The sequence below is a fragment of the Leucopleurus acutus genome (assembly GCF_964270905.1).
Source record: "Leucopleurus acutus genome assembly, chromosome: X".
Taxonomy (NCBI): Eukaryota; Metazoa; Chordata; class Mammalia; order Artiodactyla; family Delphinidae; genus Leucopleurus; species Leucopleurus acutus.
Window position 1 is genome coordinate 51,208,339 of NC_139148.1, and position 72,089 is coordinate 51,280,427.

At 39.8% G+C, this 72,089-nt stretch overlaps 1 protein-coding gene across 1 annotated transcript; it reads left to right on the top strand.

Moving 5' to 3' along the window:
• Positions 1-267: 267 nt before the first annotated feature.
• On the top strand, positions 268-35,585 carry LOC309978005 (elongator complex protein 1-like; the record flags this gene model as incomplete). The annotated part of the gene is given in 22 exon segments (XM_082864376.1): positions 268-417; positions 1,217-1,369; positions 3,055-3,136; positions 3,802-3,882; positions 7,162-7,247; positions 9,809-9,882; positions 9,884-9,903; positions 10,212-10,231; positions 10,235-10,302; positions 11,371-11,494; positions 12,468-12,561; positions 15,730-15,960; positions 17,066-17,236; positions 18,048-18,147; positions 29,809-29,991; positions 32,225-32,331; positions 32,677-32,780; positions 33,980-34,033; positions 34,126-34,194; positions 34,198-34,244; positions 35,039-35,138; positions 35,508-35,585. Coding segments are annotated over 22 exon segments (2,196 nt in total).
• Between the last annotated feature and the right edge of the window lie 36,504 nt (positions 35,586-72,089).

The following is a 72,089-nucleotide window of genomic DNA, read 5'->3' on the forward strand; positions in this document are numbered from 1 at the left end:
CTACCAAACGTAAAATAGCTAGTGGGAAGCAGCCACATAGCACAGGAAGATCAACTCGGTGTTTTGTGACCACCTAGAGGGGTGGGATAGGGAGGGTGGGAGGGAGGGAGATGCAAGAGGGAAGAGATATGGGAACATATGTATATTTATAACTGATTTACTTTGTTATAAAGCAGAAAATGACACACCATTGTAAAGCAATTATACTCCAATAAAGATGTTTAAAAAGAGAGATATTTGTACTTTTCTTTCAGGAGTCGCTTCATCATGAGAAATCTAAAGTTATTTTGGAGCTTGGAGTTCAGGGATATTCAGGCTCCAAGGAAACCTCAGTGCTTCTCTCTCCGAACTGAACAAGACACAGTGCTCCTTGGCTCAGAACATGGACTGATAGAAGTAGACACTGTCACAAGAGAGGTAAGTTACTGATGGAGGATGCTAGCACTTGGCATGACTCTTGACTTGTCTTTTTCCAAACTTGCTTCCCCAAATACTATGTCCTTTAAATCTTTCTGAATTTATGTCCCGCCAAATGAATACTCCCTTCGCTTTATACTGATGTCATGTTAGGCATAACTTAACTAGTACCCTATCTTTTAGTCTGCTTCTGTTTTAATCTACGTTGGCAAAACTCTGACATTGTATTTTGTGGGGGTGCCCTACTTTTTACCCTTTCTACCATGTAAATACTATCTATTAACAGTTCTTAAGTGGGAATGCAGATGAAAATTTCCTGTAGGGCTTTTTAAACTGTTTCAGTCACCATCTCATGCCAACTAAATCAGAATCTTCACTTCTGGAGCTTGAGCTTATGTATATTTAAAAGCTCTTTAGGTTGATTCTGATATCTTCCCTTAATTATAGTTTGCTACTAATGTATTTTAGGTGATTACATTATTAGTCCCCTTTCCCCATACCATGTCCATTTTAGGAAATCATAGTTATCAGCTTCATGTTTTATTGGATATTTTCAAAGATACCAGGCTTTTATGTTTGCGTGCCACAAAGGTCATATTAACTGTGTTTTGTGTTAAAGGTGGTAGTGTTGTGATATTTCTCAAATGAAAGTTTGGGTTTTAATCTAGGAAAAAACATTTTAGAAAGCTTTTATATTATAAAAGAAACATTAAAAAGTATTTCTGGAAGTGTTGTGAATTGTTTTTGAAAGTAGATTGACTTAATTTGCATATTTGTTTGTTTTGGTGAAAGGTGAAAAATGAAAAATGACACTCCTTTGGTGGCAGAAGTCTTTCTCCCAGAGGATGGAAGTGGCTGCACTGTTGGTATTCAGGAGTTGCTGGATCACGAGTCTGTGTGTGTGGCCACAGCCTCTGGAGATGTCCTACTTTGCAATCTCAACACACACCAGGTAAGTGGAAGAGACCAGTGAGGAGGAAATCTTAGGCATCCTCAAATGCCTTTTTTTGTTTCATGTCACTAGTTTTTCGTAGAAGTTTAAAATGTCAGGAGCCATAATATTTAAGCATTTTGCAAGTTAAAGTCTTTGCATTATATAAGTCTTTACAGAAAATTGTTGGCATGGCTTTAGCTATATTTCAGGATTCTTCTAAAAGTCAGTTTTGTCTAGTGCATTTATTAATTAGAACAATCAGAACATTCCAAATAAGAACTTAACAAAAACTCAAACCTGGCCATTCTTGTATGGTATAGCTCACCTCTTACTAGAATCTGATCCTGAGTTGTAACCTTTATTTCTCGATTTATGAAGTCTTTGAAGTGTTTATATGGCTTATGTTTTCTTTTATGAATGCCGAGTAAGCCTCTCCTTGATGGCTAACTTTTAAGAGTCCTTGAACTACAGGTGCTAAGGTGATAATGCTATCATTATGTGCACATCTTGTGACTACCAGAGAAGATAGATTTCAACCATTTGCCTCCTTCTCTACTTAGCATAAGGCTGAGTTTCTGGATTTCTATCCTCACCTTCTTGACAGCTTTTTAAACTTTGTTGATTACTCCCTTAGTTGTGATCTCTTTAACATGGATGTATCACAAGTCATATTACTAATCATAGGACAATAATAGCAGCTGACATTTATTAAATGTTTACAATGTGCCAGGCACTTTTTCAAGTGTTTTTCACGCAAAATTGTATTTAATCTTCACCACAACCTTATGAGGTAGATTGTTGTTTTTCCATTCTTCAGAAGAGGAAATTGAGGCACAGAGGGCTTAAATGACTAGGCCAAGGTCAAACAGTTATCAGGTGGGATTTAAACCCTGGCAGTCTAACTCTGGCACCTTTGCTTTTAACGGTTCCATTTAGTCAAACAATAAATCTTGTTCTCAGTTCATGGTGATAAATATCAAAGCCATCAAGTATAACTTAATTAGTATTTCTCACATTTAAAAGATATGCTTTTACTTTCAAAACATTTTGTAGAACTTTTTCCTAATTACTGAGCTCCTCCAATCCATTGGTCTCCACCAGATGGTGCTGATCCTCCATGCTTGTGGCATCACAGTGTCTGCAAGACAGAATCCATGTTCCTTATTGTGCCTTATAAGACCTTTCACTATCTGTTCCCCAAATTCCTTTTTAGCCTCACCTCCCACCCCCATCATTCCTGTGTGTATATATACCTTATGCTCTAGTTGCAGCTGATTTTTAACAGCTCTTTTTAACTGCACATTTCTCCCCACCCCCAGTCTCTTCCTCCTAGCCCTATTCCTACCCTTCAAAGCACCTCCTCAGAGAAGCTTTCCTGGACTCTCCGGGGCCGTTTGTCAGTCTCTGCTCTGGGCCCCCACTTAATTCCCAGAGACCTCGGTTACATCCCTAACCCTGCTGTAGAGGCATCTTTTATCTCTCTTTTATCTCCTTAACGGGAGGAATGGAGTGGCCGTAGTCACCTCCAGTCCCTATGGTCTGTATCATGCCTGGTCTTTTAATACCTGTTACTGAATAAGTGTTCACTGAATAATTTCACCTTTGTGTGTTTTGTTAATTGTTTTGATTAAGGTCATAGTAAATATTTACTGAGACGCTTATATTTTCATATCTCCCTTAACATTTTGAAATGTCTCTCTCAGCTGGAATGTGTCGGGAGTGTAGCCAGTGGTATCTCTGTCATGAGTTGGAGTCCTGACCAAGAACTGGTGCTTCTTGCCACAGGTAAGCATGTCACTGGTCCCTAATTCTTGACTTTTATAAAACATGACTCCTAATATCTCACAGGCTTAAGTTTTAGGGTGCTTAGGTTTCAAAAACAAAAACATTTCTTGGAACAAGGATACCAGCATGATAATCTATAGGGAATGTGGTGGTTTTGAGTTTAGTTTTACTTCTTAATATATTGTTTTTAAAAGTTGCTGCTAAGGTCCATAGTTATGGTTTAAAAGTCAGCAATATTTAATCTACTCTAAGAGGAAGAGTTGCTACATAAAATAAACTGATTCTAAGAACTGCTCTCCCAGTCCTATTTTTTTCCCTTAAGTCTTTTCATTCCAGATGAGTTTCTGCAAACTAGCACCCTGATGAGGTATACATTTGAAGAGATATCTTGCTGACTAAATCGTTGAAGTTAGTGGAGGAGGGCTATGTGGACTTTAATGTTAGCTTGATATACATAAATAGCTGAGAATAAGCACTAGGTGACGTACCCAGTCAAAACTTCTTTATAAAAATGAGAGTCAGAACATTTTGAATAAATTCTGTCTTCCCTGTTTTGACTATAAGCTCCTCCACTCCAGCTCAGTAGCTTCCAGTGCTATAGATACTTACGGAATGGCAGATTTGCTAAATGAGAACAAAATCATTCTTGTTTGTGCTCCTCCAAGGTCAACAGACCCTAATTATGGTGACAAAAGAGTTTGAACCAATCATGGAACAGCAAATCCACCAGGATGATTTTGGTGAAAGTAAGTGTAGCTTTGTTTGAAACATTTTGTGACTTGTCTTGCACACTAATAGGCACGTCATAAGCCCAAAGAACTTAAACCCTTACTTAATTCACTGTCTGATAGCCCAATTCCTTTAGTTCATTCCAGATTTTAAAAGGCATACCTCTGGTGCCTCTCCAAGTCTCAGAGTTGGCTTGGTCAATAACTTGGGGAATAGGGATCTGTGCTTAGAATCATCTGGGTAGTTGTTGCCCAAACCCCAGGACAGGCTTAGCCGGGGTGTTTAATGGAAAGGACTGTACTAGCTAGAATAAGGAGAGCATTTCTGAGGTACAGTTTTGGGGAGAAGACAAGAGAGGCAGGATAGAGAGCTGATTTTTGTTCCTGCTGATTAGACCTGAATTTTCATGGGAACCATCATATTGTTTTCTTGCTAAGATCTAGCTGAGGTGATATGGGCATTAGGCTGTGGAACTATTGAAGGGGAGATGCTTATTGAGTATAAGAAGCTCTGGCCAACTTGAGGGCACCAGGAAGCTGGCCTGATTGAGGAGAAGGATAGGGGAGATGGTATTTTAACTTTTGCTGAGGTCTAACCTCATGACTTCTTGTTCTACTAAGTAAGAAATCATTTAGAAAGGTGCTACTCATTTATTCATTCAAAAATAATTTGTTTGTTCAGAAATAATGTTTGAGTAGGTAGTATGAACCCAGCAGTGTGTTTGGTGCTGTGGCTAATTCATCTTTTCCCTTAAGGAGTCAATAATAACAGGATGTGCAGGAATTAGGGTAGCATAAGGAGAGAAAGGGAGTAATGGGGACGGAAGACTTCCCAGAAGAGGCCGACTTGAGCTGAGTTTTGGCTGATTTGGTGTTGGGTAAATGAGGGTTGAGGGTGGGGGAGTGGTCCAAGCAAGTGAATTAGTTCATTCCAAGGCAGGGATGTTTCATAGAAGCCTTTGACACAGCATGGCCTATTCAGGCAACTATGAGTACTTCAGCATTACCTAGTGACAGGACATGGATGTGGAATGAAATAAAGGGGAGGGATTTTGATTAAGTTTGATAGGGAATTTGGACATTAAGTTATAGGATATCAGTCATTAAAGGTTCTGATGATGCAAGATTGATTGATTGGTGGAGAGGGAAGAGACGAGACAGGGTTATCTGGTAGGAGGTTGCTACAGGAATCCAGGTGAGAGATAAAGAAGGTGGGTGTGGGACTAGAAAAGGGAAAAATGCAGGAAAATTTTGATTCTCAATGAGGATAAGAGTACATTTTTTGGAATTATGGGAAACTTTTTTTGAATATATGTGCATGGTTCCCCTCCTGCCCTAGCTAGTTTGAGAAGTACCAGTTTAGAAAGTGAAATAAATAGGCTTTGGGTATGTAAGGTGAAGAAGAAAGTTTAGTAGGACTCTAGCCAGAAGCTCAGGTGGTGGAAATAAAGATGTAAATATCTGAGAGGGAAGGTGGGGGAAGTGCTGGTCTGTAAAGGGTGGGTGATGAGTTCCTTTTTGGATTTGTTTAAGGGCCGTATGGGATCACCAAGTAAAGCAGGTGAGTAGAAGGGGCTGAAGCTCAGAAGAGGCCAGAGCTGTGGACTGGGTGTCATTGGCATGTGGGGAATCTTTATAGTCTTGGGATTAGATGTGCCTGCTCAGGGAGCAGGTATGGTGCTGGATCTAGGGCCCAGGGTGGGACTCTGGGGCATCCAGCTTTGAGGGTAGTCATAGAGGTAGTAACCAACACATCTTTGCATGGGAAAGTGCTCTGGACCTGGCTCATTCCACCGACTTTTCCATAAGAAGTCTAATAGAGTAAATCAAAGGAGAGGGAGTCCAAGTCAGGGTCTTAGGTCTCAGAAATGTATTTGTCAGTACAAAAAGTCACTCTGTGGAGTGGTGAATAGATATTTTTCTTCTAACCGGGGTGTCGACAAAGTTGTTCTGTAAAGAACTGGATAGTAACTGTTTTCCGCTTTCAGGCCATATGGTCTGTGTTGCAGCTACTCAACTTTTTTTTTTTTTTTTTTGCCGCACGCGGGCCTCTCACTCTTGTGGCCTCTCCCGTTGCGGAGCATAGGCTCCGGATGCGCAGGCTCAGCGGCCATGGCTCATGGGCCTAGCCGCTCCGCGGCATGTGGGATCTTCCCGGACCGGGGCACGAACCCGTGTCCCCTGCGTCAGCAGGCGGACTCTCAACCACTGCGCCACCAGGGAAGCCGCAGCTACTCAACTTTGCTGATGTAGTATGAAAACACTCAAAAGACAGTACCTAAAGAAGTGTGTTCCAATACAAGTTTATTTGTAAAAGCAGATGCAGGCTGTAGTTTACTGATTCCTGCTGTAACTCCACCACTTATTATCTGATCCCACTGGAAAAGTTGTCTTGCTTTGCTCCTTGACCCTTTATCTCTCTGTGGAAACTTTCGGATAGAAGCCCAGGGGTCTGCACCAGGATAGGCACTACTGTTTGTATACAGCAGCAAGGTATGCTTTGGGGTACTACAATACTTGGATGTGCCCAAGCAGAGCAGACAGGAAATGGTCATGCTGACCCATAATTTATAGGAATTATAAACAGCCCTGCATCGTCAGAATCAGCATCAGTTATAGGAGGGAAATATTGGGTCCTGGATCTGGCCAATGCTTTCAGGGGCATCTCTGTAGTACGTCTTATAGGTGGATGTTAAGTCCTACCTTCAGCAACAGAAGGCTGCATTATTTCAAGCAACTCTGACTTTATATTTCAGGTAAGATCAGCATTATAATTTAGAAAGAAGCCCAGCCTGGAAGGCAGAAGCCCTGTGTTCTAATTTTGGCCTCTGTCACTAGGGGGTCTCGGTCTCTGTCTCTGTGAGTGGTTGAATTCCATAATCATGGTCTCTTCCAACACTAGCAGGGAGGTTGGATACATTTAGTGGATTGAACACTTACAATCGGAATTTTGTTCCCAGCTCTTGTCTTCTTGAGTTTTATGTTTTGTTATCTGTGGACGTATTGCATAGATTCTTCATGTTTCATTCTCCTTGTAAAGTGGGGATGGATTGCTGACTGTCATCAAGGGAATTTATATACGATGGCAGTAGAGCTCTTTCCAAACTAAGGGCATTTCAACGTCTTCAAAATCACTTCAGCATATAATATGGAACATAGGTTTTTAAAATATTGACTGCTGGTCAATTTATTGAGAGGTCTCAGAGGACCCAACTTCATGAAGAATAGCTATGAAACTGCTTTTATTTTATTTAGCTTATTGGTTATCTTGCATATTCTCACTCAATTGTTCTCTAGGCAAGTTCATCACTGTTGGCTGGGGCAGGAAGGAGATGCAGTTCCATGGATCAGAAGGCAGGCAAGCCGCCTTTCAGCTGCAAATGGTAAGCTTGGTATGATGGATAAAGAACTTTCTTTGGAACAAATGGAAGTTCTGCTTACACACCAGGAGCTCTTAGGTGTCCAGGTGTTACCAAAAGTGGGGTCCAGCTGCTCGCCACTCTAAAGCCAATAAAGAGGCAAGGTTGGTGGAAAGGAAAGTTTGCTTTATTCCGCTGGATGCCAGCAACCGGGGGGTGGGAGTGTTGGGGGCGGATTTTTGTGCAAAGGCCAACTCCCCTCCCTGACAACCAGTGGGCAAGAGCTTTTATAGGCCGAGGGAGGGGGCTATATGCCGAAACAGTACAGGCAGCTCTGAGAGTCATCTTGAAATTGGTGATGTGGGGGTCTGACCAGCATCATCTTGATTATTAAGTACAGTTAGTCTTTACTTCCAGGGTCGGCTTGTTCCCATTTCTTTGAGGCCAATTCTTGGATTTGTGGCAGCTTATGTCATGGCCACAGTCTGGTCATCATGTAGTTAACTTCTTCCACCCAGTGGGGGTTTCAGTATCTATAAGACAGTTCAAAGGATATGGCTCAGAATATTATCTATACCCCTTGAGGAGGAACTAAAAAAGTCCTTGACTGTGCTTAATGACTAAACTATTATTATGTAGTCATGTTGGACTGTTTTCCTTTGTTTCTGCATTTTCTCACTTCTCTGATTAAACTTATTGTTTGGCTAAAGGTTTTCTGCAGACAAAAGGCAGGCTGAGGGCTTCCCTGGTGGCGCAGTGGTTGGGAGTCCGCCTGCTGATGCAGGGGACACGGGTTCGTGCCCCAGTCCGGGAGGATCTCACATGCCGTGGAGCTGCTAGGTCCGTGGGCCATGGCCACTGGTCCTGCGCGTCTGGAGCCTGTGCTCCGCAACGGGAGAGGCCACAACGGTGAGAGGCCCTCGTACAGCAAAAAAAAAAAAAAAAAAAAAAGGCAGGCTGAGGACATGGGGTGGAGAGGGACCATAGGGTCCTGCTCTGTTTCACAGGTAAAGCGTGTTAATGGACAGATCTCTTCTGCTCTAGTAAAACTGAAGTTGTTTAGAGACCTTAGGGAATGAGTCATCCTAGAAAGATCCTTTGTTCCTTTCTATTGCCAAGTTGTTTTGTTATTCTTTTTTTTCACATAGAGAATAATTATCACCAATATTCATTTTAAAAAATAAGTCATCACAGACAGAAATGAAACACTCTGTATCCCTTCCTGATACCCTTCCCCTTCCTCCCCAGAAGGAGCTGCTGCCCTGCATTCACTGTTGATCATTCACATGCATGTTTTTATACTTTTCCTACATATGTATATATTAGTCTTTCTTTTTCTGATTTCCCTTCCTGGATGAAACTATGTTTTCCTTCTTTCTGGATACATTTTGAAGATAGAGCTACAGGATTTATTGATAATAGATCAGATGTAGGGTAAGAGAGAGAGAGAGGAATTGAGGATAATCCCCAGATGCAGGCCAGAGCAAATGGAAGCATTTTGTCTATATTATATGTGGAAATTTCCCTGAGCTGACCTTCTAGGATAGATGAAATCATATAGTGCCTGCCGTTACATTTTCCATCCTTACTTTATTTCTGGCTACATTCCGTGTAACTCATATTGTCTCCTAACCCTTCACTGGAGGAAGTTTGTGTATACCACAGGGCGATTTCATTGAGAATAAATCTTGTTAGGCTGCTGTGTATTCCCTACTGTGCAGCTTGTGGCACTAGCACCATTCCGACTTAGCCTATCACTGTAATGTGATGATGGATGTTCAGGTGGTCATTTGTCCCCAACCCCACAGAATTGGCTTCTGTCTTCAAGGCTTTCGGGACGGAGGTGCAAGTGGCACTGGAAACCTTTCTTCTTTCTGTGCTGCAGAATGCGGAGCTTGTCCGTGTTTTCATCACTGCTGCTGGCTTTATCTCCTCTGGCTCTTCCCTGCCCACCTTCCTCTCATCTTCTTAACTCCTCTGTGCAGCGTTGCGAAGTTTACTCAGTGAATGAAACTCTACCCGCTTAAATTTAGACAAACATAAATTTCCTTGTATAGTTACCTGATAGATTCCTCAGCTCGTCATTTTATTTATTTATTTTTTGCGGTACGTGGACCTTTCACTGTTGTGGCTTCTCCTGTTTGCGGAGCACAGGCTCCGGACGCGCAGGCTCAGCGGCCATGGCTTACGGGCCTAGCTGCTCCGCAGCACGTGGGATCTTCCCTGACCGGGGCACGAACCCGTGTCCCCTGCATCGGCAGGCGGACTTACAACCGCTGCGCCACCAGGGAAGCCCTCAGCTCGTTATTTTTAATATCTAGATCTGTAGCTCTTTTTCCCCGTTGCTATGCTTGGAGGCCACTTTTTAATGCCCAGAGAAAGATTTTGTTTTGCTTTGTTAAGTTCTTTTCTCTCGACTTCTGGGTCTAAGGGCCCTTCTGGAAGGGTACCTGAGGATTCTGTGAAACTCGATTTCTAGATAGCTTAAACCTTATATAAAAGGTTTAACTTTAATAGCCTGAGGCTTGTTTGGTTCTGGGCCATTTAAGGCCCCCAGTAACATTTGTGTTTTTTCCTCTCTTTAGCACGAGTCTGCTTTGCCCTGGGATGACCATAGACCACAAGTTACCTGGCGTGGTGATGGAGAGTTTTTTGCTATGAGTCGTTTGCCCAGAGACAGGTATGGAAATAAATTTTTCTTCCTTTTGCTTTGAGAGTTTTCTTTCATTACACCCATGAGGTAACGATGTGCTGGTTTAGGTGTTAAATGAATATAGAGCTAAGAATCAGAAGAGTTCTTTGAGGCTATTTGGCCCAGCCTCCTACCTGTTGGATACGAATTTTTAACAAGATTCATCTAATTGGCTTTGTGAAACCATGACAGTTTTTATTAATAAGGAAGGTGTTTGGAAGTTCGGACTTGACAACATTTATCACAATGCTTTAAGTTTTGCCATTGTTGTTTTTCTCCCTCTATCTACTACACAGGGGCTCGAAAGTTCAGAGTGTGAGGCCGGGAGTTTGCTTTACAGTCAGCCAGTGAGCCTGTGGCAGGAGTGGGACCTGCTCTGGCTCGGAAGTGAGTGGGAGAAGAAACCTTGTAACTTCTTCCCAGAGAATTTCTTGGTACTAGGGTGGGAGTGGTGGTACCTATTGAATGTAGGTGTTTATAAAACACAAAGAGATAATTACTTTTTCTCATTTGGCTGTAAGCCTGTATCTTTCTTTTTTAGTTCCATGAAGTCTGAATGTGGTTTGAATAGTAGATTCTGAGCTTCACAGACCTCATCATTCCAAGGCCCACACGTTTTGTAGGTTATCGGCAGGGCCTACATGAAGCCACTGTGTAAAACAGAAAGTGGTGCTTAGAAGGAAAGTTGCAGTCTGTGAATTTCTGTGGGGCAGCAGAGCTTTGGTGAAAATTAGGAAAGGGCTTCCTTTCTCTGCACAAACTCCCACACTAAGGGGACCTGTTTGCTGAGGAACACGCGGGCTGGATTTGGGCCCGATTCACCTGTTGGCCTAGTACCATTGTGCAGGTCACAACCTGCTTGTGATATATGGCTGTCCTGATTATAGATAGAAGAAATATTTCCTGCCTCAGTAGCATCTGTTACAGGCAAAACCTAGGTCTCTAGGTCTTAGACATCTGTTTCCCACCAATATTTGAGTGGCAATTGGATGACAGAGCAAAGAGAGAAATGTATTTGAATTAAAACTAGAGACAAATGTAAACAATATGGGGCGATCAAGGTGTTTTCAGTAGATTGAGAAGTCTTTTAAAATACCTACCTGAGTTGCTGAAGTCATATAATTGAAGAAATAGTTCATGGTTTTATAGGACATTATACTGGGAATGGTTTAAATAATTTATTGGTTCTTTTAAAAAGTCACCCAAGTGCAGTCTAAATCTGTGAGTCTTTGTGGGCAGATAGAGCCCTTGTGCAAATCAGGAAAAGGCACTACGTCCTCTGGGCAGATACAGTCCCACACTAGGGTGACTGCTTGCCAGGAAACATGGGATTTAAAACTTCCTTGGATGGAGGCTTTTTGTTTTTGCTGAAAGAATTGTTTCTCTGAATTTCATCTTGTGCTTAGCCAGCTGGATGAGCTTTTGGATGCTCTGACACTCTGGGTTTGCTTTAAGGCCCTCAGGCAGTTTGATTGCATCTATGCAAGATAAACCCAATCAGCAGGATGTTGTGTTTTTTGAGAAAAATGGACTTCTCCATGGACATTTTACACTTCCTTTCCTCAAAGATGAGGTTAAGGTAGGTGCCTGAGTTGTTTTACCATCACATTTAGAGGACTTTCCACAGCTATAGAGAAGATTTGTATTTGATATGGCTATGTAAATAGAAGCCCCAGAGTAGACAGTAATAAAAATAGTGGCTTCCTATGACTGAATTTTTTTTACACACCAAATTGTTTTTATTAAGGAGATTTTGCAGGGAAGAAATAGCATTCCTTCCTCACCCTAGATAAAACACAGAAAGGAAATAAAAATGTCAGTTTTTATTGTTCATTTTGAGAAAAGCATAATTCTTCCAGTGATAAAGATACTTGTCATTTTTAACATTTAAACCTTAAGGAGGTTGTGTACCATTTGGATCTTTGCTGGAGCAGAAACAAATCATGGTAATTTTTAATTGTGTGAAAATTTAAATATATTAAAAGTTGAGAGAAGAGCTTAATGAACTCCCATGTACCTATTACTTACTTTCAACAGATATATACCAGCATTTTGCAAAATTATTTTCATCTATTCTTCACTCTCTGGCGCACCCACACACGCACACACACACACACACACACACACACACACACACACACTCTTTGTAAAAATTTCCTAGGGTTTCAATTTTAAAAATCATATTTTCAATATTCATTTCTCTAACAGTTGAGAACATTTTTCTTTATATAAGCACAATTCCATTATCACACCTTATAAAATTAGTAATAATTCCTTAATATTACCTAATACCTCGTCCATATTCAAATTTCCCTGATTGTCTAAAAATGTCACCTTCATTTGGTTAAGTATTTAAACATAATGCATTTTTTTTGAAGTCCTCTACATATGATGACAGAGATTTGTTTAATAACTCCATAGGTTAGTAATTTACAGCTAGGAATCAACTCAAGTGTGGGATTATTTGACTTGTGAGAGCAGGGAATTTAGCTATCATAAAGATTTTGAGGTAAATACGTAAAGGCCAGTGACAGGTCTTTTTTCCCTACTAGGTTAATGACCTTCTCTGGAATGCAGATTCCACCGTGCTTGCAGTATGGCTGGAAGACCTTCAGAGGGAAGAAAATTCCACTCTAAAAACCTATGGTAAGACAGCTCTAGTATCTCAGCCTTCTGCCCCATAAAATGTAATTGAAAGTAGTAGGCCGTGGAGTTTCCTTTATCCCTTTCACTTAGTCCTATAATGGAATCAAAGATAACTGAGGGGGGTAGGTAGAGATGAGGGAGTGGTTAGCTTTTGATGGGAGGGATTTCAGTTATGTATCAGGCAGGGTATCTAGAGAAATAGAATCAGGGTAAGCTGGCTGGTTGGAAATTCAGTGAAGAGTTGATGTTGCAATCTTGAGTCCAAAATCTGTGGGACAGGCCCACAGTCTGGAAACTTGGACAAGATTCTGTGTTACAGTCTTGAGACAAAATTCCTTTTTCTCTGGGAAGCCTTAGTTTTTGCTCTTAAGACTCTATAAACTCTTTGGATGAGATCTATCCACATTATGGAGGATAGTCTGCTGTACTTAAAGTCACCTGATTATAAAGGTTAATCACATCTGCAGAATTCCTTCCCAGCAACATCTAGACTGGTGTTTGACCAAACAACTAGACACCATAGCCTAGCCAAGTTGACATGTAAATTAACCATCACAAGTCATCAGTGCTTTCTCTTCATGGATGGTACCAGTGTAGCAAATCAAAATGCTAGCCAAAGGAATACTGTGGAAGTGAAAGAGAAATGAGATTAGATATAAGTAAGAATCTTCTGTAGCTTTTAAATGGTAAATCAAATTGTAAATAAGTATTTTTCAGTGTATATGTAATATGTGAAAGCATTAGAAAATAAAGATGGGAAGAAAAAAAGTTCTTCCGTAATTCTGTCACTCAGTAATAATCACTATTTAAATTTTCTTGTCTTCCTGATTTTATGTATACATCTCAGTATAGCTGTGATCTCATTTTTGTTAAATATGTAGGTATGATACCTGCAGTTTTGTAACTTGCTTTTACAGTGTGTCACAAACTATTTCCATTTCAGATATCTATCTGTATCATTTTAACTTGCTGTATATTCATTTATGCTACAGTTTATTAATCTTATGTTGTTAGACGTTTAAAGTTTTGTAATTTTTCACTGTCATCAATAGTGCACTGAACATTTTTTTCATAAATCTTTTCATTTACTTGATTATTTTCTGAGTGGCTTTCAAACGTTTTAATCAATAGAACTAACTGAAATGTTATTAAGAAGCTCATTCATTCATTTATTCATTCAACACAATAGTTCTCAACCCTGACTGCAACTTTAGAAAAAAAAATGCTATCCATGTCTTATCTCAGAGTTGCTCTCAGTGCGTTATAATGGGGACTATACATCAGTATTAATTAAAAAAAAAAAAAGCTTCCAGGTGATTTTTTTTGTAAACACTGACATTTATTTATTTATTTATAATTTTATTTATTTATTTATTTATGGCTGCATTGGGTCTTCGTTGCTGTGTGCGGACTGTCTCTAGTTGCGGTGAGCGAGGGCTACTCTTCGTTGCGGTGCGCGGGCTTCTCATTGGGTTGGCTTCTCTTGTGGAGCACGGGCTTTAGGTGCACAGGCTTCAGTAGTTGTGGCTCGCAGGCTCTAGAGCACAGGCTCAGTAGTTGTGGCGCACAGGCTTAGTTGCTCCACGATGTGTGGGATCTTCCCAGACCAGGGCTCGAACCCATGTCCCCTGAATTGGCAGGCAGATTCTTAACCACTGCGCCACCAGGAAAGTCCCCAGGTGATTTTTTAAATGTGTAGCCAGAGTTGAGAACCACTGACTAACCAGGTGTTAATGGCTGGCTCTGTGATGTGCTCAGGATAAAAGTGTTGCTGCAAGAACAGCCACAACATCTGTCTTCACAGAGCATGAGCATGTAGTCTAACTTAACCCAAAGCTAGGTCAAAGTATTGTAGTAGCCTTGTTCTAGAACTAGGTTGGATTTGCTGTGACTGCTGAGTTAAGAATTAGTGATCAGGGAGATGTTTAAAGAAAAGAAATTCCTTAATATAATTAAAATCTTCATTTATGTGTGTCACCTGTTTAACAAAGGTTGGCTTTGACATGATTAGGTCTTTTTTTCCCAGGTTTATTGAGATATAATTGACATGCAACGTGTACATTCAGAAGGTACAATGTGATGATTTGATACATGCATATACTGTGAAATGTTTGCCACAGTAAGGTTGATTAACTCATCCTTCACTTCACATAATTACCATTTTTGTTGTTATGGTGAGAACTTTATTTTGGCTGTGTTGGGTCTTCGTTGTTACGTGTGGGCTTTCTCTAGTTGCGGCGAGCAGGGGCTATTCTTCCTTGCTGTGCGCGAGCTTCTCATTGCAGTGGCTTCTCTTGTTGTGGAGCATGGGCTCTAGGCACGCGGGCTTTGGTAGTTGTGGCACACGGGCTCAGTAGTTGTGGCTTTTGGGCTCTAGAGCACAGGCTCAGTAGTTGTGGCACACGGGCTTAGTTGCTCCGTGGCATGTGGGATCTTCCCGGACCAGGGCTCGAACCCATGTCCCCTGCATTGGCAGGCGGATTCTTAACCATTGCACCACCAGGGAAGCCCGGTGAGAACATTTTAAATCTACTCTCGTAGCAACTTTCAAGTATACAATACAGTATTGTTAACTGTAGTCACCATGCTATACATTAGATCTCTGGAACTGTAACTGAAGGTTTGTACTCTTTGACCAACTTCTTTCTGTTTCCTGCACTCTACAGGTCTTGGTCTTGTTCTTTTAAGGGTAATTGCATGCTGATCTCCCTTGGACATAACTGCATGCAAAACACCTGGAAGAAAATAATAAGCATCTTAAGCGTAATACAACATAGTGATGCTAGTCTAGTGCTCTTGGATTGGGTGTTTTAATACTTTTAATCTAATTGCCAAGTTTTCTTCTTTCTAAGTCTTTATGGGAAAAAAAACAACTCACTAAAGCACTGTCCTATGGTAGGAGCCTTCCATCATCATGATCATGAAGGTTTGAAGGTAGAGGCAGAAATGAACACGTGTGCTTCTGACCTTGTTGATGCTTAATTTTTTGTCCTCATGAAAAGCTATACTTTAACAATTATTGTTAATATTATTATCTTAATGAAGAGGCTGAGCAGAAAGGGTCATTTGAAAAAGAAAAAGGTGTCCTCATCCCTCTCTAGTAAGTGGTACGAAGTCTGGTCCTCTGGCCCCTGCCTCTGATGGCCTCCTTTTCATTTTCCCCTGCAGTTCAGCTCTGGACTGTTGGAAACTATCACTGGTATCTCAAGCAAAGCCTGCCCTTCGGCACCTGTGGGAAGAGCGAGATTGTGTCCCTGATGTGGGGCCCAGTGACCCCATACCGGCTGTATGTTCTCTGTCAAGGCTGGCATTACCTCTGCTATGACTGGCACTGGACGACTGACCGGAGCTCAGGAGATAATTTAAGTGACATGGCAAATGTGGCTGTTGTTGATGGAAGTAAGGAGCTGAAAAGTGTGTCCATGGGCCTGCAAGGGGCCTGAGCCAGGAGCCTGCAGATGTGGTAGTTTGACTTAAACAGTGCAGGATTTTTATTTGATTGATTATTCTGGTTGTTTGGTTTGTTTTTACTTGCTTTGGTTTCGATTGGATGGGAACACCCTTAGGTGAGGCGTGTACTCCCCTGAGGACCATAGTCTCTCCTCTCCCCCCCCCCACATCCCTCAACTCCCTTTTCTACTACAACCATGGCCTTTACATATTTACTTGTCTGGGCTTTGAAGACATTGACATTTCTGACCCTGGGTGGAGAGGAAGACAACAGTAGGCTTGTGGCATTGGTGTGTCAGCCTTGTCTTTGTGCCCTGACAAAGCGTTCCGTTGACTCTCACACCACTCCATTGTGTTGCTTTGTTTTCTGATATAATGCTTGCTAATTATGTACCTTTCCAGTATCTTCAGTTCAAGTCACAGACATCTGCCTAGTACTCGGATTGGATTGGTGTTTTTTAATTAGGTTGAGGGCTTTTGTTTAGTGAGGGGAAAGAAACTAGGGAAAGTCAGTCTTTCCTGAATAGACAGTTTATTTATTGCTGATGACATAAAGGAAAACTTGCTTCTAAGATTGTAATGTGAGTTGGTGTACTAATTTATGTTCTATGTAGTGATCATAATACTGATTTTACAATCATATGTTCTGTATAGAGGACTTAAGCACATATGCCTTATTACCAGATCCATGTACAGGGAAGTGCTTTAAGGATTTTGGTTTATTCTGGCTTGGTTGCAGGCCCAGGTTTAAAGCTAGAACTCTGACCTTTTGGCCTGCTTGCCGTAGTCCCTGGCACCTGAAACTCCAAGCCCCGTGATGGACTGCTATAGGCCTGGAGGTGACAGTAGCCAGATATAGACAGATCTCTGACACTAACTTTCCTCCTCTACGCTGTATTTAAGCTTATTCATGATAAAAACACCAACAATTACTTTTAAGAATCGCTGTATATTTTCTCCCACCATTATTAGTTAGTGGTACTGTGCTGTTCAGTTGCCTTGTTTTACAAATTGAACATCCATGTGTCTAATCCTCTTTCTCTCTCGCATGCAGACAGGATATTGGTGACAGTCTTCTGGCAGAGTATGGTTCCACCTCCCATGTGCACCTACCGACTGCTGCTCCCACACCCTGTAGCTCAAATCATGTTCTCCACACACCCTAAAAAGAGTAACGACCTCGCTGTCCTAAATGCCAGTAACCAGATTTTTGTTTATAAATGTGGTATGTTCAAAAACTGTTATCAGGATGTTCTGAATCAAATCTCTCCTACACAAAAGCAAACTATAGTTTGGTGTTGCGTTGGCTCTAGGGCTTCGAAAAATTTTGAAGTTTATAATTAATATCATTATTACTGTGATGTTTAATTGACTTATAGGGTTTTTTGTGTGTTTGTGTGGGGGGCTTCAATCCTACTCTGGCTAATAAGAACAATTCTTTTTGCTTTGTTGAACTTGAAGGGTTAGTTATTTAAGAATAATTCTCAATCCTAGAAAGAACGTAGTATCTCATTACATCCTTAACATGTTTTACAGTTTTCATTGCCATTGCACATATTTTCAGTTGATCTCACAGCTTTCCTAGGAGCTATGTCAGAGGTGGAGTTTTTCTGTTTTATAGATGAGGAAACAGAATGCCAGAGGGTTTGCAGTCTGCTTGAGCAAGAAAGGACAAGGACCTCTACTTAGGTGTTTTAGCGTCTAATCTAGTTGTCCTTCCACAGTCCTGTTGCTCGCAGTTTCTAGTTGCTTTCCTGATGTACTTGGAGAACCTGTAATTTGTGAATTCTATGGTTGTATCGTAAGTTATACTGGCACATGGCAGTGGTAGCCTTGTTTTCAAATAAGTTTTGAATTCTCAGCCTGAAAGGTAGGCAGAAATTTAAGAAAGAGGTTGAGATGTGGTTATTTTCTAGATTGCTTTATTTGTAAAGTGGATTACCTTCTAGAACCCATTAAATGCAGGACCCCATATCCGTGGTATCAGGAAAAATGTTTGTAGCTTACTATGATAGTATTTGCATTTTTCCCCCTAGGTGATAGTCCAAGTGTAGACTCTACGGTGAAACTGGGAGCTGTGGGTGGAAATGGATTTAACATTTCTCTTAGAACACTTCATCAGGACAAGAGATACACGTAGGTTGTTCTTAGTTGCCTTGGAACTCTGGGCACAGAAGCAGCCAGCATTTAGTCCTAAATTCAGCCAACTGTTATTATCTTATCCTGTGCCTGTTGCTCAGTGGAACAAGAAGTAGATACAACACCTGGGCCCTGGTTTTTCAGCCTGGTTGGGGAAGTCAGTTACCTATATATCTGAATGTCATATATGCTGATGGGTGGCAATGGAGCATAAGTCTTAAGCTGACTTAGAACCCATTCCCCCACCATCCCTGGGGGGTTTTCAACAGGGAATATCCCGTGGGAAAGATGGAGATGCAGATGATAGAGCACAGTGCATTTGCCTACACAGATGAGGATACGTACATTGTTAATGTGCGGCTGACCTAATGCAGTCTCTAGTTTGTCTCATCCTACAGTGCAGAACTTTTGGCTGCTGTGTTTCGAGGCTCTCAGGTTGGAAATCAGAATGCATTTTCCTATGGAAACGATAGTATGAACAGTTGGATATAATTGAATACCTCAGGTACATTATAGGCATTGTAAAATGACCCAGAAGCCAAATTATTAATTATAAGTCCATTTCTGTGAGAATCCAGAATTTGATTCTGTTCTGTTTAATGAGCCCATGTTCTTTTTTTTTTTTACTTTCCACTTTATAACAAAGTGAACCAGCTATACATATACATATATCCCCATATCTCTTCCCTCTTGTGTCTCTGTCCCTCCCACCCTCCCTATCCCACCCATCTAGGTGGTCACAAAGCACTGAGCTGATCTCCCTGTTCTGTGCGACTGCTTCCCACTAGCTACTGATTTTACATTTGGTACTGTATATATGTACATGCAACTCTCTCACTTTGTCCCAGCTTACCATTCCGCCTCCCTGTGTCCTCAAGTCCATTTGCTAGTAGGTCTGCATCTTTATTCCCGTCCTGTCCCTAGGTTCTTCATGATCATTTTTTTTAGATTCCATATATATGTGTTAGCATTCGGTACTTGCTTTTCTCTTTATGACTTACTTCACTCTGTATGACAGACTCTAGGTCCATCCACCTCACTACGTATAACACAATTTCGTTCCTTTTTATGGCTGAGTAATATTCCATTGTATATATGTGCCACATCTTCTCTATCCATTCATCTGTCGATGGACACTTAGGTTGCTTCCATTTCTGTCCTGGCTATTGTAAATACAGCTGCAATGAACATTATGGTACATGACTCTTCTTGAATTATGGTTTTCTCAGGGTATATGCCCAGTAGTGGCATTGCTGGGTCGTATGGCAGTTCTATTTTTAGTTTTTGAAAGGACCTCCATACTGTTGTCCATAGTGGCTGTATCAATTTATATTCCCACCAACAGTGCAAGAGGGTTCCATTTTCTCCACACCCTCTCCAGCATTTATTGTTCGTAGATTTTTTGATGATGGCCATTCTGACTGGTGTGAGGCGATACCTCATTGTGGTTTTGATTTGCATTTCCCTAATGATTAATGATGTTGAGCATTCTTTCATGTATTTGTTGGCAATCTGTGTATCTTCTTTGGAGAAATGTCTATGTAGGTCTTCTGCCCATTTTTGGATTGGGTTGTTTTTTTCTTGTTATTGAGCTGCATGAGCTGCTTGTAAATTTTGGAGATTAATCCTATGTCAGTTGCTTCATTTGCAAATACTTTCTCCCATTCTGAGGGTTGTCTTTTGCTCTTGTTTATGGTTTCCTTTGCTGTGCAAAAGTTTTTAAGTTCCATTAGGTCCCATTTATTTATTTTTGTTTTTATTTCCACTCCTCTACGAGGTGGGTCAAAAAGGATCTTGCTGTGATTTAGGTCATAGTGTGTTCTGCCTATGTTTTCCTCTAAGAGTTTGATAGTGTCTGGCCTTCCATTTAGGTCTTTAATCCATTTTGAGTTTTTTTGTACGTATGGTGTTAGGGAGTGTTCTAATTTCATTCTTTTACATGTAGCTGTCCAGTTTTCCCAGCAGCACTTATTGAAGAGGCTCTCTTTTCTCCACTATATATTGTTGCCTCCTTTATCAAAGATAAGGTGACCATATGTGTGTGGGTTTATCTCTGGACTTTCTATCCTGTTCCATTGTCTATATTTCTGTTTTTGTGCCAGTACCATACTCTCTTGATTACTGTAGCTTTGTAGTATAGTCTGAAAACTGGGAGCCTGATTCCTCCAGCTCCGTTTATCGTTCTCAAGATTGCTTTGGCTGTTCGGGGTTTTTTATGTTTCCATACAAATTGTGAAATTTTTTGTTCTAGTGCTGTGAAAAATGCCATTGGTAGTTTGATGGGGATTACATTGAATCTGTAGATTGCTTTGAGTAGTATAGTCATTTCACAATGTTGGTTCTTCCAATCCAAGAACATGGTATATCTCTCCATCTATTTGTACCATCTTTAATTTTTTTCATCAGTGTCTTATAATTTTCTACATACAGGTCTTTTGTCTCCTTAGGTAGGTTTATTCCTGGATATTTTATTGTTTTTGTTGCAATGGTAAATGGGAGTGTTTTCTTAATTTCACTTTCAGATTATTCATCCTCAGTGTATAGGAATGCAAGAGATATCTGTGCATTAATTTTGTATCTTTCTCATTTACCAAATTCATTGATTAGCTCTAGTAGTTTTCTGGTAGCATCTTTAGGATTCTCTCTGTATAGTATCATGTCATCTGCAAACAGAGACAGCTTTACTTCTTCTTTCCCAACTTGGATTCCTTTTATTTCTTTTTCTTCTCCAATTGCTGTGGCTAAAACTTCCAAAACTATTTTGAATAATCCTGGTGAGTGTGGGCAACATTATCTTGTTGTTGATCTTAGCGGAAAAGGTTTCAGTTTTTCACCATTGAGGACGATGTTGGCTGTGGGCTTGTCATATATGGCCTTTATTATCTTGAGGTGAGTTCCCTCTGTGCCTGATTTCTGGAGGTTTTGTATCATAAGTGGGTGTTGAATTTTGTCAAAAGCTTTCTCTGCATCTATGAGATGATCATATGGTGTTTCTCCTTCAGTTTGTTAATATGGTGTATCCCACTGATTGATTTGCGTATATTGAAGAATCCTTGCATTCCTGGAGTAAACCCCACTTGATCATATTGCATGATCATTTTAATGTGCTGTTGGATTCTGTTTGTTAGTATTTTGTTGAGGATTTTTGAATCTATGTTCATCAGGGTTATTGGCCTGTAGTTTTCTTTCTTTGTGACATATTTGTCTGGTTTTGATATAAGGGTGATGGTGGCCTCGTAGAAAGAGTTTCAGAGTGTTCCTCCCTCTGCTATATTTTGGAAGAGTTTGAGAAGGATAGGTGTTAGCTCTTCTCTAAACGGTTGATAGGATTCGCCTGTGAAGCCATCTGGTCCTGGGCTTTTGTTTCTTGGAAGATTTTTAATCACAGTTTTAATTTGAGTGCTTATGATGGGACTGTTCATATAATCTATTTCTTCCTGGTTCAGTTTTGGAAAGTTGTGCATTTCTAAGAATTTGTCCATTTCTTCCAGGTTGTCCATTTTATTGGCATAGAGTTGCTTCTAGTAATCTCTCATGATCCTTTGTATACCTGCAGTGTCAGTTGTTACTTCTCCTTTTCCATTTCTTTTTTTTTTAACATCGTTATTGGGGTATAATTGCTTTACAATGGTGTGTTAGTTTCTGCTTATTAACAAGGTGAATCAGTTATACATATACATATGTTCCCATAGGTCTTCCCTCTTGCATCTCCCTCCCTCCAACCCTCCCTATCCCACCCCTCCAGGCTGTCACAAAGCACCGAGCCAATATCCCTGTGCCATGCGGCTGCTTGCCACTAACTATCTACCTTAATACGTTTGTTAGTGTGTATATGTCCATGACTCTCTCTCGCCCTGTCGCAGCTCACCCTTCGCCCTCCCCATATCCTCAAGTCCGTTCTCCAGTAGGTCTACGTCTTTATTCCTGTCTTACCCCTAGGTTCTTCATGACATTTTTCTTTCTTAAATTCCATATATATGTGTTAGCATACGGTATTTGTCTTTCTCTTTCTGACTTACTTCACTCTGTATCACAGACTCTAGGTCTATCCACCTCATTACAAATAGCTCAATTTCGTTTCTTATTATGGCTGAGTAATATTCCATTGTATATATGTGCCACATCTTCTTTATGCATCCATCCGATGATGGGCACTTTAGGTTGTTTCCATCTCTGGGCTATTGTAAATAGAGCTGCAATGAACATTTTGGTACATGACTCTTTTTGAATTTTGGTTTTCTCAGGGTATATGCCCAGTAGTGGGATTGCTGGGTCATATGGTAGTTCTATTTGTAGTTTTTTAAGGAACCTCCATACTGTTCTCCATAGTGGCTGAACCAATTCACATTCCCACCAGCAGTGCAAGAGTGTTCCCTTTTCTCCACACCCTCTCCAGCATTTATTGTTTCTAGATTTTTTGATGATGGCCATTCTGACTGGTGTGAGATGATATCTCATTGTAGTTTTGATTTGCATTTCTCTAATGATTAATGATGTTGAGCATTCTTTCATGTGTTTGTTGGCAGTCTGTATATCTTTTTTGGAGAAATGTCTATTTAGGTCTTCTGCCCATTTTTGGATTGGGTTGTTTGTTTTTTTGTTATTGAGCTGCATGAGCTGCTTGTAAATTTTGGAGGTTAATCCTTGGTCAGTTGCTTTATTTGCAAGTATTTTCTCCCATTCTGAGGCTTGTGTTTTGGTCTTGTTTATGGTTTCCTTTGCTGTACAAAAGCTTTGAAGTTTCATTAGGTCCCATTTGTTTATTTTTGTTTTTATTTCCATTACTCTAGGAGGTGGGTCAGAAAGGATCTTGCTGTGATTTATGTCATAGAGTGTTCTGCCTATGTTTTCCTCTAAGAGTTTGATAGTTTCTGGCCTTACATTTAGGTCTTTAATCCATTTTGAGCTTATTTTTGTGTATGGTGTTAGGGAGTGATCTAATCTCATACTTTTACATGTACCTGTCCAGTTTTCCCAGCACCACTTATTGAAGAGGCTGTCCTTTCTCCACAGTACATTCCTGCCACCTTTATCAAAGATAAGGTGTCCATATGTGCGTGGGTTTATATCTGGGCTTTCTATCCTGTTCCATTGATCTATCTTTCTGTTTTTGTGCCAGTACCATACTGTCTTGATAACTGTAGCTTTGTAGTATAGTCTGAAGTCAGGGAGCCTGATTCCTCCAGTTCCTTTTTTCGTTCTCAAGATTGCTTTGGCTATTCGGGGTCTTTTGTGTTTCCATACAAATTGCAAAATTTTTTGTTCTGGTTCTGTGAAAAATGCCAGTGGTAGTTTGATAGGGATTGCATTGAATCTATAGATTGCTTTGGGTAGTAGAGTCATTTTCACAATGTTGATTCTTCCAATCCAAGAACATGGTATATCTCTCCATCTATTTGTATCATCTTTAATTTCTTTCATCAGCGTCTTATAATTTTCTGGAAACAGGCCTTTTGTCTCCTTAGGTAGGTTTATTCCTAGATATTTTTTCTTTTTGTTGCAATGGTAAATGGGAGTGTTTTCTTGATTTCACTTTCAGATTTTTCATCATTAGTATATAGGAATGCCAGAGATTTCTGTGCATTAATTTTGTATCCTGCCACTTTACCAAATTCATTGATTAGGTCTACTAGTTTTCTGGTAGCATCTTTAGGATTCTCTATGTATAGGATCATGTCATCTGCAAACAGTGACAGCTTTACTTCTTTTCGATTTGGATTCCTTTTATTTCCTTTTCTTCTCTGATTGCTGTGGCTAAAACTTCCAAAACTATGTTGAATAAGAGTGGTGAGAGTGGGCAACCTTGTCTTGTTCCTGATTTTAGTGGAAATGCTTTCAGTTTTTCACCATTGAGGATGATGTTTGCTGTGGGCTTGTCATATATGGCCTTTATTATGTTGAGGAAAGTTCCCTCTATGCCTACTTTCTGCAGGGTTTTTTATCATAAATGGGTGTTGAATTTTGTCAAAAGCTTTCTCTGCATCTATTGAGATGATCATATGGTTTTTCTCCTTCAATTTGTTAATATGGTTTATCACATTGATAGATTTGCATATATTGAAGAATCCTTGCATTCCTGGAATAAACCCCACTTGATCATGGTGTATGAGCCTTTTAATGTGTTGTTGGATTCTGTTTGCTAGCATTTTGTTGAGGATTTTTGCATCTATGTTCATCAGTGATATTGGCCTGTAGTTTTCTTTCTTTGTGACATCCTTGTCTGGTTTTGGTATCAAGGTGATGGTGGCCTCGTAGAAGGAATTTGGGAGTGTTCCTCCCTCTGCTATATTTTGGAAGAGTTTGAGAAGGATAGGTGTTACCTCTTCTCTAAATGTTTGATAGAATTTGCCTGCGAAGCCATCTGGTCCTGGGCTTTTGTTTGTTGGAAGATTTTAAATCACAGTTTCAATTTCAGTGCTTGTGATTGGTCTGTTCATATTTTCTAATTCTTCCTGATTCAGTCTTGGCAGGTTGTGCATTTCTAAGAATTTGTCCATTTCTTCCAGGTTGTCCATTTTATTGGCATAGAGTTGCTTGTAGTAATCTCTCATGATCTTTTGTGTTTCTGCAGTGTCAGTTGTTACTTCTCCTTTTTCATTTCTAATTCTATTGATTTGAGTCTTCTCCCTTTTTTTCGTGATGAGTCTGGCTAACGTTTTATCAATTTTGTTTATCTTCTCAAAGAATCAGCTTTTAGTTTGATTGATCTTTGCTATCATTTTCTTCATTTTTTTCCATTTATTTCTGATCTGATCTTTATGATTTCTTTCCTTCTGCTAACTTTGGGGTTTTTTATTCTTCTTTCTCTAATTGCTTTAGGTGTAAGGTTAGGTTGTTTGTTTGAGATGTTTCTTGTTTCTTAAGGTAGGATTGTAGTGCTATAATCTTCCCTCTTAGAACTGCTTTTGCTGCATCCCATAGGTTTTGGGTCATTTTGCTTTCGTTGTCATTTGTTTCTAGGTAGTTTTTGATTTCCACTTTGATTTCTTCAGTGATCTCTTGGTTATTAAGTAGTGTGTTGTTTCGCCTCCCTGTGTTTGCATTTCTTACAGATTTTCTCCTATAATTGATATCCAGTCTCATAGCATTGTGGTCGGAAAAGATACTTGATACAATTTCAGTTTTCTTAAATTTACCAAGGCTTGTTTTGTGACACAACATATGATCTGTCTGGGAGAATGTTCCATGAGGAGTTGACAAGGAAGTGTAATCTGTTGTTTTTAGATGGAATGTCCAATAAATATCAATTAAGTCCATCTTGTTTAATGCGTCATTTAAAGCTTGTGTTTCCTTATTTATTTTCATTTTGGATGTTCTTTCCATTGGTGAAAGTGGGTTGTTAACGTCCCCTACTATGATCGTGTTACTGTGGATTTCCCCTTTTATGGCTGTTAGTATTTGCCTTATGTATTGAGGTTCTCCTATGTTGGGTGCATGAATATTTACAATTGTTATATCTTCTTCTTGGATCGATCCCTTGATCATTAGGTAGTGTCCTTCTTTGTCCCTTGTAATAGTCTTTGTTTTAAAGTCTATTTTGTCTGATATGAGAATTGCTACTCCAGCTTTCTTTTGGTTTCCATTTGCATGGAATATCTTTTTCCATCCCCTCGCTTTCAGTCTGTATGTGTCCCTAGGTCTGAAGTGGTCTCTTGTAGACAGCATATATACTGGTCTTGTTTTTGTATCCATTCAGCCAGTCTATGTCTTTTGGTAAGAGCGTTTAGTCCATTTACATTTAAGGTAATTATCGATATGTATGTTCCTATTCCCATTTTCTTGATTGTTTTGGGTTTGTCATTGTAGGTCTTTTCCTTCTCTTGTGTTTCCTGCCCAGAGAAGTTCCTTTAGCATTTGTTGTAAAGCTGGTTTGGTGGTGCTGAACTCTCTCAGCTTTTGCTTGTCTGTAAAGGTTTTAATTTCTCCATCAAATATGAATGAAATCCTTGCTGGGTAGAGTAATCTTGGTTGTAGGATTTTCCCTTTCATCACTTTAAATATGTCCTGCCACTCCCTTCTGGCTTGCCGAGTTTCTGCTGAAAGATCAGCTGTTAACCTTATAGGGATTCCTTTGTGTGCTATTTGTTGTTTTTCCCTTGCTGCCTTCAATATTTTTTCTTTCTATTTAATTGTTGATTGTTTGATTAATATGTGTTGTGGCGTGTTTCTCCTTGGATTTATCCTTTATGGGAATCTCTGTGCTTCCTGGACTTGATTTACTATTTCCTTTCCCATATTAGGGAAATTTTCAACTGTAATCTCTTCAAGTATTTTCTCAGTCCCTTTCTTTCTCTCTTCTTCTTCTGGGACCCCTATAATTCGAATGTTGTTGTGTTTAATGTTGTCCCAGAGGTCTCTGAGACTGTCCTCAATTCTTTTCATTCTTTTTTCTTTATTCTGTTCTGCAGTCTTATTTCCACCATTTTGTCTTCCATGTCACTTATCTGTTCTTCTGCCTCATTTATTCTGCTATTGATCCCTTATAGAGAATTTTTAATTTCATTTATTGTGTTTTCATCATTGCTTGTTTGCTCTTTAGTTCTTCTAGTTCCTTGTCAAACGTTTCTTCTGTTTTCTCCTTTCTATTTCCAAGATTTTTGATCATCTTTACTATCATTACTCTGAATTCTTTTTCAGGTAGACTTCCTATTTCCTCTTCATTTGTTTGGTCTGATGAGTTTTTATCTTGCTCCTTCATCTGCTGTGTGGTTCTTTGTCTTCTCATTTTGTTTAAATTACTGTGTTTGGGGTCTCCTTTTCACAGGCTACCGGTTCATAGTTCCCATTGTCCGTGGTGTCTGCCCCCAGTGGTTAAGGTTGGTTCAGTGGGTTGTGTAGGCATCCTGGTGGAGGGGACTAGTACCTGTGTTCTGGTGGATGAGGCTGGATCTTGTCTTTCTGGTGGGCAGTTCCGCCTCTGGTGGTGTTTTTTGGGGGGTCTGTGATCTGATTATGACTTTAGGCAGCCTCTCTGCTTTTGGGTGGTGTTTTGTTCCTGTCTTGCTAGTTGTTTGTCATGGGGTGTCCAGCACTGTAGGTTGTTGGTCATTGAGTGGAGCTGGGTCTTGGCCTTGAGATGGAGATCTCTGGGAGATTTTCACCGTTTGATATTATGTGGATCTGGGAGGTCTCTGGTGGACCAATGTCCTGAACTCAGATTTCCCACATCAGAGCCACAGGCCTGCCACCTGGCCGGAGCACCTAGACCCTGTCATCCACACGGCTAAGAAGAAAAGGGAGAAGAAAAGAAAGAAAGAAAGAGAGAGGGGGGAGGGAGGGAGAGAGAGAGAGAGAGAGAAGCAAAGACAGAAAGAAAGAAAGAAAGAAAAAATATAATAAAGTTGTTAAGATAAAAACAAAAAATAATTATTAAAAATTAATTTAAAAAAAGGAAAGAAAGAAAGAAGAGTGCAACCAAAGCAAAAAACAAATCCACCAATGGTAACAAGTGCTAAAAACTATACTAAAAAAAATGGACAGACAGAACCCTAGGACAGATGGTAAAAGCAAAGCTATACAGACAAAATCACACACAGAAGCATACACATGCACACTCACAAAATGAGAATAAGGCAAAAAATATATATATATCCTTGCTCCGAAAGTCCACCACCGCAATTTGGGATGATTCATTGTCTATTCAGGTATTCCACAGATGCAGGGTACATCGATTTGAGTGTGGAGATTTAATCTGCTACTCCTGAGGCTGCTGGGAGAGGTTTCCCTTTCTCTTCTTTATTCGCACAGCCCCTGGGGTTCAGCTTTGGATTTGGCCCCACCTCTGCATGTAGGTCGCCTGAGGTCATCTGTTCCCGCTCAGACCAGATGGGGTTAAAGGAGTAGCTTATTAGGGGGCTATGGCTCACTCAAGCTGGGGAGTGGGGGCTAGTGGGCAGGGAGGGAGGGCGGGGTGCGGAATGCAGTCCGAGCCTGTGGCAGCAGAGGCCGTCATGACATTGCACCAGCCTGAGACATGCTGTGTGTTCTCCCGGGAAGTTGTCCCTGGATCACGGGACCCTGACAGTGGCGGGCTACACAGGCTCCTGGGAGGGGAGGTGTGGATAGTGACCTGTGCTTGCACACAGGCTTCTTGGTGGCTGCAGGAGCAGCCTTAGCATTTCATGCGCATCTCTGGGTTCCTCGCTGATAGCTTTGGCTTGTGCCCATCTCTGGAGCTCCTTTAGGTGGCGCTCATAATCCCCTCTCCTCGTGCACCGTGAAATAAAGAGGCAAGAAAAAGTCTCTTGCCTCTTCGGCAGCTCCAGACCTTGTCCCCGGACACACTCCCGCCTAGCTGTGGTGCACTAGCCCCCTTCAGGCTGTGTTCATGCAGCCAACCCCAGTCCTCTCCCTGAGATCCGACCTCCGAAGCTGGAGCCTCAGCTCCCAGCCCCCACCTACCCTGATGGGTGAGCAGACAAGCCTCGCAGGCTGGTGAGTGCTGGCCGGCACCCATCCTCCGTGAGGGAATCTCTCCACTTTGCCCTCCGCACCCCTGTTGCTGCGCTGTCCTCCGTGGCTCTGAAGCTTCCCCCCTCCAAGCCCATGTTCTTAATTACTGCACTACTTTGTCTCCTGGGAACATTTATTTCTAAATTAATGGGAATAATGAGCCAATAACTGAATATAACAAATAATATGTTTCTTAAATGTCATTATATGCAATATATTTAATAAATGAATATATTTCCTACCTGTGTATGATTTGGGAGCTGTCTGTATAATGCTTAGTAATTTTTCAAAGAGCATGTACATGGATTATTTCACTTCACAGACTTGAAAGTTTAGAGGACAGATTTAAGGCAAACTAGAAAGCGTGAGGCAACTGAGAATATAGTTTCACGTTTTAAAAGATTGTGAGAAGGATAGCTCTAAGTCATTTAGAGAAGATTTCATGAAGGGCATAAATAAATTACCTTGAACTTTGAAAAAGAGAGAGGTTTAGGATTGCCAGAGAAGGATTGAGAATGTTGGGTGTGGTGGGCAGAAGAGTGTCAGTGAGAACCCGAGGCAGGAGTGCTCCTGTGTGGGGCTGAATGCAGTGGAGAGACTGAGTCCAGGGAGAGCTGGTTGAATAGGAAGATCAGACTAGTGCCTCAGCTTCTTCAGTGCCCGCTGAGGATCTGCTGCTTGAGCTAAAAGGCAGGAAGTAGCCATTGTGAGTTGCCGCGTGAAGTAGCCCTCCTCCAGTGTCTGAATGCTACAGGAGGAAGGCATTAGCAGCAAAGAAATCATCTCCCAAACTAATTACTCATTTTGATATGAGATGCTTAGGAAAGGATCCATTCAACTGAGGCCTAAATATCTGCTGGAGCTTGGTTTGAATGCTGGTAAGTGGTAACAATGAAACACTCCTGGGGTTTATTAGTGTAGGACCTGGGGCAGTCAGTTTTTCTTCTGTAGTCAGTTTCTTGAAATGTTCTCTTCAAATCTAAAGATCTCAGAGTATAAGGTACTTAATTTTAAATACTAGAAAAACATATTCTTAAGCAAGGCAAACATTATTTTTGGATTTTCTAGTATTGGGCATTACCTCAGGTTTTGTCCCTCCAAATAAGGAGTTGACTGTATATAAAGTGGTTCATTCTTCATTCAGGAAAATCTCGGTGATGTTGAAGTCTTACTCATGTTTTGAAAATTCTTCAATATTTAAAACAGAATTCAGTTTGAGAAGAGTGAAGATGAAGAAGTAAACCAACTGAAGCTCAGCCTTCTCACCTGGGTTCAGGAAGACGTTTTCCTGGCTGTGAGCCACAGTCAGTCCACCCCAAGCTCTGTCATTCACCATCTGACTGTGGCCCCTTCTGAGATGGATAACAAGCAGGGACAGCTCAATATTAGGCATTCCAACAATTCCCTGTATTCCATGTGTTAATATATGGATAGAGTTAGGCTTCTGTCTTTTATGAGCCTAGGACTTTATTTTTTTTTTTTACTTCCACTGAGCAGAGTTGAGGGGCAGTGGCTTCCTTTTTAGACATACTTAGCAAGAGGGTTAAGTCTAGTTTTTAGTCTTGTCAAAATATAGATTAAAATGCATCAAGAATTGGTGAAAAATAGCACAAATACCAATAGATGAGGCAAAACATTTTTAAGGTGTGTTAAGAATTTTAATTCAGCTTATACTTACATTCCAGCAGAGTAATTATTAGCCTATGAGAATTAGCCACTCTAATTACCCTTGTTAGTTATTAAAATCAATTATGAGATCTATATATATGCACTTCATTTTGATTTAGTGGCTTCAAAATACTTCTTCCGGCCTCCTATACATTTTGTTTGGCACTTGATTGCATTTATTACTAGAAAGCCTCTTCTATTTTTCTTTGCTAAAATTTCATAGCTCCCTGGCCCTGAGTTTCATTTTGATTCCTGACTGCATCTTTGTCACGTAACAGGTTTCATTAATGGATGCTGTTTTCTGTATTGCAAGCCCTGTTGTGCAGCAGATAGCATTGTCTGGACAGCTCCGAGAAATCCTCAGGTTTCTAGTGTCAAAACTCGGCACCTTAGGCATACATTGATAGTAATCCCCAGATTCACATGTAATTAAAGGTCTACTGGTTAGCTTGAAGTTTTGAAAACCGTTGTTGCAAAATTAGGAACCTGTCTTTATTGTATACATAAAGCATATTCCAAATGCAGTCATTAACTTCTAATCTTTGAATGATAATGCTTCATGTTTTTAAAAAGTATTTATTTATTTTTGATTTATTTTGGCTGCGCCAGGTCTTAGTTGCGGCACACAGGATCTTTTCTAGTTGTGGCATGCGGTATCTAGTTCCCCAACCAGGGATTGAACCCGGGCTCCCTGCATTGGGAGTGTGGAGTCTTAACCACTGGACCACGAGGGAAATCCCAATAATGCTTCATATTTTTAAGAAGGTTTTGTGAATATGTCTGGATGCAGAATATGTGCTAGCTGCATGCAGACTTAACAGGGCTTCCTTTGGAAAACAGAGCAATTTACATTAGAAATGCCTAAATTATGCATGTTTCTACTACTCCAAATTTGAAGTTTTTTTTATCATTATCTTGTAAAAGGTAGATGCCGTCATCTCATTTGCTGTAAAGGAAGTGAGAAGTCATTTAAAATATATTTCTGCTGCTTTGACTTTTGTTTCTCAAAGAAGACTGTTTTGTTCATGCAAAATGTTAATGTCTTTGATGAATATGTAGTCCCCCAATCAGCTTATAGCTTACATTTACTATAGCTTGTGCTTTGTAAAAGGTACTCTTTTAAGTGCATTTCCTATATTAATTCACTTATTTCTCACAATACCTCTCTGAAGTATGTACTGTTTGGCGCCCTTATTGTACAGCTGAGGCAGCTGAGGCACAGAGCAGTTTAAGTAACTTGCCTGAGATAACGCAGGTGGAGCCAGAATCCAACTCTAGCCATTGCACCTCCAGAGTCTATTCCCTTAACTTGTCAGATAATTTATCCTCCCCAAATTTGTGGCATTTTGGGGTTTTTTGTAGATTTGTTAAGAACTCTTTGAATAAATGTTAGCATTGGCACCATTTGCTTTTATCGTACCTCTTCCACTTCCTTTAAGACATGTCTACTCTTGGTTCGTTGACTCAGGAAAAACTAAAATGGCAATAACAGATTCCCCTCTTCCCATTAAGGGAGACCCACAGATTTCTATGCATGAATATAATAGCAATAGAGGTATTAAGTGTGCTCACTTTCCTACAGATTCACTGCTTTATTTAATGCAGTAAATTGAAATAAGTTGCAATAAGTTATATAAAGTTTCTGCCAGAATAGGAGTGATGACCTCACAATGTAGACACCTAGTTTATTGACATTGTGGAAAATAATGTCATGTGACAGGTAATTGCTTTACTAGGGCTTGCACTTGCAATAGTTTATCTATTAGTGTGTATATACATATGGGTGTGCATTTATTATATTTATGTTATATTGAAATAGGCAGTGCAGCACCAAAGGAAAATTATATCTTTTTCTGTTTTGCAAAATCAATGAAATGTCAGTACTTTTGAGAAAAATGGTCTGTTCAAGCCTTCCTCATTTCCCTTTTCTTTTTTTTTTTTTTACTCTTGTCAGTTCATCGGTGACAGTGGATGGGGTCATAATCCGTCTGTGCTGCAACTCCAAGACCAAGTCAGTAGCACTGCAGGTGGCTGGTGGTCAGATAATTAAGTACCTTTGGGGTGAGTATCAAAATGTTAGGAAAGCATGTTTATGGCTTACGTAGATATTTAATTCTTGAGCATATATACTTGTATCTTATCAGTGCTGCGGTGGTTATTAGGTCTTTTAACTACCCTGAAAAACTATCCCTAATCTATAGAGTGGAATTAGCAGGTGTGTTCTCCCTGTATTTTCTCTTGTAATGAACTGGAGTACTTTAATGAGTTTCTGAAACACATTTGGAAAGTGATTTAAATTGCATGTTAAGCATTTTAGCAAGTATTAGTGTAACAGTTTTTTGTGTTTTTTTGTTTTTTACAAAGAGAAGATCAGCTCTTGGTAAACCACATCTGCCAATCCTGCAGAATCACCCTCTCTGGCTGTTGAACCATGGAAGAACCCTGGTGAATTTCTTGTTCGATTTCCTTATCTGTGCGCACAGACCGAATTGGCCATGATTGGAGGAGAGGTAAGTAAACACAAGGCAGAAAAACTTACCACTTAGAGCAGTGACCCAGAAAGTGATAGCATTAAGTAGAAAGAGTGTGTGCTTTGGAGGTGGACCTGAGTGTCCACTAAATCTCAAGGCAACAATGAGAAGTTACTCACTGTCAACAATGAGAAGTTTCCTGAGTCTCAGCCTCTCAATCTCTGAAATGGGATTAAGAGATTGCCTGGCATGTAGTTAGTTGATTCCTTTCCTTGGAAGTATAAATTCAAAAATAGAAAAATGCAACTGGCAGACATTTATCTCCAGTTGTACACAACATTCAAAGTTAGTTTTATAAGTAACTTTTGGGGACAACAGAAATGTAATCTTGAAACTAGTATTCAGTAGGTTATCATTCATCAAATATTAGAATGCCTATAATTGTGGCAGGTGGTAGGACACAGTGGTTACAAAACCAAACAGCTGACTAATTCCTGCCCTTCTGGAATTTTTAATCTATCAATACGGGTATGGCTGTCCCTTCTGATAGGAGAATGAAGTAAATGAGCAGGGTGTAATGGTAGAGAATAGAGAAGTGTTTGAGGCTAGTTAGAGGATGGTAGCTGTGAGGATGGGGAGACCAACTTTTGGTGGTCTGGGAAAGCCTCTAGGAGGTGGTGGTGTATGTGCTGAGTGTGAAGAAAAAGAAAGCTCTATCTCTGAGAAAGGGAGAGTGTTCCAGGGAGGAGGAACTGTACCTACTGTGAGCTTAGAAAGAGCTCAGCTTATTCCAGGAACCTAATGGAAGCCATGGCTAGACCTTAGTGATAGGCCATGGGAAGGAGTGTGGCTTTGCTCATTTAACATAGATTGGGAAACTGATGATTTTAATCAGGGAGTAGTGTGATGTGCTTCATGGTTTGAAAGGTTATTCTGGCTGCCCAGTAGAGAGTAGGTTGAAAGGGACGAGAGTTGAAGTGGCTGTGAGTGGAGGCAGTGAGGGCCGAAAGGTGATATGTTTGAGACATGCGTAGGAGATAGAAATGGCAGGGCTTGCTGATGCACTGGATGCGCCATAGTCCACTTTGCACTAGACCAACCACATCTTAGGCATCTTAAGTCCCCATTGCAAGGACCTAGATGTGAAATCATAGGGCAATGGAGCCATGTAATAGAAGAGTTTGGTTTAACTAGTTTGGTTAGAATTGTTTGTAATTTCATATTTTATTTCTTTGAAGGAATGTGTCCTTGGCCTGACTGACAGATGTCGCTTTTTCATCAGTGACACTGAGGTATCAAGGCTTGTTCTGACACTGGATCTTTCTCAGTCTTGGCTCCAGGTAATATAGCTAACTCTCCCCTTTGCCTCCCCGACCTTTTGTAGGTTGCTTCAAATATCACATCATTTGCAGTATATGGTGAGTTTTTATTGTTAATGACTCATTCCCATACTTAACACTGTTTTTGCCTGAGAGATGCTTCATTGAAAAGTAAGTTTTCAGTGTATGAAATAGAAAATAGTCCCTGCTGTAATATCATTTGTGCTTTGAAGTCTTGATGACTTAAGATTGTTGCATACAATTTGTTGCTGTTTATCATGGAGTCCTAGACTGGAGAAAACTTTTCAAGTTCATTTACTTAGCCCCTAATCTCAACATAATATCTCAGTTGAATCACTCCACACCAGTTAGCACAGAGGAGGTCCTTCCTTAAGCAGCACATCCTAAGGTAAACAAAAATTTTCAGGAAATTTTTTAATATAACTAATATTTTACTTTGAATTACCATGTAGGCACCAAACTGGCAATATGCTCAATCTTCTTTGTAATCTTTCTTTTCTCACTGTGGCAACCCTCTATTGTATATCTGAAGGACTCCATCTCATGGTTTGTAGGAAATCGGCCGCACTTTTTTCTGTGTTCCATGCCCACCCCACCCAGTGTGTATGTGTGTGCATGCACACAATTTTCTTATGAAAATAAAAATAGCCTATTTATTTGCTTTGCTTCTATTGATAACTTGGAAACAGGGAATCTTTCACTGATACGATCATAGCTTTATCCATACAAGAAGACAGAGAGAAGCTACCCAGTCCTCCCTGTGTTTTCCATATCAGTTGAGAAGTTGTGTATGGGCATGTGCATGAGGGCTCTGTGAGAGAGCACAAGATTCTGGGATAAGGTTGTTTATCAGAGGGGCTAATGGTCTTGAGGCTGAGTGAGAGAGCAGTGTGGCTTAGTTGTTAATTGCTTCCTTCTACTTTGGATAATGTGCAGTTTCAGCTGCAGTTAATGGAGAGTGGCTTGTCCTGTGTCTAATGGGGAATCTCTGCGGAAGGTGGAGAGGGGTTCATGCATTGTCACTGTTGTGCCCCAGGACACAAAGCTTATATTACAGGTAAGCTGATTTTTCAGGCTATATTTCTGATAGTCATTTGGCAGTAAATACCAAACAGAATTCTTGTGGATTATATTTTAGGCTCTCTTACCATTTGTATTAATTTATTATAAGCCTTTCCTTGCTAAGTTCTCTGTTAGCTTTATACAAAGGAATGTTAATACAGGCTCTGCCCAGTAAGGCTAAGAGGGAAACTTCTCTTAAAAGTCAAAATAAATTTTGAACACAACTAAATTTTGCCAAAAGTATGCTCATTTGACAGTGTTGTATTAGTTCTCTAAGAAGAGTTAGGTAAAGTTGTATATCCTGGGTATTTAATTTTTTTCTATTTAATTAAAAATGTTATTGATTTGATTTATTTATTTTAAGATGCCAAGGGGAAACTTAGAAGTTATTCATCATCGAGCCCTGATTTTAGCTCAAATTCAGAAGTGGTTGGGCAAGTAAGTACCATGTATATGATTAGTTAGCTTATTGTTATGACTTATGTGTGAAGACAGCAAGTATTCCATTAAGATTTTTAAAACTTAAAAGTCTTTAAATCTTTTATTACATATGTCTTCAATCAGATTCTCAGAGGTTCACTTTTTGTCACACTTTGCTTCTTATATCGTATGGTGTAATAGACATTCCTAGCAGAAGGAATCATGAGGCTCATTGTATGAAACAGGGCTTCCTAGCCTAAGGGGAACCATATGGGCTTTAGATGGCCTGTGAACCCAGGGAAATTTTACACCATCCTGTGTCTCTGTGTATTTGTCCGGGCAGAAGACACAAGGCTTTCAGCAGACTTATAAATGGGCCTGTGACTCAAAAATGCCTGAGCCACTGTTGTGAAGGAAATGATCCATTGTTTGAATCTCTGAATTTGGGGGAAACTTTATACTGGAAAGATGTTTACTAATATTTTGTTAAAAAAGAAACTAGACATCTACACATGGAACAACTCCTACAGAACACCTACTGAACGCTGGCAGAACACCTCAGACCTCCCAAAAGGCAAGAAACCCCCCACGTACCTGGGTAGGGCAAAAGAAAAAAGAATAAACAGAGACAAAAGGATAGGGATGGGACCTGTACCAGCGGTAGGGAGCTGTGAGGAGGAAAGGTTTCCACACACTAGGAAGCCCCTTAACGGGCAGAGACTGTGGGTGGCGGAGGGGGGAAGCTTCAGAGCCGTGGAGGAGAGCACAGCAAGAGGGGTGGGGGGGCAAAGTGGAGAGATTCCCGCACAGAGGATCGGTGCCCACAGGCACTCACCAGCCTGAGAGGCTTGTCAGCTCCCCCGCCGGGGTGGGCGGGGCTGGGAGCTGAGGCTCGGGCTTCGGTAGGAGCGCAGGGAGAGGACTGGGGTTGGTGGCGTGAACACAGCCTGCAGGGGGTTAGTGCACCACGGCTGTTTGGGAGGGCGTCCGGGGAAAAGTCTGGACCTGCCAAAGAGGCAAGAGACTGTTTCTTCCCTCTTTGTTTCCTGGTGCGTGAGGAGAGGGGATTAAGAACGCTGCTTAAAGGAGCTCCAGAGACGGGCGCGAGCTGAAGCCAAAAGCTTGGACACCAGAGACAGGCATGAGACGCTAAGGCTGCTGCTGCCACAACTAAGAAGCCTGTGTGCGAGCACAGGTCACTATCCACACCCCTCTTCCGGGGAGCCTGTGCAGCCGGCCACTGCCAGGGTCCCGGGATCCAGGGACAACTCCCCCGGGAAACTCACAGAGTGCCTCAGGCTGGTGCAATGTCACGTCAGCCTCTGCCGCCGCAGGCTCACCCTGCATCTGTACCCCTCCCTCCCCCAGGCCTGAGTGAGCCAGAGCCCCCGAATCAGCAGCTCCTTTAACCCCATCCTGTCTGAGTGAAGAACAGATGCCCTCCGGTGACCAACAAGCAGAGGCGGGGCCAAATCCAAAGCTGAGCCTCTGTGAGCTGTGAGAACAAAGAAGAGAAAGGGAAATCTCTCCCAGCCGCCTCACAAGTAGCGGATTAAAGCTCCACAATCAACTTGATGTACCCTGCATCTGTGGAATACATGAATAGAAAATGAATCATCCCAAATTGAGGAGGTGGACGTTGAGAGCAAGATTTATGAATTTTTCCCCTTTTCCTCTTTTTTGTGAGTGTGTACGTGTATGCTTCTGTGTGAGATTTTGTCTGCATAGCTTTGCTTCCACCATTTGTCCGAGGATTCTATCCATCCGGTTTTTTTTTTTGAATTTTTTTCTTAATAATTACTTTTTATTTTATTAACTTTATTTTATTTTACTTTATCTTCGTTCTTTCTTTCCTTCCTTCCCTCCTAGAATCATCCGACATTGACGAGGTGGACTTTGAGAGCAAGAATTATGATTTTTTCCCTTTTCCTCTTTTTGTGAGTGTGTATTTGTATGCTTCTGTGTGAGATTTTGTCTGGATAGCTTTGCTTCCACCATTTGTCCTAGGGTTCTATCCGTCCATTTTTTTTTTCTCTTAGTCATTATTTTTTTATTTTAATAACTTTATTATATTTTATCTTTCTTTATTTTATTTTACTTTATCTTCTTTCTTTCTTTTTTTCCCTTCCTTCCTCCCTCCCTCCCTCTCTCCTTTCTTTCTTTCTTTCTTTCTTCTTCTACTAATGCTTTCTTTCTACATTTTCTGCCTTTAATTACAAGCTGTGTGGATGAAAGGATCTTGGTGCTGAAACCAGGAGTCAGTGCTGTGCCTCTGAGGTGGGAGAGCCAACTTCAGGACACTGGTCCACAAGAGACCTCCCAGCTCCACATAATATCAAATGGCAAAAATCTCCCAGAGATCTACATCTAAACACCAGCACCCAGCTTCACTCAATGACCAGCAAGCTACAGTGCTGGACATCCTACGCCAAACAACTAGCAAGACAGGAACACAACCCCACCCATTACCAGAGAGGCTGCCTAAAATCATCATAATTCCACAGACACCCTAAAACACACCACCAGAGGTGGAACTGCCCACCAGAAAGACAAGATCCAGGCTCATCCGCCAGCACACAGTCACTAATCCCCTCCATCAGGAAGCCTACACAGCCCACTGAACCAACCTTACCCACTGGAGACAGACACCAAAAGCAAAGGGAACTACGAACCTGCAGCCTGCAAAAAGGAGACCCCAAACACAGTAAGATAAGAAAAATGAGAAGGCAGAAAAACACACAGCAGATGAAGGAGCAAGATAAAAGCACATCAGACCTAACAAATGAAGAGGAAATAGGCAGTCTACCTGAAAAAGAATTCAGAATAATCATAGTAAAGATGACACAAAACCTGGGAATAGAATAGACAAAATGCAAGAAACATTTAACAAGGACGTAGAAGAACTAAAGATGAAGCAAACAACGATGAACAACACAATAAATGAAATTAAAAGTACTCTATATGGGATCAATAGCAGAATAACTGAGACAGAAGAATGGATAAGTGACCTGGAATATAAAATAGTGGAAATAACTACTGCACAGCAGAAAAAAAAAAAGAGAATGAAAAGAATGGAGGACAGTCTCAGAGACCTCTGGGACAACATTAAATGCACCAACATTTGAATTATAGGGGTTCAAGAAGAAGAAGAGGAAAAGAAAGGTACTGAGAAAATATTTGAAGAGATTATAGTTGAAAACTTCCCTAATATGGGAAAGGAAATAGTTAATCAAGTCCAGGAAGCACAGAGAGTCCCATACAGGATAAATCCAAGGAGAAATATGCCAAGACACATACTAATCAAACTGTCAAAAATTAAATACAAATAAAACATATTAAAAGCAGCAAGGGAAAAACAACGAATAACACACAAGGAAATCCCCGTAAGGTTAACAGCTGATCTTTCAGCAGAAACTCTGCAAGCCAGAAGGGACTGGCAGGACATATTTAACGTGATGAAGGAGAAAAACCTGCAACCAAGAATACTCTAGCCAGCAAGGATCTCATTCAGATTTGATAGAGAAATTAAAATCTTTACAGACAAGCAAATGCTGAGAGAGTTCAGCACCACAAAATCAGCTCTGCAACAACTACTAAAGGAACTACTCTAGGCAAGAAACACAAGACAAGGAAAATACCTACAATAACGAACCCAAAACAATTAAGACAATAGGAATAGGAACATACATATTGATAATTACCTTAAATGTAAATGGACTAAATGCTCCCACCAAAAGACACAGATTGGCTGGATGGATACAAAAACAAGACCATGTATTTGCTGTCTACAAGAGACCCACTTCAGACCTAGAGACACATGCAGACTGAAATTAAGGGGATGGGAAAAGATATTTCATGCAAATGCAAACCAAAAGTAGTAGCAAATCTCATATCAGACAAAATAGACTTAAAAATAGAGACTATTAGAGGAGACAAAGACGGACACTACATAATGATCAAGGGATCGATCCAAGAAGAAGATATAACAATTGTAAATATTTATGCACCAAACATAGGAGCACCTCCATACATAAGGCAGATACAAACAGCCATAAAAGGGGAAATCGACAGTAACACATTCATAGTAGGGGACTTTAACACCCCATTTTCACCCATGGACAGATCATCCAAAATGAAAATAAATAAGGAAACACAAACTTTAAATGATACATTAAACAAGATGGACTTAATTGATATTTATAGGACATTCCATCCAAAAACAACAGATACACATTTTTCTCAAGTGCTCATGGAACATTCTTCAGGATAGATCATATCTTGGGTCACAAATCAACCCTTGGTAAATCTAAGAAAATTGAAATTATATCAAGTATCTCTTCCGACAACAACACTATGAGACTAGATATCAATTACAGGAAAAGATCTGTAAAAAAAAATACATGCACATGGAGGCTAAACAATACACTACTTAATAACGAAGTGATCACTGAAGAAATCAAAGAGGAAATCAAAAAATACATAGAAACACATGACAATGGAGACATGACGACCCAAAAATCTATGTGATGCAGCCAAAGCAGTTCTAAGAGGGAAGTTTATAGCAATACAATCCTACCTTAAGAAACAGGAAACATCTCGAATAAACAGCCTAACACTGCACCTAAAGCAATTAGAGAAAGAAGAACAAGAAAACCCCAAGTTAGCAGAAGGAAAGAAATCATAAAAATCAGATCAGAAATAAATGAAAAAGAAATGAAGCAAACGATAGCAAAGATCAATAAAACTAAAAGCTGGTTCTCTGAGAAGATAAACAAACTTGATAAACCATTAGCCAGACTCAACAAGAGAAAAAGGGAGAAGACTCAAATCAATAGAATTAGAAATGAAAAAGGAGAAGTAACAACAGACACTGCAGAAATACAAAGAATCATGAGAGATTACTACAAGCAAATCTATGCGAATAAAATGGACAACCTGGAAGAAATGGACAAATTCCTAGAAATGCAAAAACTGCCAAGACTGAATCAGGAAGAAATAGAAACTGAACAAACCAATCAAAAGCACTGAAATTGAAATTGTGATTAAAAATCTTCCAACAAACAAAAGCCCAGGACCAGATGTCTTCACAGGTGAATTCTATAAAACATTTAGAGAAGAGCTAACACCTATCCTTCTCAAACTCTTCCAAATATAGCAGAGGGAGGAACACTCCCAAACTCATTCTACGAGGCCAACATAACCCTGATACCAAAACCAGACAAGGATGTCACAAAGAAAGAAAGCTACAGAACAATATCACTGATGAACATAGATGCAAAAATTCTCAACAAAATACTAGCAAACAGAATCCAACAACACATTAAATGGATCATACACCATGATCAAGTGGGGTTTATTCCAGGAATGCAAGGATTCTTCAGTATATGCAAATCAATCAACATGATACACCATATTAACAAATTGAAGGAGGAAAACCATATGATCATCTCAATAGATGCAGAGAAAGCTTTCGACAAAATTCAACACCCATTCATGATAAAAACCCTCCAGAAAGTAAGCATAAGGGAACATTCCTCAACATAATAAAGGCCATATATGACAAACCCACAGCCAACATCGTCTTCAATGGGGAAAAACTGAAACCATTTCCACTAAGACCAGGAACAAGACAAGGTTGCCCACTCTCACCACTCTTATTCAACATAGTTTTGGAAGTTTTAGCCACAGCAATCAGAGAAGAAAAGGAAATAAAAGGAATCCAAATCGGAAAAGGAGAAGTAAAACTGTCACTGTTTGCAGGTGACATGATACTATACATAGAGAATCCTAAAGATGCTACCAGAAAACTACTAGAGCTAATCCATGAATTTGGTAAAGTAGCAGGATACAAAATTAATGCACAGAAATCTCTGGCATTCCTATACAGAAATGATGAAGAATCTGAAAGTGGAATCAAGAAAACACTCTCATTTATCATTGCAACAAAAAGAAAAAAATATCTAGGAATAAACCTACCTACGAGACAAATGACCTGTATGCAGAAAATTATAAGACACTGATGATAGAAATTAAAGATGATACAAATAGATGGAGAGATATACCATGTTCTTGGATTGGAAGAATCAACATTGTGAAAATAACTCTACTACCCAAAGCAATCTACAGATTCAATGCAATCCCTATCAAAATACCACTGGCATTTTTCACAGAACTAGAATGAAAAACTTCACAATTTGTATGGAAACACAAAAGACCCCGAATAGCCAAAGCAATGTTGAGAACGATAAACGGAGCTGGAGGAATCAGGCTCCCTGACTTCAGACTATACTACAAAGCTACAGTAATCAAGACAGTATGGTATTGGCACAAAAACAGAAAGATAGATCAATGGAACAGGATAGAAAGCCCAGAGATAAACCCACGCAAATATGGTCACCTTATCTTTGATAAAGGAGGCAGGAATGTACAGTGGAGAAAGGACAGCCTCTTCAATAAATGGTGCTGGGAAAACTGGACAGGTACATGTGGAAGTACGAGATTACATCACCCCCTAACACCATACACAAAAATAAGCTCAAAATGGATTAAAGACGTAAATGTAAGGCCAGAACCTATCAAACTCTTAGAGGAAAACATAGGCAGAACACTCTATGACATAAATCACAGCAAATCCTTTTTGACCCACCTCCTAGAATAATGGAAATAAAAACAAAAATAAACAAGTGGGACCTAATGAAACTTCAAAGCTTTTGCACAGCAAAAGAAACCATAAACAGGACCAAAAGACAACCCTCAGAATGGGAGAAAATATTTGCAAATGAAGCAACTGACAAAGGATTAATTTCCAAAATTTACAAGCAGCTTATGCAGCTCAATAAGAAAAAAACAAACAACCCTATCCAAAAATGGACAGGAGACCTAAATAGACATTTCTCCAAAGAAGATATACAGACTGCCAACGAACACATGAAAGAATGCTCAACGTCATTAATCATTAGAGAAATGCAAATAAAATCTACAATGGGATATCATCTCACACCAGTCAGAATGGCCATCATCAAAAAGTCTAGAAACAATAAATGCTGGAGGTTGTGTGGAGAAAAGGGAACACTCTTGCACTGCTGGTGAGAATGTGAATTGCTACAGCCACTATGGAGAAGAGTATGGAGGTTACTTAAAAAATGACAAATAGAACTACCATATGACCCAGCAATCCCACTACTGGGCATATACCCTGAGAAAACCATATTTCAGAAATACTCATGTCCCAAAATGTTCATTGCAGCTCTATTTACAATAGCCCGGAGATGGAAACAACCTAAGTGCCCATCATCGGACGAATGGATAAAGAAGATGTGGCACATATATATGTGGCACATATATCCTCAGCCATAAAAAGAAATGAAATTGAGCTATTTGTAATGAGGTGGATAGACGTAGAGTCTGTCATACAGAGTGAAGTAAGTCATAAAGAGAAAGACAAATACCGTATGCTAACACATATATATGGAATTTAAGAAAGAAAAATGTCATGAAGAACCTAGGGGTAAGACAGGAATAAAGACACAGACCTACTAGAGAACAGACTTGAGGATATGGGGAGGGGGAATGGTGAGCTGTGACAGGGCGAGAGAGAGGCATGGACATATATACACTACCAGACGTAAGGTAGATAGCTAGTGGGAAGCAGCTGCATAGCACAGGGAAATCAGCTCAGTGCTTTGTGACTGCCTGGAGTGGTGGGATAGGGAGGGTGGGAGGGAGGGAGATGCAAGAGGGAAGAGATATGGGAACATAAAAAAAATGTAGCTCTAAGTTCCATAATGATTTTCTTGTGTGCGTGTGTGGGGATATAGCCCGCAGCCAGCCATGATGACTAAATCACACCTTTTAGGAAGGTAAATGAATCTGGTACCTGATTTTTTTCATTCTTTGATTTCAGAGTAGAAATCCAGTAGTAGTTGGGCTATAGTCTTAATTTTAACTGGTATATATTATTATTAAAATGTGCTGAGTGCAGGGAGCTTAGTTTTTATGTTTTTTTTAAACATCTTTATTGGAGTATAATTGCTTTACAATGGTGTGTTAGTTTCTGCTTTACAACAAAGTGAATCAGTTATACATATGTCCCCATATCTCTTCCCTCTTGCATCTCCCTCCATCCCACCATCACTACCCACACCACCCTACGTGGTCACAAAGCACTGAGCTGATCTCCCTGTGCTATGCGGCTGCTTCCCACTAACTGTTTTACGTTTGGTAGTGTATATATGTCTATGCCACTCTCTCTCTTTATCCCAGCTTACCCTTCACCCTCCTCGTATCCTCAAGTCCATTCTCTAGTACGGCTGTGTCTTTATTCCCGTCTTGCTCTTAGGTTCTTCATGACCTTTTTTTTTAGATTCCATATATATGTGTTAGCATACCATATTTGTTTTTCTCTTTCTGACCTACTTCACTCTGTATAACAGACTCTAGGTCCATCCACCTCACTACAAATAATTCAATTTCGTTTATTTTTATGGCTGAGTAATATTCCATTGTATACATGTATATATATATATATATATATATATATATATATATATATATATATATACACATATATATATGTATATCTTCTTTATCCATTCATCTGTTGATGGACGCATAGGTTGTTTCCATGTCCTGGCTATTGTAAATAGAGCTCCAATGAACATTTTGGTACATGACTCTTTTTGAATTATGGTTTGCACAAGGGAAATGACCAGTAGAGGGATTGCTGGGTCGTATGTTAGCTCTATTTGTAGATTTTTAAGGAACCTCCATACTGTTCTCTATAGTGGCTGTATCAGTTTACATTCCCACCAAAACTGCAAGAGTGTACCCTTTTCTCCACAACCTCTCCAGCATTTATTGTTTGTAGATATTTTAATATCTTTATTGGAGTATAATTGCTTTACAATGGTGTGTTAGTTTCTGCTTTATAACAAAGGGAATGAGTTATACACATACATATGTTCCCATATCTCTTCCCTCTTGCATCTCCGTCCCTCCCACCCTCACTATCCCACCCCCTCCAGGTGGTCACAAAGCACTGAGCTGATCTCCCTGTGCTTTGTGGCTGCTTCCCACTAGCTATCTACCTTATGTTTGATAGTGTATATATGTCCACGCTTTGTCACAGTTTACCTTTCCCCCTCCCCATATCCTCAAGTCCGTTCTCTAGTAGGTCTGTGTCTTTATTCCTGTCTTACCCCTATGTTCTTCATGACATTATTTTTTCTTAAATTCCATATATATGTGGGAGCATACGGTATTTTTCTTTCTCTTTCTGACTTACTTCACTTTGTATGACAGACTCTAGGTCTATCCACCTAGCTCAATTTCATTTCTTTTTATGGCTGAGTAATATTCCACTGTATATATGTGCCACATCTTCTTTATCCATTCATCCGATGATGGACACATAGGTATATGCCCTGAGTAGTGGGATTGCTGGGTCATATGGCAATTCTATTTGTTGTTTTTTAAGGAACCTACATTCTGTTCTCCATAGTGGCTGTACCAATTCACATTCCCACCAGCAGTGCAAGAGTGTTCCCTTTTCTCCAAACCCTCTCCAGCATTTACTGTTTCTAGGTTTTTTGATGATGGCCATTCTGACTGGTGTGAGATGATATCTCATTGTAGTTTTGATTTGCATTTCTCTAATGATTAATGATGTTGAGCATTCTTTCATGTGTTTGTTGGCAGTCTGTATATCTTCTTTGGAGAAATGTCTATTTAGGTCTTCTGCCCATTTTTAGATTGGGTTGTTTGTTTTTTTGTTATTGAGCTGAATGAGCTGCTTATAAATTTTGGAGATTAATCCTTGGTCAGTTGCTTCATTTGCAAGTATTTTCTCCCATTCTGCGGGTTGTCTTTTGGTCTTGTTTATGGTTTCCTTTGCTGTGCAAAAGCTTTGAAGTTTCATTAGGTCCCATTTGTTTATTTTCGTTTTTATTTCCATTTCTCTAGGTGATGGGTCAAAAAGGATTTGCTGTGATTTATGTCATAGAGTGTTCTGCCTATGTTTTCCTCTAACAGTTTGGTAGTTTCTGGCCTTATATTTAGGTCTTTAATCCGTTTTGAGATTTTTTTTTGTATGGTGTTAGGGAGTGATCTAATCTCACACTTTTACATGTACATTTCCAGTTTTCCCAGCAACAATTATTGAAGAGGCTGTTCTTTCTGCATTGTACATTCCTGCTTCCTTTTTCAAAGATAAGGTGACCATATGTGCGTGGGTTTATTTCTGGGCTTTCTATCCTGTTCCATTGATCTATCTTTCTGTTTTTGTGCCAATACCATACTGTCTTGATTACTGTAGCTTTGTATTATAGTCTGAGGTCAGGGAGCCTGATTCCTCCAGCTCCGTTTTTCATTCTCAACATTGCTTTGACTATTCGGGGTCTTTTGTGTTTCCATACAAATTGTGAAATTGTTCGTTCTAGTTCTGTGAAAAATGCCAGTGGTATTTTGTTAGGGATTGCATTGAATCTTTAGATTGCTTTGGGTAGCACAATCATTTTCACAATGTTGATTCTTCCAATCCAAGAACAAGGTGTATCTCTCCATCTATTTGTATCATCTTTAATTTCTTTCATCAGTGTCTTATAATTTTCTGCATACAGGTCTTTTGTCTCCTTAGGTAGGTTTATTCCTAGATAATTTGTTCTTTTTTTTTTTGCAATGGTAAATGTGAGTGTTTTCTTGATTTCACTTTCAGATTTTTTGTCGTTTCTGTATAGGAATGCCAGAGATTTCTGTGCATTAATTTTTTAACCTACTACTTTACCAAGTTCATTGATTAGATCTAGTAGTTTTCTGGTAGCAACTTTAGGATTCTCTCTGTACAGTATTATGTCATCTGCAAACAGTTACAGCATTACTTCTTTTTTTCTGATTTGGATTCCTTTTAGTTCCTTTTCTTCTCTGATTGCTGTGGCTAAAACTTCCAAAACTATGTTGAATAATAGTGGTTAGAGTGGGCAACCTTGTCTTGTTCCTGATTTTGTTGGACATGCTTTCAGTTTTTCACCATTGAGGACGATGTTGGCTGTGGGTTTGTCATATATGGCCTTTATTATGTTGAGGAATGTTCCCTCTTTGCCTACTTTCTGCAGGGTTTTTATCATAAATGCGTGTTGAATTTTGTCAAAAGATTTCTCTGCATCTGTTGAGATGACCATATGGTTTTTCTCCTTCAAATTGTTAATATGGTGTATCATGTTGATAGATTTGCGTATACTGAAGAATCCTTGCATTCCTGGAATAAACCCCACTTGATCATGGTGTATGATCCTTTTAATGTGCTGTTGCATTCTGTTTGCTAGTATTTTGTTGAGGATTTTTGCATCTGTGTTCATCAGTAATATTGGCCTGTTGTTTTGTTTTTTGTGGCATCCTTGTCTGGTTTTGGTATGAAGGTCATGGTGGCCTCAAAGAATGAGTTTGGGAGTGTTCCTCCCTCTGCTATATTTGGAAGAGTTTGAGAAGGATAGGTGTTAGCTCTTCTCTAAATGCTTGATAGAATTCGCCTGTGAAGACATCTGGTCCTGGGCTTTTTGGTTGTCGGAAGATTTTTAATCACAGTTTCAATTTCAGTGCTTGTGATTGGTCTGTTCATATTTTCTATTTCTTCCTGATTCAGTCTTGGCAGGTTGTGCATTTCTAGGAATTTGTCCATTTCTTCCAGGTTTTCCATTTCATTGGCATAGAGTTGCTTGTTGTAATCTCTCATGATCTTTTGTATTTCTGAAGTGTAAGTTGCTACTTCTCCTCTTTCATTTCTAATTCTATTGATTTGAGTCTTCTCCCTATTTTTCCTGATGAGTCTGTCTAATCGTTTATCAGGTTTGTTTATCTTCTTAAAGAACCAAGCTCTAGTTTTATTGATCTTTGCTGTTGTTTCCTTCACTTCTTTTTCATTTATTTCTGATCTGATTTTTATGATTTCTTTCCTTCTGCTAACTTTGGGGGTTTTTTGTTCTTCTTTCTGTAATTGCTTTAGGTGCAAGGTTAGGTTGTTTCTTCGAGATGTTTGTTGTTTCTTAAGGTAGGATTGTATTGCTATAAACTTCCCTCTTAGAACTGCTTTTGCTGGGTCCCATAGGTTTTGGGTCGTCGTGTCTCCATTGTCATTTGTTTTTATGTATTTTTTGATTTCCTCTTTGATTTCTTCAGTGATCACTTCATTATTAAGTAGTGTATTGTTTAGCCTCCATGTGTTTGTATTTTTTACAGATCTTTTCCTGTAATTGATATCTAGTCTCATAGCGTTGTGTTTGGAAAAAATACTTGATACAATTTCAGTTTTCTTAAATTTACCAAGGTTTGATTTGTGACTCAAGATATGATCTATCCTGGAGAATGTTCCATGAGCACTTGAGAAAAATTTGTAATCTGTTGTTTTTTGATGGAATGTCCTATACATATTAAGTCCATCTTGTTTAATGTATCATTTAAAGCTTGTGTTTTCTTATTTATTCTTATTTTGGATGATCTGTCCATTGGTGAAAGTGGGGTGTTAAAGTCCCCTACTATGTATGTGTTACTGTCAATTTCCCCTTTTATGGCTATTAGTATCTGCCTTATGTATTGAGGTGCTCCTATGTTGGGTGCATAAATATTTACAATTGTTATATCTTCTTCTTGGATCGACCCCTTGATCATTATGTAGAGTCCTTCTTTGTCTCTTCTAATAGTCTTTATTTTAAAGTCTATTTTGTCTGATATGAGAATTGCTATTCCAGCTTTCTTTTGGTTTCCATTTGCATGAAATATCTTTTTGCATCCTCTTACTTTCAGTCTGTATGTGTCTCTAGGACTGAAGTGGGTGTCTTGTAGACAGCATATATATAGGCCTTGTTTTTCTATCCATTCAGCCAATGTGTGTCTTTTGTTGGTAGCATTTAGTCCATTTATATTTACGGTAATTATCAATATGTATGTTCCTATTCCCATTTTCTTAACTATTTTGGGCTCGTTATTGTAGGTCTTTTCCTTGTCTTGTGTTTCTTGCCTAGAGAAGTTCCTTTAGCATTTGTTGTAAAGCTGGTTTGGTGGTGCTGCACTGTCTCAGCTTTTGCTTGTCTGTAAAGGTTTTAATTTCTCCATCAAATCTGAATGAGATCCTTGCTGGGTAGAGTAATCTTGGTTGCAGGTTTTTCTCCTTCATCACGTTAAATATGTCCTGCCACTCCCTTCTGGCTTGCAGAATTTCTGCTAAAAGATCAGCTGTTAACCTTATGGGGATTCCCTTGTGTATTATTTGTTGTGTTTCCCTTGCTGCTTTTAATATGTTTTCTTTGTATTTAATTTTTGACAGTTTGATTAATATGTGTCTTGGGTGTTTCTCCTTGCATTTTTCCTTTATGGGACTCTCTGTGCTTCCTGGACTTGATTAACTATTTCCTTAAAGTTTTCCACTATAATCTCTTCAAATATTTTCTCAGTCCCTTTCTTTTTGTCTTCTACTTCTGGGACCCCTGTAATTCGAATGGTGGTGCTTTTAATGTTGTCCCAGAGGTCTCTCAGACTGTCCTCATTTCTTTTCATTCTTTTTTCTTTATTCTGCTCTGCAGTAGTTATTTCAACTATTTTATCTTCCGGATCACTTATCTGTTCTTCTCCCTCTGTTATTCTGCTATTGATCCCATCTAGAGTATTTTTCATTTCATTTATTGTGTTGTTCATCATTGCTTGTTTCATCTTTAGTTCTTCTAGGTCCTTGTTAAAAGTTTCTTGCATTTTGTCTATTTTATTTCCAAGATTTTGGATAATCTTGACTATCATTATTCTGAATTCTTTTTCAGTTAGACTGCCTATTTCCTCTTCATTTGTTAGGTCTGCTGGGTTTTTATCTTGCTCCTTCATCTGCTGTGTGTTTTTCTGTCTTCTCATTTTGCTTATCTTACTGTGTTAGGGGTCTCCTTTTTGCAGGATGCAGGTTCCTTGTTCCCATTGTTTTTGGTGTCTGTCCCCAGTGGCTAACGTTCATTTAGTGAGTTGTGTAGGCTTCCTGGTGGAGGGTACTGTGCCTGTGTTCTGTTGGGTGAGGCTGGATCTTGTCTTTCTGGTGGGCAGGTCCACATCTGGTGGTGTGTTTTGGTGTGTCTGTGGACTTTTTATGATTTTAGGCAGCCTCTCTGGTAATGGGTGGTTTTGTGTTCCTGTCTTGCTAGTTTTCTGTCATAGGGTGTCCATCACTCTAGCTTGCTGGTCGTTGAGTGAAGCTGGGTGCTGCTGTTGAGATTGAGATCTCTGGGAGACTTTTGCCATTTGATATTATGTGGAGCTGGGAGGTCTCTTGTGGACTAGTGTCCTGAAGTTGGCTCTCCCACCTCAGAGGCACAGCAGTGACTCCTGGCTGCAGTGTCAAGAGGCTTTCATCCAAACAGCTCAGAATAAAAGGGAGAAAAAGTATAAAGAATTAGTAGAAGTAGAAATGAAGAAAGAAAGAAAGAAAGAAAGGAGAGAGGGAGGGAGGGAGGAAGGAAGGAAGGAAGGAAGGAAAAAAGAAAGAAAGAAGATAAAGTAAAATAAAGTAAGGTAAAATACAATTATTTAAATAAAAAATAATTATTAAGAAAAAAAATTTTTTTAATGTATGGATATAACCCTAGGATAAATGGTGGAAGCCAAGCTATAAAGACAAATTCTCACACAGCAGCATATGCATACACACTCACAAAGAGAGGAAAAGGGGGAAATATCATAAATCTTGCTCTCAAAATCCACCTCCTCAATTTCGGATGATTCATTGTCTAAAGGAAGGAAGGAAAGAAAGAAAGAAAGTAGGTAAAGTAAAATAAAATAATGTAAGATAAAATAATGTTGTTAAAATGAGAAATAATTATTAAGAAAAAAATTTTAAAACACTAAAACAAACAGAAAAAACGGATGGATAGAACCCTAGGACAAATGGTGAAAGCAAAGCTATACAGACAAAATCTCGCACAGAAGCATACACATACACACTCACAAAAAGAGGAAAAGGGGAAAAATATTAAATCTTGCTCTCAAAGTCCACCACCTCAATTTGGGATGATTTCTTGTCTATTCATGTATTCCACAGATGCAGGGTACATCAAGTTGATTGTGGAGCTTTAATCCACTGCATCTTAGACTGCTGGGAGAGATTTCCCTTTCTCTTTGTTCTCTCAGTTCCCAGGTCTCAGCTTTGGAGTTGGCTCCGCCTCTGCGTGTAGGTCGCCAGAGGACGTCTGTTCTTCGCTCAGATAGGACGGGGTTAAAGGAGCAGCTGCTTCGGGGACTCTCGGGCTCACTCAGGCAGGGGGGAGGGAGGGCTATGGAGTGCTGGGCGAGCCTGCAGCGGCAGAGGCCGGCGTGACGCTGCACCAGCCTGAGGCACTCTGTGAGTTCTCCCGGGGAAGTTGTCCCTTGATCCCGGGACCCTGGCAGTGTCAGGCTGAACAGGGTCCCTGGAAGGGGGCTGTGGATAGTGACCTGTGCTCGCACACAGGCTTCTTAGTTGTGGCAGCAGCAGCCTTAGCGTCTTATGCCTGTCTCCGGGGTCCGCGCTTTTAGCCGCAGCTCACACCCGTCTCTAGAGCTCCTTTAAGCAGTGCTCTTAATCCCCTCTCCTCGCGCACCAGGAGCAAAGAGGGAAGAAAAAGTCTCTTGCCTCTTCGGCAGGTCCAGACTTTTCCCTGGACTCCATCCCGGCTAACCGTGGTGCACTAACCCCCTGCAGGCTGTGTTCACGCCGCCAACCCCAGTCCTCTCCCTGTGCTCTGACCGGAAGCCTGAGCCTCAGCTCCCAGCCCCGCCCGCCCCGGCGGGGGAGCAGACAAGCCTCTCCGGCTGGTTAGTGCCAGTCGGCACCGATCCTCTGTGCGGGAATCTCTCCACTTTGCCCTCCGCATCCCTGTTGCTGTGCTCTCCTCCGCTGCTCCGAATCTTTCCCCCTCTGCCACCTGCAGTCTCCGCCCGTGAAGGGCTTCCTAGTGTGTGGAAACCTTTCGTCCTTCACAGCTCCCTCCCACTGGTGCAGGTCCCGTCCCTATCCTTTTGTCTCTGTTTATTCTTTTTTCTTTTGCCCTACCCTGGTACGTGGGGAGTTTCTTGCCTTTTGGGAGGTCTGAGGTGTTCTGCCAGCATTCAGTAGGTGTTCTGTAGGAGTTGTTCCACGTGTAGATGTATTTCTGGTGTATCTGTGGGGAGGAAGGTGATCTCCACGTCTTACTCTTCTGCCATCTTCCCCTTGTCCCCTCACCTACTAATTTATTATCAATTGATTTCTTAATTCTATTTTCTTTCCTTCTTTCTTCTTTCCTTCCTTCCTTCTTTCCCTCCTTCATTCCCTCCTTCCTTCCTTCCTTCCTTTTTCTTTCTCTCTCTCCCTCTCTCTCTCTTTCTCACCTACCCCTTTTCTTTGCATATTATGGTATAAAAGGCCTTTCTTTTCCTCCCCTTTTATTTATCTGTTCACTGGTTTATTTATGTCAGTATGGCCTCATATGTACTTTTATTATTCAATGCGATATGATATATTGTTTAGTTATACACACTGACTGTAACTATAATATCTGAAGTTATTTTCACATTCAAATTGTTCCAGGTTTGTCTAGCCTGAGCCCCTTCATCATAACTCCTGTGTAATTTGGCCTGACCCAGTCACTCCCTGAGCACTTGCTTGCTTAGCTGAGTGAATCAGATGTTCCAGGTTCCCCCTGTACTTTTCCTGTCCCAGCCCTGCAATCTTTCATTTCTCCAAGGGGTCTTAGTTCCTTTTAGTGGAAAACACATGTGTGCTTGTATATCTCTATTTCTATCTCTGTTAAAACATAGACACGGATATTTATTTTTGTCAGTGTTAAAAACCATGTTTTAAAACTGATACATGCACTTCCAGTCAAAAACTACAGGCTGTATGTAATGCATGCTTCTCACTTTCTGTATTTGTAGCTCCTTCTTCCCATTATTCTCAATGTATTTATTCTTTTCTTCAAGTCTTCAATACAAAAAATGGTTTTGGAACTGCTAACCTGTGCCACAATGAAAAGCAAACCAACAAACTAGAGTTAAATACTTATTTACAGTTCTTTTTTTTATTTTAGAAATAAAGTAGCGTGCACATCCTTGTGTGTTCCCAGTGTTGGGGGAAAGCAAAAACTATGTCATCATTAAGTATGATGTTAACATTAGGATTTTTATAGATGCCTTTATCAGGTTGAGGGGTTTTCCCTCTACTTCTGGTTTGCTGAGAGTTCATATATATATGGATGTTGAATTTTGTAAGATGTTCTTTCTGCACCTATTGAGATGATTCCTTTTCTCCTTTATTCTGTTGATATGACGTGTTGCATTGATTGATAATTGAATGCTAAAAGTTACATTTCTGAGATAATCCTCATTTGGTCAAAATGCATTGTCCTTTTCATATATTGTTGGATTTGGATTACAGATATTTTGTGAAAAAACTTACATCTATGTTAATGAGAGTTATTGGTTACTGATTTTTTTTGGGGGGGTGGGATGGGTACGTCTCTGTCAGGTTTTGGTTTCAGGATTCTCCTGACCTCATAAAAACAAGATGGGAGTTGTCTGTTCATCTGTTTTCTTGAGGAGGTTTGGTAGGGTTGGTATTGTTTATTTAATAAACGTTTGATAGTATTCACCAGCTAATTATTTGTTTCTGGAGTTCTATTTGAGGAAAAGATTATGATATCAAACTCAATGTCTTCAAAAGATATAAAACTACTCTTATTTTTTATTTCGTCTTATGCCAGTTTGGGTAAGTTTCGTTTTTCAAGAATTTGTTCTATTTCATTTAAGTTATTGGATATATTGTCATAAATTAGTTCATAATATTCTGTCATTATTCATGTAACATCCATAAGGTCATTTATTGTAGATACTGGCAATTTTCTTAGTCAGTCTTGCTAGGGATTTATCAATATTTTTAATTTTTTTCAGAAAACCAAATTTTTGCCTTGTTAATTTAATCTATTGTCTGTTTTCTCTTTCATTTATATCTGTTCTTACCTTTATAATTACCTACCATCTATTTACTTTGGGTTTAATTTGCTCATCTTCTTCTAGATTCTTAAAGTAGAACCTTAGATTGATTGTAAACCTTTTTTCTTTTCTAATCTGAATATTTAAAACCATAAATTTCCCTCCAAGAACCTCCTTAGCTACATCCCACAAAATTTGATATATCATTATGAGCATAAGTCAATGTATCTTCTAATCGTCCTTGTGATTTCTTCTTTTATCCATGGTTTCTTTAGAACTGAGTAGTTAAATTTCTAAATATCTTAGAGTTACTGACTCCTAATTTAATAATTTTGTGATCAGAGAATGGACTCTGTAAGATGTCAATCCTTTTAAATTTATTGAAACATTTTTTATTTTCAAGCATATGGTCGGCCTGTTAGGCTTCCAGGTACACTTGGAAAGAATGTGTTTCTGCCATTCTTATGTGTGGTGTTCTTTATTTTTATCATTATTATTTTTTCCCCAAGTACAAGTAATTTTATTTTATTTTTTATTTTTTTTAACATCTTTATACAATGGTGTGTTAGTTTCTGCTTTATAACAAAGTGAATCAGCTATACATATACTGTGTGGTGTTCTTTAAATGTCAACTGGTTCAAGGTGGTTGATAATTCTATCAGGTCTTTTATACCCTTACTATCTTCTCTGGTTGTTCTATCACTTACTGAGAGATAGGTGTTAAAATCTCCAGCTATGATTATGGATTTGTCTGTTTTCACTGTAGTTCTGTCACTGTAGTTCACTGTCAGTTTTTGCTTCATGTTTTCAAAACCTTGTTATTAGGAGCATATACATTTATAATGTTTTAATTGTTATATATTCCCAAATAAACTGGCCATTTTTTTGTTATGTGCTCTTCTTTTCTCTGGTTATAATCCTTGTCATGAAGTCAATTTTTTACAGTATGAATTTGCTGGCTCAGTTTTCTTATGTGTACCGTTTGCATGGTACATATTTTTCCATTACATATTTGACTTTCAACCCCTCTGAAACTTTACACAAAGGTAATTATTTTGTTTTAAATTTTCTTATCACCTTTATTAGAGTATAATTGCTTTACAATGGTGTGTTGGTTTCTGCTGTATCACAAAGTGAATCAGCTATATGTATACATATATCCTCATATCTCCTCCCTCTTGTATCTCCCTCCCACCCTCCCTATCCCACCCCTCTAGGTGGTCATAAAGCACCAAGCTGACCTCTCTGTGCTATGCAGCTGCTTCCCACTAGCTATCTGCTTTACATTTGATAGTGTATACATGTCAATCCTACTCTCTCACTTCGTCCCAGCTTACTCTTCCCCCTCCCTGTGTCCTCAAGTCCATTCTCTGCATCTGTGTCTTTATTCCTGTCCTGCCCCTAGGTTCATCAGAACCATTTTTTTTAGATTCCATATATATGTGTTAGCATATGGTATTTGTTTTTCTCTTTCTGACTTACTTCACTCTGTATGTATGTACGTCCATCCACCTCACTACAAATAACTCAGTTTCATTTCTTTTTATGGCTGAGTAATATTCCATTGTATATATGTGCCACATCTTCCTTATCCATTCATCTGTCAATGGACACTTAGGTTGCTTCCATGTCCTGGCTATTGTAAATAGATCTCATTTGCTAAGGAATTTTTCCCACTTTCATTTAGTTATATAGCAGATGTTTTTTTCTGCTTCTATATACTTATTTCAAACAGACTGTCTTAGTCTGTTTGGGCTGCTATAACAAAAATGCCTTAGCCTGGGTGGCTTAAACAACAAACATTTATTTCACAGGCTGTGAAGTCCAAGATCAAGGTGCCAGCAGATTTGGTGTCTGGTGAGAACCTGTTTCCTGGTTCATAGATAGCCATCTTCTTGCTGCGTCTTCACATGACAGAAAAGAGAGACAGGAAGCAATCTTTCTAGGGACTCTTATGAGGGCCCTAATGCCATTCACAAGGGTGCCACCCTTATAACCTCATCTAATCCTAATCACCTCCTAAAGGTTCCACCTACTAACACTATCACATTGTGGGCTAGAGTTTCAACACAGGAATTTTGGGGGAACACAAACATTCAGTCCATAACATAGTCTCTTTTGAGCTTCCTTCCTTTTCATATCTTTCTTGGTAGTTTACCTCACTACTGCCAACCAAACAAATCTGGTATTTTGGGTTCTACTAAATAACACAGTTACTTTTATATCTCTTCAGATATAAAGTATCTGTCTGAAAGTATTATCATATATTATTATTATTTCTACATTATGTAAAAGGATTTTTAAAAGGGCACCAAAATTGGGTGACAAAGTGGTCTAAGATTTCTAAGTTACTTTAAGCTCTTCAGATAGAATATACTAAATAGCTGTTATATTTTGAGTACTTATTATGGACCGGGCAATTCACATATGTTATCTAATTTAATCTGTAGGATATTTCTAGGAGATGGGTATTATTACTCTCATTTTCACCTGAAGAAATCAAGTCTCAACAAGTAGGAAATGCCCAAATTCAAACAGTAAATGGATTTAAACCATAGTCTCTTTCTACAAAGTTCCTATTCTTCCTTTCTCCTCACATTCCTTCTAAATCTTGAGAGAATAAGTAAAAGCTAGTTATGAATCAAATGAAAGAGTTGGGAGTGAGACTTCTCTGAGTATAATTTACTTATTTTCAACTTTGACCCATGTAAATGTTTTACAGTTTTTGTAAAACAATACAGGGAAAATAAAGCTAATCCTAAAATTGAGAATGAATTCAAACAACCTTAAGTCTTTATAAAATGGGTTCTATAATGACACAGAGAAAAGAATTATTTCAAGTGATTTTGGAACATGCTCTTCTGATATATCTTCTTGGTGGGGTATATTCTAAGGAAAAAAGAATTGCAAACAACTTGAAACTTCACTCAGTAGTTTTATTATTAGGAATACTATTTGTATTATAATTTTAAGATTACATCATATATATATATATGTGTGTGTGTGTGTGTGTGTGTGTGTGTGTGTGTGTGGATAGAATGGATAAGAGCAATAATGTTACTAAGATCCAAAATTTTCATTGCTAGATAAATGAGATATAAAGTAAAAACCCAGTGTTATATGGAATATTACTCGGCCATGAAAAGAAGTCTGGCATACAGAGTGAAGTAAGTCAGAAAGAGAAGAAGAAATACTGTATGCTAACACATATAAATGGAATCTAAAAAAAGAAACAAAAAGGTTCTGAAGAACCTAGGGGCAGGACAGGAATAAAGACGCAGATGTAGAGAATGGACTTGAGGACATGGGGAGGGCAAAAGGTAAGCTGGGACAAAGTGAGAGAGTGGCATGGACATATATACACTACCAAATGTAAAATAGATAGCTAGTGGGAAGCAGCCACATAACACAGGGAGATCAGTTCAGTGTTTTGTGTCCACCTAGAGAGGTGGGATAGGGAGGGTGGGAGGGAAACGCAAGATGGAGGGGATATGGGGATATATGTAAACGTATAGCTGATTCACTTTGCTATACAGCAGCAACTAACACAACAATGTAAAGCAATTATACTCCAATAAACAGGTTTAAAAAAAAACAACAAAAAAACTGGTGTTAAATTTGAATTGTACATACCAATATGAACTCATGGTTAATTTTTTTTAACTTTTTCTGTTCACTGAGAGAACCTAAAAGCAATGATATCCCAGTAGCAATGTTAACTGAGAATCTATCCCTCATTCTTGGAAGATACTTGTGCTGCCAGTTCCAGCAAAGCCTCATCATCTGGGTGGGAAAGGACTGAGTGCCCTGGCCTAGGACTGTTTCAGGGAAGGAAATAGTTCAGTGCTTAGTTCACAGAACTCATGTGATCCTCACAGCAATGCTCTGAGGTATGGAGGCCAGGTATTACCTCTGAGGAGGAACTTGAAACTTGGGGAAGTGAAATAGCTTGTCCAAAATCAGGATCCAGGAGTTCTGTCTCCAAAACCAACCAGTGGTTCCAATATATCTCACACCACCACCAGTGGCCAAGACCCATGGCCCAGCTCCATCATTCTTTCATTTGGGTGGGTGGGCAGAACAGGGAATATGAATCCTTCTTGTGAGCCTCCTCTCTGAGAGCTCTGTTTCCTAGTAGAGACATGCTCTGAAGTGCAACTCAGGCGCAAACAACTGAGCACATCCTCAGAGATTGTGGACTGGGCCCTCATGGAAAGGTGAGATTAAGGTTAAACTTTGAGTAGCTCAGGGTTGACTAGACAAAGCCTTACCTTTTAATTCTATACCTTTGTTCCTCTTTTTGACTCTGCACTGATCTTGAAAGACTAGAGTGAGAGGCTAGGATTGAAGTTTCACTTTTTTCTCTCTGGGCAAGCCATAGACATTCATTTATTCATAGAATAATCTGATTTTCCATATTAAATTAATAGAGCTCTGTGATCCATCCCTGTTAGTCACTTTAAAGTGGATAAAAATATGTTCTATTTTTCCTTCTTTGAAAATTTCAAGAAGGATTTTCCATATGTCATGCTCAATTGATTGTTTTCAGTCCTTATCCTCTGCAGATGAAGGGCACTAATTTCCAGAACTTCAGGCACATGTGTATGCCTTCACATAGGACTTTCCCCTGCTAACAGAGCTCGGGCTCAGCATCTGATTCACGGCTTTCAAAGGCTCGGAGCATTGTTCCCCACATCAGCCCTAACACAAAGGGAAGCCATGGCCCAGAGATACCTGAGGTGGAACCATGACTGGTGAATAAGAGTTGAGGGACTCGGTCCTCCTATAAGAATCCTGAACTCTATTAATAATCCAATCCCTGGCCAGTGACTCACTGTGTTCAGGGTTTTACCATGGAGCCCTCTATCACACACAGATAGATGGTCTGTGAGCTTCAAGCCCTCCCCTGTTCCCCACATTCTAACCCTCCCTGAGAGTTTCCATCTTAGGTGGCTCTCTGTGCCAACATAATTGATTTAGAAAAGTAGGAAGAGGAGGAGGAAAAGGTTATTCTCTACTGGTGGCTGACCTTAGGGTTCCTTTGCCAAATTGATGTGTCTATTTTTCCTAAATGTTAGTAAGTTTTTGATTTCTCTGTAAATAGTACAGGAATGGAAAAATGAACCCCATACTATACAGAAAGTATGAAATGCAACTAGTGCCCCAAGACACACTGAGATGCATCTGAAAGCAGAGTTTATCTGAAGTGCACCACAGGCTCAAACAACTAAGCACTGAGAATATGACCCCTTCATGGAGCTATGGAACAGTGACAGTGTTCTTGAGGGTGGGAGAGGGCCCTTGAAGAGGAAGATGAACTCACAATTCCTCTTCACAGCATCCAGCCTGGTAGATCCCTCCAGTCTTTCCTGGGTCTTCTAGATCCCTCCATCCTTCTCTGAACCATAGTATTTTTCCAATTCCATCATTTTATCATATCATAGATACACTGTGGTGTTATTTTCTATTATTCCTCCTATAACACAGATAGTAGCTGGGTTGTCCATTACCCCGTTGGTCACCTGCGCTTCAATCCTACCAATTATATAGGCTTTGAAAATCTGGAGTTCTTCCAGAAATTTTTGCTAACTCCTAGATATTTGCATTCTCAGGGTTTCCTGTGCTCTCATCTCCAGCTTCCCACCTCACATCAACCTAGACACAGGACATGACTACACCTTCACGTTCACGCAGGAGAGTTCACTTTCACATAAAAGCGTTAGTGAGCAATGTAGTTTTATTTTTTTTTGACCCTGGGCTACACTCCTTCCCCCTTTATGTTTTTTTAAATACTTTATTTTTTTACATCTTTATTGGAGTATAATTGCTTTATAATGGTGTGTTAATTTCTGCTTTATAACAAAGTGAATCAGTTATACATATACATATGTTCCCTCTTGCATCTCCCGCCCTCCCACCCTCCCCATCCCACCCCTCTAGGTGTCACAAAGTACCGAGCTGATCTCCCTGTGCTATGCGGCTGCTATCCACTAGCGATCTATTTTACGATTGGTAGTGTATATATGTTCATGCCACTCTCTCGCTTTGTCACAGCTTACCCTTCACCCTCCCCATATCCTCAAGTCCATTCTCTTGTAGGTCTGTTCCTTTATTCCTGACTTACCCCTAGGTTCTTCATGACATTTTTTTTTATTTCTTAAATTCCATATATATGTGTTAGCATACGGTATTTGTTTTTCTCTTTCTGACTTACTTCACTCTGTATGAGAGACTCTAGGTCTATCCACCTCATTAAAAATAGCTCAATTTCGTTTATTTTTTGTTTGTTTGTTTGTTTTTGTTTTGATTTTTTGCGGTACGCGGGCCTCTCACTGCTGTGGCCTCTCCCGTTGCGGAGCACAGGCTCCGGATGCGCAGGGGCGGCCATGGCTCACGGGCCCAGCCGCTCTGCGGTATGTGGGATCTTCCCAACCGGGGCATGAACCCGTGTCCCCTGCATCGGCAGGCGGACCCTCAACCACTGCGCCACCAGGTAAGCCCTCGTTTATTTTTATGCCTGAGTAATATTCCATTGTATATATGTGCCACATCTTCTTTATCCATTCATCTGATGATGGACACTTAGGTTGTTTCCATCTCTGGGCTATTGTAAATAGAGCTGCAATGAACATTTTCGTACATGACTCTTTTTGAATTTTGGTAATCTCAGGGTATATGCCCAGTAGTGGGACTGCTGGGTCATATGGTAGTTCTATTTGTAGATCTTAAGGAACCTCCATACTGTTCTCCATAGTGGCTGTGACAACTCACATTCCAACCAGCAATGCAAGAGTGTTCCCTTTTCTCCACACCCTCTCCAGCATTTATTGTTTCTAGACTTTTTGATGATGGCCATTCTGACTGGTGTGAGATGATTTCTCATTGTAGTTTTGATTTGCATTTCTCTAATGATTAATGATGTTGAGCATTCTTTCATGTGTTTGTTGGCAGTCTGTATATCTTCTTTGGAGAAATGTCTATTTAGGTCTTCTGCCCATTTTTGGATTGGGTTTTTTGCTTTTTTGTTCTTGAGCTTCATGAGCTGCTGAAAAATTTTGGAGATTAACCTTTTGTCAGTTGCTTCATTTACAAATATGTTCTCCCATTCTGAGGGTTGTCTTTTGGTCTTGTTTATGGTTTCCTTTGCTGTGCAAAAGCTTTGAAGTTTCATTAGGTCCCATTTGTTTATTATTGTTTTTATTTCCATTTCTCTAGGAGGTGGGTCAGAAAGGATCTTGCTGTGATTTATGTCATAGAGTGTTCTGCCTATGTTTTCCTCTAAGAGTTTGATAGTTTCTGGCCTTATATTTAGGTCTTTAATTGATTTTGAGCTTATTTTTGTGTATGGTGTTACGGAGTGATCTAATCTCATACTTTTACATGTACCTGTCCAGTTTCCCAGCACCACTTATTGAAGAGGCTGTCCTTTCTCCTCTGTACTTTCCTGCCTCCTTTATCAAAGATAAGATGACCGAGGGGACCTTGAAGATGGTGGAAGAGTAAGACGCGGAGATCACCTTCCTCCCCACAGATACACCAGAAATACATCTACACGTGGAACAACTCCTACAGAACACCTACTGAAGGCTGGCAGAAGACCTCAGACCTCCCAAAAGGAAAGAAAGTCCGCATGTACCTGGGTAGGGCAAAAGAAAAGAAAAAACAGAGACAAACGAATAGGGACCGCACCTGCACCAGTGGGAGGGAGCTGTGAAGGAGGAAAAGTTTACACACAGTAGGAAGCCCCTTCACAGGCGGAGACTGCGGGAGGCGGAGGGGGGAGCTTCGAAGCCGTGGAGGAGTGCACAGCAACGGGTGCGGAGGACAAAGCGTGGAGATTCCCGCACAGAGGATCGGTGTCGACCGACACTCACCAGCCCGAGAGGCTTGTCTGCTCACCCGCCGGGGCGGGCAGGGTTGGGAGCTGAGGCTCTGAGGCTCGGGTTTCGGTTTCGGACGGAGCTCAGGGAGAGGACTGGGGTTGGCAGCTTGAACATAGCCTGAAGGAGTCGTGTACCACGGCTAGCCGGGAGGTAATCCGGGGAAAAGTCTGTACCTGCTGAAGAGGCAAGAGACTTTTTCTTCCCTCTTTGTTTCCTGGTGCGTGAGGAGAGGGGTTTAAGAACGCTGCTTAAAGGAACTCCAGAGACAGGCGCGAGCTGCGGCTAAAAACACGGACCCGCGGAGCCTGTGCAGCCCGCCACTGCCAGGTTCCTGGGATCCAGGGACAACTTCCCCGAGAGAACGCACGGCGTGCCTCAGGCTGGTGCAAAGTCACGCAGGACTTTGCCGCCGCAGGCCCGCCCCGCACTCCGTGCCCCTCCCTCCCAGCCGGCCTGAGTGCGCTAGAGCCCCCGAATCAGCGGCTCCTTTAACCCTGTCCTGTCTGAGCAAAAAACAGACACCCTCCAGCGACCTACACGCAGAGGCAGGGCCAAATCCAAAGCTGAGCCCCTGTGAGCTGTGAGAACAAAGAAGAGAAAGGGAAATCTCTCCCAGCAGCCTCAGAAGCAGCGGATTAAAGCTCCACAATCAACTTGATATACCCTGCATCTGTGGAATACCTGAATAGACAACCAATCATCCCAAATTAAGGAAGTGGACTTTAGGAGCAAGATCTATGATTTTTTTTCCCTATTCCTCTTTTTGTGAATGTGTATGTGTATGCTTCTGTGTGAGATCTTGTCTGTATAGTCTTGCTTCCACCACTTGTCCTAGGGTTCTATCCGTCCATGGTTTTTTAAAAAAATTTTTTTTCTTAATAATCAATTTTAATTTTAATAATGTTATTATACTTTACCTTCGTTCTTTCTTTCTTCCTTTCTTTCCTTCCTTCCTTCCTTCCTTTAGACAACAAACATCCGAAATTGAGGAGGTGGTAACTGACAGCAAGATTTATGATTTTTCCCCCTTTACCTCTTTTAGTGAGGGTGTATGTGTATGCTTCTGTGTAAGATTTTGTCTGTATAGCTTTGCTTCCAACATTTCTCCTAAGGTTCTATCTGTCCCTTTTTTTTTTCTAAATAAGAATTTTTTAATTCAATAACTTTATTATACTTTATTTTATTTTTACTGTATCTTCTTTCTTTCTGTCTTTTTTCCATCTTTCCCCCCTTCCTTCCTCCCTCCCTCCCTCCCTCCCTCCTTTTTTTCCTTCTTGCCTTCTTTCCTTCTTTGCTTCTTTCTTTCTACCTTCCTTCCTTCCTTCCTTCCCTCCTTTCCTTCTTTCTTTCCTCATACTTCTACTAATTCCCTCTACTTTTTCTCCCTTTTATTCTGAGCCGTGTGGATGAAAGGCTCTTGGTGCTCCAGCCAGGAGTCAGGGCTCTCCCTCTGAGGTAGGAGAGCCAACTTCAGGACACTGGTCAACAAGAGACCTCCCAGCTCCACATAATATCAAATGGCAAAAATCTCCCAGAGACCTCCATCTTAACACCAGCACCCAGCTTCACTCAACGACCAGCAAGCCACAGTGCTGGACAACCTATGCCAAACAACTATCAAAACAGGAACACAACCCCACCCATTAGCAGAAAGGCTGCCTAAAATCATAATAAGGCCACAGACACCGCAAAACACACCACCAGACGTGAACCTGCCCACTAGAGAGACAAGATCCAGCCTCTTCCACCACAACACAGGCACTAGGCCCCTCCACCAGGAAGCCTACACAACACACTGAACCAACCTTAGCCACTGGAGACAGACATCAAAAACAGCAGGAACTACGAACCTGCAGTCTGCAAAAAGGAGACCCCAAACACAGTAAGATAAGCAAAATGAGAAGACAGAAAAACACACAGCAGATAAAGGAGCAAGATAAAAATGCACCAGACCTAACAAATGAAGAGGAAATAGGCAGTCTACCTGAAAAAGAATTCAGAATAATGATAGTAAGGATGATCTGAAATCTTGGAAATAGAATGGACAAAATGCAAGAAACAGTTAACAAGGACCTAGAAGAAATAAAGATGAAACAAGCAACGATGAACAACACAATAAATGAAAGTAAAAGTACTCTAGATGGGATCAATAGCAGAATAACTGAGGCAGAAGAACGGATAAGTGACCTGGAAGATAAAATAGTGGAAATAACTACTGCAGAGCAGAATAAAGAAAAAAGAATGAAAAGAAATGAGGACAGTCTGAGAGACCTCTGGGACAACATTAAACGCACCAACATTCGAATTTTAGGGGTTCCAGAAGAAGAAGAGAAAAAGAAAGGGACTGAGAAAATATTTGAAGAGATTATAGTTGAAAACTTCCCTAATATGGGAAAGGAAATAGTTAATCAAGTCCAGGAAGCACAGACAGTCCCATACAGGATAAATACAAGGAGAAATATGCAAAGACACATATTAATCAACTGTCAAAAATTAAATACAAAGAAAGCATATTAAAAGCAGCAAGGGAAAACCAACAAATAACACACAAGGGAATCCCCATAAGGTTAACAGCTGATCTCTCAGCAGAAACCCTACAAGCCAGAAGGGAGTGGCAGGACATACTGAAAGTGATGAAGGAGAAAAACCTGCAGCCAAGACTACTGTACCCAGCAAGGATCTCATTCAGATTTGATGGAAAAATTAAAATCTTTACAGACAGCAAAAGCTGAGAGAGTTCAGCACCACCAAACGAGCTTTACAACTAATGCTAAAGGATCTTCTCTAGGCAAGAAACACAAGAGAAGGAAAAGACCTATAATAACGAACCCAAAACAATTTAGAAAATGGGAATAGGAACATACATATCGATAATTACCTTAAATGTAAATGGACTAAATGCTCCCACCAAAAGACACAGATTAGCTGAATGGATACAAAAACAAGACCCTTATATATGCTGTATACAAGAGACCCACTTCAGACCTAGAGACACATACAGACTGAAAGTAAGGGGATGGAAGAAGATATTCCATGCAAATGGAAACCAAAAGAAAGCTGGAGTAGCAATTCTCATATCAGACAAAATAGACTTTAAAATAAGGACTATTAAAAGAGACAAAGAAGGACGCTACATAATGATCAAGGGATCGATCCAAGAAGAAGATATAACAATTGTAAATATGCACCCCAAATAGGAGCACCTCAATACATAAGGAAAATACTAACAGCCATAAAAGGGGAAATCGACAGTAACACATTCATAGTAGGGGCTTAAACACCCCACTTTCACCCATGGACAGATCATCCAAAATGAAAATAAATAGGAAAACACAAGCTTTAAATGATACATTAAACAAGATGGACTTAATTGATATTTATAGGACACTCCATCCAAAAACAACAGAATAGACATTTTTCTCAAGTGCTCATGGAACATTCTCCAGGATAGATCATATCTTGGGTCACAAATCAAGCCTTGGTAAATTTAAGAAAATTGAAATTGTATCAAGTATCTTTTCTGACCACAACGCCATGAGACTAGATATCAATTACAGGAAAAGATCTGTAAAAAATACAAACACATGGAGGCTAAACAATACACTACTTAATAATGAAGTGATCACTGAAGAAATCAAAGAGGAAATCAAAAAATACCTAGAAACAAATGACAATGGAGACACAACGACCCAAAACCTATGGGATGCGGCAAAAGCAGTTTTAAGGGGGAAGTTTATAGCAATACAAGCCCACCTTAAGAAGCAGGAAACATCTTGAATAAACAACCTAACCTTGCACCTCAAGCAATTAGAGAAAGAAGAACAAAAAAACCCCAACGCTAGCAGAAGGAAAGAAATCATAAAAATCAGATCAGAAATAAATGAAATAGAAATGAAGGAAACAATAACAAAGATCAGTAAAACTAAAAGCTGGTTCTTTGAGAAGATAAACAAAATAGATAAACAACTAGCCAGACTCATCAAGAAAAAAAGGGAGAAGACTCAAATCAATAGAATTAGAAATGAAAAAGGAGAGGTAACAACTGACACTGCAGAAATAAAAGAGATCATGAGAGATTACTACAAGCAACTCTATGCCAATAAAATGGACAACCTGGAAGAAATGGACAAACTCTTAGAAATGCACAAACTGCCAAGACTGAATCAGGAAGAAATAGAAAATATGAACAGACCAATCACAAGCACTGAAATTGAAACTGTGATTAAAAATCTTCCAACAAACAAAAGCCCAGGACCAGATGGCTTCACAGGTGAATTCTATCAAACATTTAGAGAAGAGCTAACACCTATCCTTCTCAAACTCTTCCAAAATATAGTAGAGGGAGGAACACTTCCAAATTCCTTCTACGAGGCCACTATCACTTTGATACCAAAACCAGACAAGGATGTCACAAAGAAAGAAAACTACAGGCCAATATCACTGATGAACATAGATGCAAAAATCCTCAACAAAATACTAGCAAACAGAATCCAACAGCACACTAAAAGGATCATACACCATGATCAAGTGGGGTTTATTCCAGGAATGCAAGGATTCTTCAATATACGCAAATCTATCAATGTGATAAACCATATTAACAAATTGAAGGAGAAAAACCATATGATCATCTCAATAGATGCAGAGAAAGCTTTTGACAAAATTCAACACCCATTTATGATAATAACCCTGCAGAAAGTAGGCATAGAGGGAACTTTCCTCAACATAATAAAGGCCATATATGACAAGCCCACAGCAAACATCATCCTCAATGGTGAAAAACTGAAAGCATTTCCACTAAGATCAGGAACAAGACAAGGTTGCCCACTCTCACCACTCTTATTCAACATAGTTTTGGAAGTTTTAGCCACAGCAATCAGAGAAGAAAAGGAAATAAAAGGAATCCAAATCGGAAAAGAAGAAGTAAAGCTGTCACTGTTTGCAGATGACATGATCCTATACATAGAGAATTCTAAAGATGCTACCAGAAAACTAGTAGAGCTAATCAATGAATTTGGTAAAGTGGCAGGATACAAAATTAATGCACAGAAATCTCTGGCATTCCTATATACTAATGATGAAAAATCTGAAAGTGAAATCAAAAAAAACACTCCCATTTACCATTGCAACAAAAAGAATAAAATATCTAGGAATAAACCTACCTAAGGAGACAAAAGGCCTGTTTCCAGAAAATTATAAGACACTGATGAAAGAAATTAAAGATGATACAAATAGATGGAGAGATATACCATGTTCTTGGATTGGAAGAATCAACATTGTGAAAATGACTCTACTACCCAAAGCAATCTATAGATTCAATGCAATCCCTATCAAACTACCACTGGCATTTTTCACAGAACTAGAACAAAAAATTTTGCAATTTGTATGGAAACACAAAAGACCCCGAATAGCCAAAGCAATCTTGAGAATGATAAAAGGAACTGGAGGAATCAGGCTCCCTGACTTCAGACTATACTACAAAGCTACAGTTATCAAGACAGTATGGTACTGGCACAAAAACGGAAAGATAGATCAATGGAACAGGATAGAAAGCCCAGAGATAAACTCACACACATATGGACACCTTATCTTTGATAAAGGTGGCAGGAATGTACAGTGGAGAAAGGACAGCCTCTTCAGTAAGTGGTGCTCGGAAAACTGGACAGGTACATGTAAAAGTATGAGATTAGATCACTCCCTAACACCATACACAAAAATAAGCTCAAAACCGATTAAAGACCTAAATATAAGTCCAGAAACTATCAAACTCTTAGAGGAAAACATAGGCAGAACACTCTATGACATAAATCACAGCAAGATCCTGTCTGACCCACCTCCTAGAGTAATGGAAATAAAAACAAAAATAAACAAATGGGACCTAATGAAACTTCAAAGCTTTTGTACAGCAAAGGAAACCATAAACAAGACCAAAAGACAACCCTCAGAATGGGAGAAAATATTTGCAAATGAAGCAACCGACAAAGGATTAATCTCCAAAATTTATAAGCAGCTCATGCAGCTCAATAACAAAAAAACAAACAACCCAATCCAAAAATGGGCAGAAGACCTAAATAGACATTTCTCCAAAGAAGATATACAGACTGCCAACAAACACATGAAAGAATGCTCAACATCATTAATCATTAGAGAAATGCAAATCAAAACTGCAATGAGATATCATCTCACACCAGTCAGAATGGCCATCATCAAAAAATCTAGAAACAATGAATGCTGGAGAGGGTGTGGAGAAAAGGGAACACTCTTGCACTGCTGGTGGGAATGTGAATTGGTTCAGCCACTATGGAGAACAGTATGGAAGTTCCTTAAAACACTACAAATAGAACTACCATATGACCCAGCAATCCCACTACTGGGCATATACCCTGAGAAAACCAAAATTCAAAAAGATTCATGTACCAAAATGTTCATTGCAGCTCTATTTACAATAGCCCGCAGATGGAAACAACCTAAGTGCCCATCATCGGATGAATGGGTAAAGAAGATGTGGCACATATGTACAATGGAATATTACTCAGCCATAAAAGGAAACGAAATTGAGCTGTTTGTAATGAGGTGGATAGACCTAGAGTCTATCATACAGAGTGAAGTAAGTCAGAAAGAAAAAGACAAATACCGTATGCTAACACATATATATGGAATTTAAGAAAAAAAATGTCATGAAGAACCAAGGGGTAAGGCAGGAATAAAGACACAGACCTCCTAGAGAACAGACTTGAGGTTATGGGGAGGGGGAAGGGTGAGCTGTGACAGGGCGAGAGTCATGGACATATATACACTAACAAACGTAGTAAGGTAGATAGCTAATGGGAAGCAGCCGCATGGCACACGGATATTGGCTCGGTGCTTTGTGACAGCCTGGAGTGGTGGATAGGGAGGGTGGGAGGGAGGGAGACGCAAGAGGGAAGACATATGGGAACATATGTTTAGGTATGACTGATTCACTTTGTTGTAAAGCAGAAACTAACACACCATCATAAAGCAATTATACCCCAATAAAGATGTTAAAAAAAAAAAGATAAGGTGACCATATGTGCATGGGTTTATCTCTGGGCTTTCTATCCTGTTCCATTGATCTATCTTTCTGTTTTCGTGATAGTACCATACTGTCTACATTACTGTAGCTTTGAAGTATAGTCTGAAGTCAGGGAGCCTGATTCCTCCAGCTCTGTTTTTCGTTATCAAGATTGCTTTGGCTATTCAGGGTCTTTTGTGTTTCCATACAAATTGTGAAATTTTTGGCTCTAGTTCTGTGAAAAATGCCAGTGGTAGTTTGATAGGGATTGCATTGAATCTGTTGATTGCTTGGGGTAGTAGAGTCATTTTCACAATGTTGATTCTTCCAATCCAGTAACATGGTATATCTCTCCATCTATTTGTATCATCTTTAATTTCTTTCATCAGTGTCTTATAATTTTCTGGAAACAGGTCTTTTGTCTCCTTAGGTAGGTTTATTCCTAGATATTTTAATCTTTTTGTTGCAGTGGTAAATGTGAGTGTTTTCTTGATATCACTTTTAGATTTTTCATTAGTGTATAGGTATGCCAGAGATTTCTGTGCATTAATGTTGTATCCTGCTACTTTACCAAATTCATTGATTAGCTCTAGTAGTTTTCTGGTAGCATCTTTAGGATCCTCTATGTATAGTATCATGACATCTGCAAACAGTGACAGCTTTACTTCCTCTTTTGCAGTTTGGATTCCTTTTATTTCCATTTCTTTTCTGATTGCTGTGGCTAAAACTTCCAATACTGTGTTGAATAAGAGTGGTGAGAGTGTCTTCTTCCTGATCTTAGTGGAAATGGTTTCAGTTTTTCACCATTGAGGACGATGTTGGCTGTGGGTTTGTCATATATGGCCTTTATTATGTTAAGGAAAGTTCCCTCTATGCCTGCTTTCTGCAGGGACTTTATCATAAATGGGTGTTCAGTTTTGTCGAAAGGTTTCTCTGCATCTATTGAGATGATCATATGGTTTTTCTCCTTCAATTTGTTATTATTGTGTATCACGTTGATTGATTTGCATATACTGAAGAATCCTTGCACTCCTGGAGTAAACCCCACTTGATCATGGTGCATCATCCTTTTAATGTGCTGTTGGATTCTGTTTGCTAGTATTTTGTTTAAGATATTTGCATCAGGGGCTTCCCTGGTGGCGCAGTGGTTGAGAGTCCGCCTGCCGATGCAGGGGACGTGGGTTCGTGCCCCGGTTCGGGAGGGTCCCACGTGCCGCGGAGCGGCTGGGCCCGTGGGCCATGGCCGCTGAGCCTGCGCGTCCGGAGCCTGTGCTCCGCAGCGGGAGAGGCCACAGCAGTGAGAGGCCCGCGTACCGCAAAAAAAAAAAAAAAAAAAAAGATATTTGCATCTATGTTCATCAGTGATATTGCCATGTAGTTTTCCTTTTTATGACATCCTTGTCTGGTTTTGGTATCAAGGTGATGCTGGCCTCGTAGAATGAGTTTGGGAGTGTTCCTCCCTCTGCTATATCTTGGAAGAGTTTGAGAAGGATAGGTGTTAGCTCTTCCCTAATGTTTGATAGAATTCGCCTGGAAGGCATCTTGTCCTGGGCTTTTGTGTGTTGGAAGCATTTTAATCACAGTTTCAATTTCAGTGCTTGTGATTGGTCTGTTCATATTTTCTATTTCTTCCTGATTCAGTCTTGGCAGGTTGTGCATTTCTAAGAATTTGTCCATGTCTTCCATATTGTCCATTTTATTGGCATACAATTGCTTGTAGTAATCTCTCATGATCTTTTGTGTTTCTGCAGTGTCAGTTGTTACTTCTCCTTTTTCATTTCTAATTCTATTGATTTGATTCTTCTCCCTTTTTTTCTGGATGAATCTGGCTAATGGTTTATCAATATTGTTTATCTTCTCAAAGAATCCAGCTTTTAATTTTATTGATCTTTGCTATCATTTCCTTCATTTCTTTTTCATTTATTTCTAATCTGATTTTTATGATTTCTTTCCTTCTGCTAACTCTGGGTTTTTTTTTGTTCTTCTTTCTCTAATTGCTTTAGGTTCAAGGTTAGGTTGTTTATTCTAGATGTTTCTTGTTTCTTAAGGTTGGATTTTATTGTTATAAACTTCCGTCTTAGAACTGCTTTTACTGCATCCTATAGATTTATGGCTGTTAGTATTTGCCTTATGTATTGAGGTGCTCCTATGTTGGGTGCATAAATATTTACAATTGTTATATCTTCTTCTTGGATCGATCCCTTGATCATTATGTAGTGTCCTTGTTTGTGTCCTCTAATAGTCTTTATTTTAAAGTCTATGTTGTCTGATATGAGCTTTGCTACTCCAGCTTTCCTTTGGTTTCCATTTGCATGGAATATCTTTTTCCATCCCCTTACTTTCAGTCTGTATGTTTCTCTAGGTCTGAAGTGGGTCTCTTGTAGACAGCATATATAAAGGTCTTGTTTTTGTATCCATTCAGCCAATCTGTGTCTTTTGGTGGGAGTATTTAGTATATTTTCATTTAAGGTAATTATCGATATGTATGTTCCTATTCCCATTTTCTTAATTGTTTTGGGTTTTTTATTGTACGTCTTTTCCTTCTCTTGTGTCTCTTGCCTACGGAAGTTCCTTTATCATTTGTTGTAAAGCTTGTTTGGTGGTGCTGAACTCTCTCAGCTTTTGCTTGTCTGTAAAGGTTTTAATTTCTCTATGAAATCTGAATGAGATCCTTGCTGGGTAGAGTAATCTTGCTTGCAGGTTTTTCTCGTTCATCACTTTAAATATGTCCTGCCACTACCTACTGCCTTGCAGAGTTTCTGCTGAAAGATTAGCTGTTAACCTTATGGGAATTCCCTTGTGTGTTATTCGTTGTTTTTCCCTTGCTGCTTTTAATATGTTTTCTTTGTATTTAATTTTGGACAGTTTGATTAATATGTGTCTTGGCGTATTTCTCCTTGGATTTATCCTGTATGGGACTCTCTGTGTTTCTTGGACATGATTAACTATTTCCTTTCCCATATTAGGGAATTTTTCAACTATACTCTCTTTAAATATTTTCTCAGTCCCTTTCTTCTTCTCTTCTTCTTCTGGAACCCCTATAATTCGATTATTGGTTCATTTAATACTGTCCCAGAAGTCTGAGACTGTCCTCAATTCTTTTCATTCTTTTTCTTCATTCTGCTCTGCAGTAGTTATTTCCACTATTTTATCTTCCGGGTCACTTACCCATTCTTCTGCCTCTGTTATTCTGCTATTGATCCCATCTAGAGTATTTTTCATTTCATTAATTGTGTTGTTCATCACTGTTTGTTTCATCTTTAGTTCTTCTAGGTCCTTGTTAAATGTTTCTTTCATTTTCTGTATTCTCTTTCCAAGATTTTGGATCATCTTTACTATCATTATTCTGAATTCTTTTTCAGGTAGACTGCCTATTTCCGCTTCATTTGTTAGGTCTGGTGGCTTTTTATCTTGCTCCTTCATCTTCTGTGTGTTTTTCTGTCTTCTCATTTTGCTTATCTTACTGTGTTTGGGGTCTCCTTTTTGCAGGCTGCAGGTTCGTAGTTCCCGTTGTTTTTAGTGTCTGTCCCCAGTGGCTAAGGTTGGTTCAGTGGGTTGTGTAGGCTTCCTGGTGGAGGGGATTAGTGCCTGTGTTCTGGTGGATGAGGCTGAATCTTGTCTTTCTGGTGGGCAGATCCACGTCTGG